A 72,089-nucleotide genomic window follows, 5' to 3' on the forward strand; every position below is an offset into this window, starting at 1 on the left:
TATAATAGTTGTTTGCTATTGCAAAGTTTTCTTCATATGCTTTATGTAGGTTAATTTGGTCTATGATTTCAGTAAAGGCTGGTAAAATTGGATTTTTCCAATGGAATGCTATAATTTGTTTAACCACTAAACAAATGTGGATTATAATAGGTCTCGCATTTGTGTCAATGCTTTCCCATTGTAAAGACAACAAGGCCATTGCTGGGGTAACTATGATGTTATCTTTTAATATTTTGTTGATTAGTTTTGTGGCCTGTCTCCATAAGGGTTTCACCTTTGCACACTTCCAAAACATATGTAGCAAACTTCCGTATTCTCCACATTCTCTCCAGCACAGGGGAGACCCTCCCGATGGCAGGTGGGAGAGGCGAGCCGGAGTGAAGTACCACCTTGTGATGATTTTAAAATATGCTTCTTGTAGTGTCATGCAAATATTTGATGCATAGGTGAAATGGATCGCGTTTTCCCACTGTTCTGGAGTAAAATCGTGTTCAAATCATTTTCCCATTTATTCATGTAAGATAACTTGTCAAATTTTGTGTCGTTGTTGAACCACCGATAAATTTGCTTATTACTCCAAAATAAGTAATGTTTGGGGTTTTTTAATAAGGTAGTAGTAGCTTCGGAGATTTTTGGTTTTTTAATGATAAAATTTTGGGCTTGTTCTTTCAGTGTCATATAAGGAAAAAAGGCTGAGGAGGGAATGTTAAATTTTTCTTTCAAGGAGCTGAAACTGATAAATTTAACCCCATCATGAATATCGCTTAATTTTAGGATCTCTTTTTCTCGCCACATGGGAGAGGGGTCAGCGTTTTGGGTAAGCGTAATAATATCTATAGGGGTATTGTAGAGTAGAATTTTCTTGTTGGATCCTCTTTTCCTTTTAGAAAGTTTGTCCCATGCATATATAATGGAAGAGAAAATAGGGTGTTTAACGTGAATATTGTTGGTTCTGTTTAGAATATGGTTGAAGACTAATTCTTTGGGAGGTTTATTATGATTGTGGGTAATTTCTAGGTCAAGCCAATTTGGATAGTCCTCTTGCATGAACCAATATTGGCTTTGTTTGATAAGGTTTGATAAGTATAAGGCGGTTATATTGGGTAGGCCTATACCCCCAAATTCTTTGCATTTATATAATATGTTTGTGGGTATTCGGGCCCTTTTTTTATTCCAGATGAACAAATTAATTGTGGATTGTATACTGGTTAGATAAGATGTGTTGACTTTTAGGGGGAGTGTTCTTAGTATATAAGAGATTTTTGGGATGATAAAAATTTTGATAACCAATATTCTACCCCACCATGATAGGTCTTTTGTACCAAAGAAATTAAGGTCATTGTTAATTGTCTCTAAGAGTTTGTCCAGATTTTTCTTCATTATTGCCTCAAGGTTTTTTGAGATGATCGTGCCTAGATATTCTAAGTCCCCCTCTGACCAGCTTAGTGAAGATATATTCTCAATTTTCTCTGTTTCTAAGTCGCTCAAATAAAATGGCAAGATTTTTTATTTATTTTCGTTAATCTTAAAAAAGGAAATATTTGAGATCGTTTTAAGGGTTTTTTTGCAGTTCTGTGATTGATTTGTAAGGATCAGTCAGGGTAAATATCAGGTCATCGGCAAAAAGGCCAATCTTATACTGACGTATTTGTGTTTTCAAACCTTTTATGTTATTGTTTTGTCTGATCGATTGCGCCAATGGTTCCATTGACAGTATAAAAAGAAGTGGAGAAAGGGGGCAACCTTGTCTTGTACCATTTGATATGTCAAATAGGGCAGAAGAATAATTGTTAGTATATATTCTGGCTTTTGGCCTACAGTAAAGTGCCATGATGCTGTTAATATATTTTTCATTAAAACCAAATTTACTTAGAACTGATGTTAGATAGAGCCAATTTAGGCGGTCAAAAGCCTTTTCGGCATCTAAAGTTATAATTACCGTTGGCAATTTAGAGGAGTGTATCAGTTTGATTGAATTAATCAGTCTTCTAGTGCCATCTGTCGTTTGACGACCTTTGATAAAACCGATCTGATCCCCATTTATCAATGATGGTAGGTAGGATTTGAGCCTATTCGCTATTAATTTGGAGTATATCTTCAAATCTGCATTTATGAGGGAAATTGGTCTGTAATTATTTACAAGAGTCAGGTCGGAATTGTGTTTGGGGATCAATATTATTGTGGATTCTAACATTTCTTCTGGGAAATTTCCTGAGGAACTAGCTATATTAAAGATTTTTTGTAAGTGTGGGGAAAGTATTTTGGTGAAGGATTTGTAGTATTCATTCCCGAAACCGTCCGGGCCTGGTGATTTAAAATCTTTGAGTTGAAGAATGGTCTTTTCAATTTCTTCTTGGGAGAATGGGGAAGTTAGGTTTTCTAAATCGTCATGGGTCAGTTTGGGGAGTTCAATTGTGGACAAGAATTTTTCAATGTCAGAGGTATTGGGTTTTCGGGTAGAAGTTTGTGACTGTAAATTGTATAATTTATTATAAAAATCAGCGAAGGAATTAGCTATGTCTTGAGGATGAGATACCGTTATTCCATTTTGGTTCTTTATTTTGTTGATCCTATTTGATTGTCTAGTCTTTTTCAATCTATTAACCATGTATCGTGTTGGCTTATTTATTGAAGAGTATTGCTTCATTTTGGAGTTTTTGACCATGGTATGGTATGATGAAAATATGATTCTTTTGAGATCCTGCCTGAGTTTTAGTAAATCAATTTTGATTTGTGTAGAGGGGGAATTTAAATTTATTTGCTCGTTTTCCTTGTCTTTTATCTTATTTTGAAGGTCCTCAATCTGAGTCCTAAATTTTCTTTTCCTTTTGGCAGAGATCTGTATCATGGTACCTCTTATAACCGCCTTATGGGCACACCAATTTATGAATGGGGTTGTATCTGTAGGGGAGTTTTCTGTAAAATAATTTATTAATGATTTTTCTATTGGTAATCTATATTCAGGATGGTGTAACACTTTAGAGTCGCATTTCCATAATGAATTTTTGTTAATTGTGTGGCCTATTTGTACTTCAGCTGATACTGGAGAGTGGTCCGAGAAGGTTTTCCTTTCTATATTAATTCTATGGAACTTGGGAAGTGTAAAAATGTCTGATAAAATTAAGTCAATACGTGACGCTGATTGGTGAGGGTCAGAAAAATGGGAGAATTCGATTGATGTGGTGTTAAGACACCTAAAGATGTCAAATAATTCGTTATGATGGATCCAGTTGTCTAAATTGTTTGGTCTGTATCTATTTGGGGTGGAGGAGTCTATATTTGCGTTTGGGACCAGATTGAAATCTCCCAGCCAAATCATGGCACCTCTCTTAACTGACATGACTTTTTTATTTATTTTGTTCAGGAAATTTATTTGACCCGTATTGGGGGCGTAGATATTGATAATTGTGCATACCTGGTTGTTTAATGAACAAATAAGAATATGGAATCTACCTTTAACATCTTTGACCTCCTCTATGAATTCAAATGAAATTGTGCCTTTGATGATTGTGATTACTCCGGCTTTCTTTTTCACATTGTCAGTAAATATATGGGAAATTATTATGTGAGAATTTTGGGTTGGCCTTGTCTTTGAATTTGGATTCCTGTATACAAATTATTTCAGCTTGACTTTTACTTATTTCTTTCCAAAGTGTATGTCTTTTGTGTGGACTATTAAGTCCTCTTACATTGTAGGATAGTAGTTTTAAACTCATTATGATCTAAATTATATGGAAGTCTATTTTGCAAACCTGTGAAGAAAATCTTAACAAACCTATAAGTGTTTAATGCAAGTGGTAACAATAAATAATAAACTGGAATGTCCACTTGAAGGGGTTCACTTCAGTGAACCTGACTTCACCTGTTGGGGGAAAAAGTCCGTGTTACTTGCTCCCGAGCAACATCCTCTTTGTTGATGAACATAAACTCAATATATTAAATACATAAACTCGTTACTAACAATAACAGATTAATAGAATAGTTAAACATCCTAGGGCAAGGTATAGCATTGTACCCGGGTGTTTTCCCATTTAGATCACTCAATATAAATATATCAAAACCCTTTCATGTCTTGCTGTCAGAATCAGGGTGAACTTTGTGTCGTGAATATAATGGGATATTGATCGATTTTAAGAAGTCCCTGCCTTCCTCTGGGGAGTTTAGGGCGATAACATTGCCTCTGTAATTTACTAATAATTTTAGTGGGAATCCCCACTTATAAGAGATCTCATTGTCTCTGAGAGGTATGGTGATATTCTGGAAAGCTTTCCTCCCTTCGATCGTATCTCTGGAGAGATCGGCATATAATTTGAGTTTTTCAAATGGCTCAGGGAAGTTTTTATTTTCTTTAAAGTAATTTTGAATTTTTTCTTTTGTTTTGAAAAAGTGGATTCTCATTAACGTGTCTCTAGGTAGATCTTTAGGAATAGTGGGCGGTTTTCGCAACCTGTGGATTCTGTCTATTTCTAGTTCTTGATCAGTCAGGGTAGGAATTATTTTTCTGAATAGCTTCTTGGTGTACTCTTCCAATTTATTTGGGCCTATATTCTCAGGAATCCCCCTAATTTTGATGTTATTTCTCCGATTCCGGTCTTCCAGATCTGCTACCTTAAGCTTTAGCTTATGCATCTCTCTGATGATGTCGTTATTGACTTTGGATATATTATCTGGCCTCTCCTCTATCTTTTTAATTCTATCTTCAAATTTGTCCATCCTATTGCTGAGGAGGGATAATGATTCTTTGAACATTTTATTTTGCTTATCAAACCTTTCGTTCATGCTGTTTTCAAACTTATCCATTTTTTCTGTCAAATTAGATAGAAGTTTCCCAACAGAATTCATATCAAATCCTTGAGTATTGTCGGGGTTTGGATTACTTTTTTTTGGTTTTGGCTTGGAGGGGCTTGTATTAGGAGAGAATATCTCTGAGACCTCGTCAGATGAATCATTAGGAGTGGTGTATTTCTCTCCTATAGCCCCTGGAGTTTTCCTCTTTAAAAATGTAGATGAGTCCATCTCTACAAAAGTGTTTGGGAGGTTCTTTTTTACTCTGTTTGAATTGGGGAGTTTATCATAGTCTAATTCCTCATCGTCTTTTAATGGAGACCTGGATCTATTGGGACTTATTGTGGTTATTAAGTCCTTTGATGGATTGCGCCCAGAACCTTTATACCTTTGGGGTTTTTGAGGTATAGATGAGGCCATGTTTAAGAATTGGGGTTTAGACGAGTTCTTGCTCATTGTTATCCCCAAGCAATAGCCTGATTTGCAGAGAGTGTCTACTTAGGACGGTCTCAGAATAAAGATTAAAGATTTTCCACAAATAATAGCCCCAATCAAAGCTGGAATTGTAGACAATGTCCTCTATGTTGATCTCAGGTTAATCCTGGTGAGGCTGGCCCTGGTGTATAAAAAATCCCCACAAAGTGGTCTCAAACAGCAAAAGGGGAGCAACTATGGAAATACCCCTGTGAGTGTGGTAATAGAAATCATCTGAATATAAACAAGCAATTAGCTGTGTCAACAGGTGGCGTATATAGTTTCACAGTAATTACAGAAGAATATGCTTAGATAATACCTAGCACCTGAGAATTAAAAAGTGCAGATTAAATCACTGGGGCATACAAATAGATTTTTCCTAACAGAGCATGCTTATATAACACTTTGTGTTTGTTAGTTAAAGGGTGCAGGTTAATTCCCCAAAACAAACAAATATCTTTCAAGAACTGATTGTTCTCCTAGAGACATGTGCTAATAAGGAAGGAATCAGGGTAGAAATAAAACTCTCCAAATAATATGACTGGATTTAGGACTTCCCAGTCAGCTTCACTAAAATAGCCAGTTACCTGGATTAGATCCTGTCAGAGACTGATATAGTAAGCTATAGCTCTTTTGCTTTGTGAGCCCTGCAGGGCTCCTAGCTGTTTCAACAACAGTTTATGCTGCACTGGAGTCTTCCTGTCGCTCCTGCAGAGATGGCTGTCTGTGTGGTTCCACCGTTGTCCTGCACAGGAGCCGTCGGTCGTCGCTGTCTTCCCCGCTGGACCGCCGGTGTATTTTCGTTCCCAGCAGGGGGCCGGAACTTACCGCTGTTTGAGTCCGGAGGTGCTTGGATCCGGAGCCTGCAATGTGTTGACCAGCGCAGATCTTCTTCTTTGCTGTCGCTGGTGTACTCTGGTCTCTCAAGCCTTCTGATCTGTCGCTGTCCACCAATAAAATGGCAGCCGTCTTTTCCCGCCTTTTTTTCCAAGGTCTGGGGGAGTGTCAGCGTCGGCTTCTGTGTGGAGCTGATATCACGTCACTGCTCCGGGTCTTCCCCGATGCTTCTGGATCGCTTTCTTCTGCCTCCGTCTTTCAATCCGGGGAGGCTTAGCACTTTATGCTAATGAGCACAGGGCGGTATATCCCCAGGCAATAGGGGAGGGAGCAGCAGCTGTGCAGAGACGGCTCCATAGTGTGTGCCTGTAGCTGTCACTTCCCTCCTCCTCACTACCAAAGCCAAAGAGGGAGTTTATAATAAAATCTGATGTTTTTTACCTCAGGTCCTTTGGCTTATTAGCTGAGCCGCTTGTTAGAAGGTATTAGCTTCCTGAGGCTGGATTACCTCAACCCTGTAGTTTGAAGGCCCAAACTTTTCTAGGGCTGATTTCTAAAATTTATGTGGTAAAATTAAAATAATTTTCGGATCATAGTGACCCAGATGAGGTACTGGATAAGATCCAACCAAGGATTTGACAATAAAAACGTTTTTTAGGCGATTTTGGTTGATTATAGAGGATTTTCCTCAGGAGCTCCAGCACCGCACAACCTACGCCATAGCAGTCCAGGCCACGCCCCGAGTGGTCTGGTTTCCAAAATGGTGTCACTTGTAAGGGATTTTCACTGTTTAGGCACATCAGTGGCTCTCCAAGTGCGACATTGCGTCCACCAATTGTACCAACAAACTTTACATTCGAAAAGTCAAATGGTCAAAAGTCCTTCTCTTCCAACCTCTGCCGTGCAGCCAAACATTGGTTTTCGCCCTCATATGGGGTATCGGCATGCTCAGGAGAAATTACTCAACAAATTTTGGGGTCCATTTTTTCCTTTTACCCTTGTCAAAATAAAAAATGTTGGATCTGAAGTAAATTTTTGTTGAAAAAAAGTTAAATGATCATTTTTTTTTCCACACTCCAAAAATAGGGTGACAGACAGAGATGAGGGATAAGATATTGGGGTGTGCAGAACTGTGAAGAGCTTTGTGGGTGAGAGAGATAAGTTTGCATTGTATTCTGTAGCAGATGGTCAATTGGTGTAATGACTGGCACAAGGTGGAGGCATCGGTGAGGCTACTGGACAGAAATATGACCCTGGCTGCAGCATTAAGGATGAGTTAGAGAGGAGATAGATTGGATAGAGGAAGAACAATCAGTAAAGAGTTGCAGTAGTCCAGATGAGAATGAATAGTTGAGAATGAAGAGTTTTTGCAGTTTCAAAGGTGAGAAAAGGTCGGATTCTAGAGATGCTTTTAAGACCAGGTAACATGAGCTAGTGAGTGATTGGATATAGGGATTAAAGGAAAGTTCTGTATCAAATATGATCCCAAGACAGTGAGCATGCTGCTTGGGAGCTATTATTGAACCACCCAAAGTAATTGCAATAATTGGTATAGATAAGTTAGTAGGGGAGGAAACACAAGAAGTTCACTTTCAGAGAGAGAGGACATAATAATAGAGACAGTGGACAGACAATTCCTGGTATTTTGTATTAAGGTGGCGGTTATATCAGAAGAAGTGTATAATTGGATGTAATCAGCATAGAGATGGCACTGTAAACCAAATCTGATTATGCAGGTCTAGAACTGAGTCTTGAGGAATGTTGATAGTAAGATGAAGAGGAGAAGAGTAAGAGCTGGCAAAACATACAGTGAAGGAGAGGTCAGCGATGTAGCAGGAGAACCATAAGAGAGCTATCCCTGAGACTGATAGAGAGGAGCATAGTGAAGAGGAGCTGGTGATCCACAGTGTCAAATGCGACAGAGAGATCCAGGAGAAACAGTTTAGTAAGGGTAGTATCACTAGAGTATAAAGAGTGGAAACCAGATTGTAAAGGGTCAAGAAGAGAGTGATCTGAGAGATAGTGGATCAGACAAGAGTAAACCAAGCGTTCCAGGAATTTAGAGATATAGGGAAGCTTAAAGACATGTCTGTAGCTAGCAACACAGTTCTGGATGGGGATTTTTTTTAAGTAAAGGGGTTATGATGGCGTGTTTGCATGAAGAGGGAAATATACTGGAAAAAAAGAGAGGTTAAATACTCTAATTAGATAGGTATTGACAGCTGGGGAGAGTGACTGGGGGAAATGGGAGGGAGTAGGGACACATATGCAATTGTAGTACGAGAATAAGCAAGAAGCCTGGTCACTTTTTTTGTGACAGACTTGAAGATTAAAAGCGAGCTTGAGTTACAAGAGGGAAGGGGATCCAGGCTCTGAGGATATTGGGCAAAAATGTCCAAATGTATGTGGTTGATTTGTGCAGGAAATAAGAGCCAGATTGTCAGTGCTGAGAATGGTGACCGGGGCATGTACTTTAGAGCTAAGGAAGGAGTGAAATGTTTCGAAGCGTCATTTTGGATTGTTGACTAGTGATATGATGAGAGTGTCAAAGTAATCTTCTTTGGCCAGATGGAGAATAGAGTTATAACTTTTGAGCATGAACTTATAGTGGATAAAGTCTTCTGCTGAAAAAATTTTCTCCACAGATGCTCGGCACACACTGAGCAATGTTGAAGAAAACGTGTTTGCTGTGTGTCAGGATTGCCACTGTCTGTGTTAGGTCTTTCTGTGTCTAGCAGGTGCTACTTCATCTAAGGCACTCTGCAATGAATTGATATAATGCAACAACATTAAGTCTAGACAGGAGAGGGAGGAGATGAGATCTAAAGATGACTATATATAGTTCATAAGCATGTAGATTTCTATATGTGTGATAACTGGGGATGTTCTGGGACAGTTCTTGATAGAGAAGTAAAGAATGTTGTGGTCAGAGAGGGGAGTTAGTAAAGTCATGCACTGAGCAAAACTGAAAGAAGACCAGGTCCATTGTATTCCCATCTGCATGCGTAGGAGAGTTAGTAATCTATGAAATGCCAAACAAGTAGTTTAGAGAAAGAAGATGAGTGGCAAACAGGGAGAGTGAATCATCAATGAGGATGTTAAAGTCCCCCATGATGAGAGTGGAAATGTCATAGGATATAAAGTGTGGAAGCCAGGTGGCAAAGTGATCTAAAAACTTATGGGAAGAACCCAGAGAGTGAAGAGTCTAACGATGTGGACTTCAAAGAGAGAAATGTCTACAATGAAGGTTTATAAGATTGTAAATGTTTGTAAATGTTGCAGGATGAGAGTTATATATCCTGGTGGAAGGAGGGCAGAGGTTGGGAGAGAAGCCGCCTGCGAGTAGGAGAAAGGAAAAAAAAAGAGAAAGATCAGGTGCTTCAATGATTTTTGTGAGCATTTTGTGTGCTGTACACTGGTAGTGGATGGTTTGGAGTGATTGAGAAAGGTCAGTAAGGCCTCCATGTTGTACATGGGAGAGGGAATAAGGGAAGGGCTGATGAAGAGAGTGTACAGTATTTGTAAAATGGCAGTAGAGATGGAAGAAAGCAGCAGCTACAACATAAATGAAGTCAAGATACAGAATAAATAGTGTAGTACAGCTGACCAAGAAACATGGTTGTATAAATGTCAGGCACAGCTTACCTGCATCCTTCCCTCTCCATGTGAGATTTTTAACTGGTGAGACACTAAGAAAATGTTGCACTTAGAAATGTATTGCACATGTGCTCTCTCTAAGCCAGATCTGTATATGTCAGAAGTGTCTGCTGGGATGTTAGGCCAATTTGACTTGTGGAATGATTAACCAATTACCCTACAATCACATTAGTGTTTGGCTGAGCTGCGGATGGATGCGTACTTCCTCTGTTAAGCTCCGCCCACTTCTGCATTTCTTCCATTTAGCTCCACATGTCCTGCATACCCACTGTTAAAGATACACAGGTACACAGGACGCATGCAGAAGTAGGTGGAGCTAAACGGAAGAAGCGTGGAAGTGGGCAGAGCTTAACAGAGGAAGTCCGCATCCGTCCGCAAAGCCCCGGTACGCAAGTGTAAGCAAAGCTTTAGCAAGACACCACACACAAACACCCATTCTGGGCAGAAAAAGACCATAAAATCCAGTGAGAGAAAAAAATCATATAAGTTTATTCCTGAAATGCATTTTTAGTAGCTGCTAGGTACTGATCTGCATTGTGCACTAGTCAAACAGGAAAGTCCCAGGCACCTTCTGCCCACCTGCTTAAAACGACTGACAAGCTTCTGCCTACATTCGCATTTAGGCAAATACTTGTCAGTCACTGACAGTGGGAAAAGCGAAACTGTCGGGACCCACCTGTACAACTAGTGCACAGTGTGGCTCAGTCCCTGGCAGCAATTAAAAGTATGGTTTTCTCTGAAACACTGCAGCATTTCAGAAACAAACATGCATGGCTGTGATCGTACAGCCAGTGGCTTAACCCCTTAGTGACAGAGCCAATTTGGTACTTAATGACCGAGCCAATTTTTGCAATTCTGACCACTGTCACTTTATGAGGTTATAACTCTGGAACGCTTCAACGGATCCCGCTGATTCTGAGATTGTTTTTTCGTGACATATTGTACTTCATGTTAGTGGTAACATTTCTTCGATATTACTTGCGATTATTTATGAAAAAAAACGGAAATATGGCGAAAATTTTTAAAATTTTGCAATTTTCAAACTTTATATTTTTATGCCCTTAAATCAGAGAGATATGTCACGAAAAATAGTTAATAAATAACATTTCCCACATGTCTACTTTACATCAGCACAATTTTGGAAACAAAAGTTTTTTTTGTTAGGGAGTTATAAGGGTTAAAAGTTGACCAGCAATTTCTCATTTTTACAACACCATTTTTTTTTAGGGACCACATCACATTTGAAGTCATTTTGAGGGGTCTATATGATAGAAAATAATGGAGTGTGACACCATTCTAAAAACTACCCCCCTCAAGGTTCTCAAAACCACATTCAAGGAGTTTATTAACTCTTTACGTGCTTCACAGGAACTGAAACAATGTGGAAGGAAAAAATGAACATTTAACTTTTTTTTGCAAACATCTTAATTCAGAACCATTTTTTTATTTTCACAAGTGTAAAAACAGAAATGTAACCATAAATTTTGTTAAGCAATTTCTCCTGAATACGCCAATACCCCATATGTGGGGGTAAACCACTTTTTGGGCGCACCGCAGAACTTAGAAGAGAAGGAGTGCCTTTTGACTTTTTCAATGCAGAATTGGCTGGAATTGAGATCGGACGCCATGTCACGTTTAGAGAGCCCCTGATGTACCTAAACAGTGGAAACTCCCCACAAGTGACACCATTTTGGAAACTAGACCCCTTAAGGAACTTATCTAGATGTGTGGTGAGCACTTTGAACCCCCAAGTGCTTCACAGAAGTTTATAACGTAGAGCCGTGAAAATAAAAAATTGCTTTTGTTTACACAAAAATGATCTTTTTGCCCACAAATTCTTATTTTCACAAGGGTAACAGGAGAAATTAGACCACTAAAGTTGTTGTGCAATTTCTCAGTATGCTGATACCCAATATGTGGGGGTAAACCACTGTTAGGGCGCACCACAGAGCTTGGAAGAGAAGGAGTGCCGTTTTACTTTTTCAATGTAGAATTGGCTGGAAGTGAGATTGGACGCCATGTCGCGTTTGGAGAGCCCCTGATGTGCCTTAACAGTGGAAACCCCCCACAAGTGACACCATTTTTGAAACTAGACCCCTTAAGGAACTTATCTAGATGTATGGTGAGCACTTTGAACCCCCATGTGCTTCACAGAAGTTTATAACGTAGAGCCGTGAAAAATAAAATCGCATTTTTTCTACAAAAATGATATTTTTGCCCACAAATTTTTATTTTCACAAAGGTAACAGGAGAAATTAGACCACTAATGTTGTTGTGCAATTTCTCCTGAGTACGTCGATACCCAATATGTGGAAGTAAACCACTGTTTGGGCGCACCGCAGAGCTTGGAAGAGAAAGAGTGCCGTTTTTCTTTTTCAATGTAGAATTGGCTGGAATTGAGATCGGACGCCATGTCGCGTTTGATGTGCCTAAACAGTAGAAATCCCCCACAAGTGACCCCATTTTGGAAACTAGACCCCCCATGGAACTTGTCTAGATGTGTGGTGCGAACTTTGAATGCCCAAGTGCTTCACAGAAGTTTATAGTCGTGAAAATAAAAAATATTTTTTTTTCCACAAAAAAGATTTTTTAGCCCCCAAGTTTTTATTTTCACAAGGGTAACAAGAGAAATTGGACGCCAAAAGTTGTTGTCCAATTTGTCCTGAGTTTGCTGGTACCCCATATGTGGGGGTAAACCACTGTTTGGGCGCACGGCAGAGCTCGGAAAGAAGGAGCACCGTTTTGGAATGCAGACTTTGATAGAATGGTCTGCGGGCGTTATGTTGCGTTTGCAGAGCCCCTGATGTACCTAACCAGTAGAAACCCTCCACAAGTGACCCCATTTTGGAAACTAGACCCCCCAAGGAACTTATCTAGATGTGTGGTGAGAACTTTGAATGCCCAAGTGCTTCACAGAAGTTTAGAATGCAGAGTTGTGAAAATAAAAAATATTTTTTTTTCCCACAAAAAAGATATTGTAGCCCCCAAGTTTTTATTTTCACAAGGGTAACAGGAGAAATTGGACTGCAATAGTTGTTGTCCAATTTATCCCGAGGATGCTGATGCACCATATGTGGGGGTAAACCACTGTTTGGGTGCACGGCAGAGCTCGGAAGGGAAGGAGCGCCTTTTTGGAATGCAGACTTTGATAGAATGGTCTTTGGGCATTATGTTGCGATTGCAGAGCCCCTGATGTACCTAAACTGTAGTAACCCCCCACAATTGACCCCATTTTGGAAACTAGACCCCCCAAGGAACTTATCTAGATGTGTGGTGAGAACTTTGAATGCCCAAGTGCTTCACAGAAGTTTAGAATGCAGAGTCGTGAAAATAAAAAATATTTTTTTTTCACAAAAAAGATATTGTAGCCCCCAAGTTTTTATTTTCACAAGGGTAACAGGAGAAATTGGACCACTAAAGTTGTTGTCCAATTCATCCTGAGTATGCTGATGCCCCATATGTGGGGGTAAACCACTGTTTGGGCGCACGGCAGAGCTCGGAAGGGAAGGAGCGCCGTTTTGGAATGCAGACTTAGATAGAATGGTCTGTGGGCGTTATGTTGCGTTTGCAGAGCCCCTGATATACCTAAACAGTAGTAACCCCCCACAAGTGACCCCGTTTTGGAAACTAGACCCCCCAAGGAACTTATATAGATGTGTGGTGAGAACTTTGAATGCCCAAGTGCTTCACAAAAGTTTATAATGCAGAGTCATATAAAAAAAAAATATATATATTTTTCCACAAAAAGGATTTTGTAGCCCCCAAGTTTTTATTTTCACAAGGGTAACAAGAGAAATTGGACCCCAGAAGTTGTTGTCCAATTTATCCCGAGTATGCTGATGCCCCATATGTGGGGGTAACCCACTGTTTGGGCGCACGGCAGAGCTCAGAAGGGAGGGAGCACCATTTGACTTTTTGAGCGCAAAATTGGCTGTTGTGTTTGGAGACCCCCTGATGTACCTAAACAGTGGAAACCCCCCAATTCTAGCTCCAACCCTAACCCCAACACACCCCTAACCCTAATCCCAACCTGATCCATAATCCTAATCACTAACCCTAACCATAATCACAACCCTTACCCCAAAACAACCCTAATGTCAACCCTAACCATAACCCTAATAAAAACCCTAAATCCAACACACCCCTAATCCTAATCTCAACCCTAACCTCAAACCTAACCCTAATCCCAATACACCCCTAATCACAACCCTAACCTTAACCCTAATCCCAAACCTAACCCTAATCCCTAGCGTAACCCTAATGCCAACCCTAACCCTAATACCAACCCTAATCCAAACCCTAACCCTAATCCCAACTCTAACCCTAACTTTAGCCCCAACCCTAACCCTAGCCCTAAGGCTACTTTCACACTTGCGTCGTTTGTAGTGTTGAGCATTCCGATACCGCAAGTATCGGGTATCGGCCGATATTTGCGGTATCGGAATTCCGATACCGAATTCCGATACTTCCCGTGTATCGGATACCGGAATCGGAAGTTCCCAGAATTCAAACTGAACGCAGCAGCCAATGAGGAATGAATGGAGGTGTGGGCACATCCTGTTTAGCATGGTGGGCATGTAAGTACTGGCAAGGCTGTGATTGGCTGCTGAAATGATGTCACTCTGCTCTATAAAAAACGCTGCCGCCATTTTGCGCTCACTCTGCTGTGATTTCAGTTAGGGACAGGACGCTGTGTTCTAACTGAGGGCCAGTTGAGATAGCTAATTGCTTTATTTTCCTTTCCCAAGGCTAATTTAGCAAAACGCTGTGTGTTCTTCACTGTTCACCTTGCTCTTGCCTTGCAGCGCTGTTTTAACAGCGTTCTGCAAGGTCTCTGTGTGTGTGTGTGTGCAGCTCACTCTGTAGTCTGTGTGCAGCCATATACCCGGTTGTATTCAGCTCAGGGGGGGTTCACACTGCCTCACACAGTTGTCCTTTTTTGCTCATAGTGCAGCCTGCTGCACATTTTTTCTCAAATTTCCTATTAGTGTTTTTCCACCCGTCTCCAGCTAAATTGTGGAAAAACACTACATAGGATAACCTAGAGGGGGGTTTTTGGGCCTTGCAGCGCCGTTTACGGCTGTCTGCACGGTCTCCATGTGAGCCCAGGTCGCCCTGTAGTCTGTGTGCAGCCATAGCCGGTTGGATTCAGCTCAGGGTTCGTTACTGCCTCATACCTTGAAAAAAATTTCCCTTTTTTTCAAATAGTGCAGCCTGTTTAAAAATTTTAAAAAAAAAAATTCCTATTAGTGTTTTTCCACCCGTCTCCAGCTAAATTGTGGAAAAACACTACATAGGATAACCTAGAGGGTTTTTTTTGGGCCTTGCAGCGCCGTTTACGGCTGTCTGCACGGTCTCCGTGTGAGCGCAGCTCGCCCTGTAGTCTGTGTGCAGCCATAGCCGGTTGGATTCAGCTCAGGGTTCGTTACTGCCTCATACCTTGAAAAAAATTTCTCTTTTTTTCAAATAGTGCAGCCTGTTTAAAATTTTTTTAAAAAATTTCCTATTAGTGTTTTTCCACCCGTCTCCAGCTAAATTGTGGAAAAACACTACATAGGATAACCTAGAGGGGGTTTTTTGGGCCTTGCAGCGCTGTTTACGGCTGTCTGCACGGTCTCTGTGTGAGCGCAGCTCGCCCTGTAGTCTGTTTGCATCCATAGCCGGTTGGATTCAGCTCAGGGTGCGTTACTGCCTCATACCTTGAAAAAAAAATTCCTTTTTTTCAAATAGTGCAGCCTGTTTAAAATTTTAAAAAAAAATTTCCTATTAGTGTCTTTCCACCCGTCTACAGCTAAATTGTGGAAAAACACTACATAGGATAACCTAGAGGAGGGTTTTTGGGCCTTGCAGCGCTGTCTGCACGGTCCCCGTGTGAGTTAAACTTGCTCTGTAGTCCGATCTGCAGAAAAAAAAAAAAGGAAAGTTCACCAAACACCACTTAACACTTGTGTAGGCCACATTTGAAAAATAATAAAGTTTAGTCCACACTTTACAACATTAGTGTTTCTTACACCTGTTAGGAGGAGCATTTCAGGAATAAGCACACTAAGGCCTTAGTACTTTTCTGCTTATCTTTATCTGTCAACCAAGATGAAGAGGGCAGGGAGTAAGGCACGTGGGCGTGGGCGCGGAGCAGGGAGAGGAGCAGGGAGAGGACGTGGTGATTCTGTGCCTGCTGCGGGCACCGGTGACTCGTCGTCACTCAGTTTCAGCAGGGAACAGTCCTTCATGCGCAGCTTTGTCGGAGAGCGCCGTGCACAGCTGCTGCGTGAAGACCAAATTGAAGCCGTTGTCGGGTGGATGGCAGCTAACGCCTCGGCATCGACTTCAGTTAGTGCCACATCCTCTCAGGCACAGAGCACTGGAGAGCAGCCATCTGTCTCTTCACCACCTGCCAAATTGGCCAGGCAGTCAGAGAGCACAGGACAGGAGCCGTCTCTACTTCTGTTCTCTGAATCTCTTGGCTTGGAAACAGGGGGCCAGCCAAGCAGCATTGGAGAAATGGAAGAAGAGGCAGTGTGCAGTGATGCCCAACAGCTTTTTCTCTCTGACTCTGAAGAGGCGGGTGGGCCAGTGCCTCCGGTGACCACAGCGCAGTACGCATCTGATGATGATGAAACTCAGGTGCCGCTTTCTGGTGCGTACTGTGCTGCCGAGACTACCCAGGAGGAGCAGTTGGTGGCAGAGGGTAGTGGAGATGATGAGGTCGTTGACCCATCGTGGCGTGAGGAACAGGAAGGTGGTGGGAGCAGCTCTGAGGAAGAGATTCCCCTTACGGGCCAAAGAGGGAGAGGGAGGGGGAAGACTGCGGAGCCTGTAGCCTCCAGTTTGGCACCCGTTAGGAGCCTGTCTCTTTCCAAAGCCAAAAAGGGCGCTCCCAAGACTTGCAGTGCCTGGTCCTTTTTTGACACAGTTGCAGATGACATTTGTTTTGTCAAATGCAAGCTGTGTCATCAGAAAGTAAAAAGAGGGAAAAATGTCAGCAACCTCAATGCCACAAATATGTGGAAACATGTGCGGACCAGGCACACGGTGGAGTTACAGAAACACACTGAAGATGTAGGCCAACCAACAGCGGCAGCTACCACCTCTTCAGCTCGTGTTGCCTCTTTCTCCAGCTCACGCACAGCTGGTTTGGCTTCCTCCCTGGATCGCCATGGAAGAACCTCTGGCACTGTTGTCCAGAGACCTTGTGTAATTCCACCCACAGCACCACCTTCCCAGTCATCCTCACACTCCCAGTCTACTCTACAGCCATCGGTAGTACAGGCATGGGAGAAAAGGCGGGCATTCTCGGCCAACCACCCCCGAGCACAGGCTCTGAATGCAGGCATTGCCAAACTGTTGTCCCTGGAAATGCTCTCATTCAGGCTGGTGGAGACTGACAGCTTCCGTGACTTGATGGCATTGGCAGTCCCACAGTACAAGGTGCCCAGCCGCTTTTACTTCAGCAGGCAAGCTGTCCCTGCCCTGCACAGGCATGTTGAGGGAAACATAAAACATGCGCTACTGAACGCCGTCAGTAGCAAGGTCCACCTCACCACCGATGCGTGGACCAGTCAGCATGGACAGGGGCGCTACGTTTCCCTCACTGCCCATTGGGTTAATGTTGTTGAGCCAGGTACAGATCGTGCGAGTGGCGCAGGACGTGTCCTGCCCACTCCAAGGATTGCAGGAATCCAGTCTGTACGCATTGACTCCTCCTCTTACACAAGTTCCTCAGAATCATCTCTGCAGGAGCCGTCACAGTCCACCTCCACATGGACCCGTGAACGTTTACCTATGACCGACATGAGCACAGCCGTGGCCAAACGTCAGCAGGCCGTCTTGAAACTAGTTTCATTGGGGAATCAAAGCCACACAGCGCAGGAGCTCTGGAATGCCATCAAGCAGGAGAGCGATGTGTGGTTACTGCCAGCAAATCTCCAGCCAGGCATGGTAGTGTGTGACAATGGCCGAAATCTGGTGGCAGCTTTGGCCCTTGGCAACCTCACTCACATCCCATGTCTGGCACATGTGCTCAATTTGGTTGTGCAGAGTTTTCTGAGGGACTATCCGGATCTTGATGCCCTGCTGCACAAGGTCCGCCTAGAGAGTGCTCACTTGCGGCGTTCCAGCTTGGCAAGATCCCGCATTGCTGCTCTGCAGCGCCTATTCCGCCTTCCGGAACACCGCATCATATGTGACCTACCTACCCGGTGGAATTCAACGTTACATATGTTGGAGCGGTTGTGTGAGCAGCAGCAAGCAGTTATGGAGTACCAGCTGCATCAGGCGCAAAGAAGTCGCAGTCAGCGCCGATCAGACTTCACAACCACAGAGTGGGCCACTATGAAGGACGTCTGCCAGGTTTTGCGTCCTTTTGATTATTCCACGCGGATGGCAAGTGCAGATGATGCACTAGTCAGCATGACTGTCCCCCTTATCTGCCTGCTTCAGCAAACTTTGCAAGGGTTAAGGGATGATGTTGTGGAAGAGGTGGAGGATGAGGAGTCACCTTTTCCATCAGCTTCTGGAGAGTCAGCGCCACGTGGTTCCTCACAAAGGGGTACGCAGGGGCCACTTTGTGAGGAGGATGAGGAGGAGTCAATGGAGGAGGAAGAGCTCCGTCCAGAGGAGGGAGTGAGACAATTGTCCAGTGGTCAGTGTGTACAGCGAGGGTGGGGTGATGACGAGCGGGCAGAGATCATGTCTCAAGCAGGGGACAGCGTTTCTAGGCCAGTTGGCAGTCTGCAGCACATGGTGGATTTCATGCTGCAGTGCCTGAGAAACGACCGCCGCATCGACCACATTCTCAACATGCCTGATTATTGGGTGTTCACCCTCCTCGATCCTCGCTACCGGGACAACGTCCAAAACCTCATCCCAGCGTTGACCCGGGAGCGTAAATTGCGGGAGTACCACGACACACTGGTGAATTCCATCATCTTCTCCAGTCCAACTGAGAGGAGTGCTGCTAGTGCTTTACAAAGCAGCTCAGTGCGTCGAGGCAGTGGGGGAGGCTCTGCCCAAAGAGGGAGCAGAAGCAGTGCCTCTGCCCAAGGCAAGCCCAGTATGGCACAACTCTGGCACACTTTTGTGTGCCCGCCCCAAATGTCTACACCATCACCGGCGGCTCCAGTCAGCAGGAGGCAACGGTTCCGTCAGATGGTGACAGACTACATGGCTTGCCCTATTACTGTACTCCCAGACGGCTCTTCCCCGTTCAAGTTTTGGGTCTCTAAGCTGGATACATGGCCAGAGCTAAGCCAGTATGCATTGGAGGTGCTGGCTTGCCCTGCGGCTAGTGTCTTATCGGAACGTGTCTTTAGTGCCGCAGGTGGTGTACTAACAGACCATCGCATGCGACTATCCTCCGATAACGTTGACCGGCTTACTTTCCTGAAAATGAACCAGGCCTGGATCTCGCAGGAATTTGTCACTCCTCTGCCTGATTAAGTAATTGGGTGTCATCCAGGTCTCCTGATGTGTTCATCTTTCTACCACCTGAACTGCTATTCCTGGGCTCCAACACCGCCAGTTGCAGCTCAGAAGTGCAGGCTGCACAGTAAAAACATACGACCCAGTGTTATTGGGTTTCAGTAACGTCTGCTGATCCCCAGCTGTGTAGCCGGCAATGTGTCCTGCGACCGCCACGCTGGCACAACAACCTAAATGTAAGGGAACCTTTCCCCCCCCCCTGTCGTTTGTTACTGAAAGAGCCATCTTGTGCAGCAATAATGCTGCACAAGGAAAAGGTAGCTCTTTTATTTTAGCTCCTTGCACACGCAGAACTTAACACTTATAAAATGTGTTCACTGATACCGTTATACCGTCCCGGAGATGGGACTTTCCTTCGTAATGTGACGCAGCACAGCCGTCATTCCTACCCCCTTGGTGCCATGCGCTGCCTCCTCAGCGTTGTTTTAAGCTGTCACGGAGCCTGCGCTGTTCTGTTATCCCTTGGCCATGCCCTATTTGCGCTGCCTGTCTTCTGACATAATTTGGTGTCAGGCTGGCTGCGCCTGTGCGGCCGCGCTGCCCGAGATCCCGCCTCGCAGTGTCTTCTGATTGAATCACACTGCGGGCCTTGGATCCATGGGCATGCCCAGTGCATATCTTCCCCTCGGGCTCTCGCTCATCTCCCTCCGCCTTCTTTAGACTGTGCGCCGTCAGCTGATCCCTAATAGCATGCCACGGCCGTGACACCGCACAGTCTGAAGAAGAGGGAAGGAGGGGAGTGAGAGTCGAGGATATGTACTGTGCATGCCCATGGATCCAAGGCCCGCAGTGGGATTACGTTAGACGACACTGCGAGGTGGGTTCTGGAGCAGCGTGGACGCACAGGCACTGACAGCCTCACACCAAATTATCTCAGAAGACAGGCAGCGCTAATTGGGCATGGCCAAGGGATAACAGAACAGCGCAGGCTCCGTGACAGCTTAAAACAACGCTGAGGAGGCAGCGCACGGCACCAAGGGGATAGGAATGACAGCTGTGCTGTGTCCCATTACGAAGGAAATTCGCACCTCCGGGACGGTTTTACGGTATAAGGGGACACATTTTTAGTGTTTACTTCTGTGTTTGCAAGGAGCATAATTAAAAGAGCAACCTTTTCCTTTTGCATCCTTAGTGCTGCACAAGATGGCTCTTTCAGCTACAAACGTCTTGGGGGGGGGTTAAAGGTTCCCTTTCAACTTGCTCCAATCAGGCCTCCGCCTACACTCTGTTCCTCTGCTCCTCCTGCTGTCCCTGGGCTCTAACACCGCCAGTTGGTGCCTGGAAGTGCTGTCTGCACAGTCAACAGTCGCTCCTCTGTTATTGGGGTTCAGTAACGTCAGCTGATCCCCAGCTGTGTGTGCGGCAATACCTCCAATCTGCTCCTCCTGCTGTCCCTGGGCTCTAACACCGCCAGTTGGTGCCTGGAAGTGCTGTCTGCACAGTCAACAGTCGCTCCTCTGTTATTGGTGTTCAGTAACGTCAGCTGATCCCCAGCTGTGTGTGCGGCAATACCTCCAATCTGCTCCTCCTGCTGTCCCTGGGCTCTAACCCCGCCAGTTGGTGCCTGGAAGTGCTGTCTGCACAGTCAACAGTCGCTCCTCTGTTATTGGGGTTCAGTAACGTCAGCTGATCCCCAGCTGTGTGTGCGGCAATACCTCCAATCTGCTCTTCCTGCTGTCCCTGGGCTCTAACACCGCCAGTTGGTGCCTGGAAGTGCTGTCTGCACAGTCAACAGTCGCTCCTCTGTTATTGGGGTTCAGTAACGTCAGCTGATCCCCAGCTGTGTATCCGGCAACGTGTCATGCGACCGCCACGCTGGCACAACTAAAATGTAAGGGGACCTGTCCCCCCCCCCCCAGGCGTTTGTTACTGAAAGAGCCACCTTGTGCAGCACTAATACTGCACAAGGAAAAGGTCGCTCTTGAAATTATGCTCCTTGCAAACGCTGAACTACACACTCATGTAATATGTCCCCTCACACCGTCCAACCGTCCCGGAGGTGGGACTTTCCTTTGTAATGTGACGCAGCACAGCCGTCATTGCTACCCCCTTGGCACCGTGCGCTGCCTCCTTAGCACTGGTTGATTCCGTCATGGACCCTGCGCTGTTATGTTATCCCTTGGCCATGCACAGTTTGCGCTGCCCGTCCTCTGACATCATTTGTTGTCGTCCTGGCTGCGCCTGTGCGTCCACGCTGCCCGAAATACCACCTCGCAGTGTCGTCTAATGTGATCCCACAGTGGGCCTTGTATCCATGGCCATGCGCAGTGCATATACTAGCCTCTCACTCCCCTTCTTCACGCTTCTTCAGACTAGGCGGCGTCAGCTGATCCCTAATAGCATGCCACGGCCGTGACGCCGCACAGTCTGAAGAAGCAGGATGGAGGGGAGTGGGAGGCGATGATATCCACTGCGCATGCCCATGGATCCCTGGCCCGCAGTAGGATTACATTAGATGACACTGCGAGGTTGGATCTCGTGCAGCTTGGACGCACAGGCACTGCCAGCCTGACACCTAAATGATGTCAGAAGACGGGCACCGCTAACTGTGCATGGCCAATGGATAACATTACAGCGCGGGCTCCGTGACAGAACCAAACAACGTTGAGGAGGTGGCGCACGGCACCAAGGGGGTTGGAATGACGGCTGTGCTGTGTCACATTACAAAGGAAAGTCCCACTTCCGGGACGGTTTGACGGTGTGAGGGGATACATTATATGAGTGTGTACTTCAGCGTTTGCAAGGAGCATAATTTTAGGAGCCACCATTTTCCATGTGCAGTATTACTGCTGTACATGATGGCTCTTTCAGCAACAAATGCCTGGGGGGGGGGGGTTAAATGTTCCCTTTCAACTTGCTCCACTGCAGGCTTCGGCCTACACTCTGCTCCTCTTTGATTCCCTGGGTTTCAACACTGTCAGTTGCCACCTGGAAGTGTTGTCTACACAGAAAAAACACTAGCTGATGTGTCAGTGGGGTTCAGCACCGCCAGCTGTTCCCCTGCTGTGTAGTCAGCAACGTGTCCAGCACAAGCCACGCTGGCACAACAGAAAAAAAGCTGCCACCAGTGCAGGCTTCGGCCTACACTCTGCTCCTCTCCTCCTGCTGCTGCCCCTGGGCTCAAACACCGCTAGTTTTGGCCCGGAAGTGCTAGCTGCACAGAGAAAAACAACAGCCAATGTTTAGTGGGGTTCAGCACCGCCAGCTGTTCCCCTGCTGTGTAGCCAGCAACGTGACCTGCAAACGCCACGCAGGCACATGAACTGAAATTAAAGGGACCCTGCCACCCACCCCAAGGTGTTTCTATGTATAACAGCTACCTTGTACAGCAGTAATGCTGCATTTGTACAAGGTGGCTGACTTTTTATCCTTGCCAACGTGGAACTCAACACGTACAAAATGTGTCTCATTGAGACCATTCCACTGTCCCTGAGGTGTGACTTTCCTTTCTAGTGACACGCACCACCCCCCTTGGTAGCGCTGCCCGTCTTCTGACATCATTGTTTGGCTGCCTGTGCCTGGGCGTCCGCCCTGCTCGACACAACCCCCCTCGTTGTCTCATATATTTTGGCTGCGAGGGTGTGATTGATGGGCATGTGCAGTGCATATGTTCGCCTGTCTTAACTCATCTCCTTCCGCCTTCTTCAGACTGTGCGGCCTCATGGCCGTGGTAGGCGATAAGGGATCAGCTGAGGCCGCACAGTCTGAAGCAGGTGTAAGGACATGTGTGAGCGGCAAACATATTTACTGCACAAGGCCACGAATCCCAGCCACGCAGTGTGATTTGTTGAAAACACACTGCGGGTCTGGGATTCATGGCCATTGCTAACTGCACCAGCCAACATGAAATGAGGTCAGAAGACAGGCAGCGCTCACAGCGCATGGCCAAGGGATCACAATAGCGCAGACTCCTGTACAGCAAATAACAATGCTCAGGAGGATGCGCCCAGCATCAAGGCGTTATTTATGTGCACCTGTGCTGCGTATCCTTAAAAAGACAAGTCACGCCTCCAATACAGAACTGAACTACTGTTCAATGGGCTAAATTGTGTACGTCTTTCATTCTACGTGTGCAATGAGCAAAACTTAAAGAGCAACCTTTAACTTGTGGAGCTTTACAGCTGCACAAGGTGTGGCTCTTCAACATTGTAACACCTGAGGGTGGGTTAAAGGTTACCTTTCAAATTGGTTCAAGTAGGCTTCCGCCTACACTCTGCTCCTCCTGCTGACCCTGGGCTCTAACTACACCAGTTGGGGCCCGGAAGTGCTGGCTGCACAGAGAAAAACACCCACCATTGTGTCAGTGGGGTTCAGCACCGCCAGCTGTTCCCCTGCTGTGTAGCCGGCATCGTGTCCAGCACAAGCCACGCTGGCACAACAGACCAAAAGCTGCCACCAGTGCAGGCTTCGGCCCACACTCTGCTCCTCTCCTCCTCCTGCTGACCCTGGGCTATAGCAACGCCAGTTGTAGCCTGGAGGTGCTAGCTGCACAGAGAAAAACACCCGCCAATGTGTTAGTTGGGTTCAGCACCGCCAGCTGTTCCCCTGCTGTGTAGCCGGCATCGTGTCCAGCACAAGCCACGCTGGCACAACAGACCAAAAGCTGCCACCAGTGCAGGCTTCGGCCTACACTCTGCTCCTCTCCTCCTCCTGCTGACCCTGGGCTATAACACCGCCATTTGTAGCCTGGAAGTGCTAGCTGCACAGAGAAAAACACCCGCCAATGTGTTAGTGGGGTTCAGCAACGCCAGCTGTTCCCCTGCTGTGTAGCCGGCAATGTGTCCTGCAAACGCCATGCAGGCACCTGAACTGAAATTAAAGGGAACCTGGCCCCACCCCCCCAGGTCTTTCTATGTATACCAGCCACCTAGTACAGCAGTACTGCTGCATTTGTACAAGGTGGCTGATTTTTTCTCATTGCCCACGTTGAATTAAACACGTAAAATATGTGTCTCATTACAGACCATTACAATGTCCCTGAGGTGTGACTTTTCTTTTTAATGACACTCACCACCCCCCTTGGTTGCGCTGACCGTCTTCTGACATCATTGGTTGGCTGCCTGTGCCTGGGCGTCCGCCCTGCCCGACACAACCCCCCTCGTTGTCTCATATATTTTGGCTGCGAGGGTGTGATTGATGGGCATGTGCAGTGCATATGTTCGCCTGTCTTAACTCATCTCCTTCCGCCTTCTTCAGACTGTGCGGCCTCATGGCCGTGGTAGGCGATAAGGGATCAGCTGAGGCCGCCCAGTCTGAAGCAGGTGTAAGGACATGTGTGAGCGGCAAACATATTTACTGCACAAGGCCACGAATCCCAGCCACGCAGTGTGATTTTTTGAAAACCCACTGCGGGCCTGGGATTCATGGCCATTGCTAACCGCAGCGGCCGACATGAAATGAGGTCAGAAGACAGGCAGCGCTCTCAGCGCATGGCCAAGGGATAACAATAGCGCAGACTCCTGTACAGCAAATAACAACGCTCAGGAAGCTGCGCCCATGCACCAAGGTGTTATTTTGGACACCTGTGCTGCCTCTCCTTAAAAAGACAAGTCACGCCTCCACTACTGTTTGACAGTATAATGGGCTAAATAGTGTACGTGTTTTATTCAGCGTGTGCAAGGAGAAAAATTAAGAGAGCAACCTTTTACTTGTGCAGCATTAATGCTGCACGAGGTGTGGCTCTTGTAACTTGCAACACCTGAGGGGGGGTTAAAGGTTACCTTTAAAATTGGTTCAACTAGGCTTCGGCCTACACTCTGCTCCTCTCCTCCTCCTGCTGACCCTGGGCTATAACACCGCCAGTTGTAGCCTGGAAGTGCTAGCTGCACAGAGAAAAACACCCGCCAATGTGTTAGTGGGGTTCAGCAACGCCAGCTGTTACCCTGCTGTGTAGCCGGCAACGTGTCCTGCAAACGCCATGCAGGCACATGAACTGAAATTGAAGGGAGGCTGCCCCCCACCCCCAGGTGTTTCTATGTATAACACCCACCTTGTACAGCAGTACTGCTGCATTTGTACAAGGTGGCTGACTTTTTCTCCTTGCCCACGTTTAATTAAACACGTACAAAATGTGTCTCATTGAGACCATTCCACTGTCCCAGAGGTGTGACTTTCCTTTCTAATGATATGCAGCACCACCCTTGGTAGCGCTTCCCGTCTTCTGACATCATTGGTTGGCTGGCTGCGCCTGTGCGTCCGCCCTGCCTTAAACAATGCTCCTCGTTGTCTTACTTATTTTGACTGCGAGGGTGTGATTGATGGGTACGAGCAGTGCATATCTTCACCTGTCTTAACTCATCTCCTTCCGCCTTCTTCAGACTGTGCGGCCTCATGGCTGCAGCATGCGAGAAGGGATCAGCTGTGGCCGCCCAGTCTGATGCAGGTGTAAGGACATGAGTGACAGGCGAAAAAATTTACTGCGCAAGGTCACGAATCCCAGCCCCGTAGTGTGACTTAAACAAAAGACACTGCGGGTCTGGGTTTCATGGCCATCGCTAACCGCACCGGCCAACATGAAATGAGGTCAGAAGACAGGCAGCGCTCACAGCGCTTGGCCAAGGGATAACAAGAGCGCAGACTCCTGTACAGCAAATAACAACGCTCAGGAAGCTGCGCCCAGCACCTAGGTGTAAATTTTGACACCTGTGCTGCGTCTCCATAAAAAGACAAGTCACGCCTCCACTACTGTTTGACAGTATAATGGGCTAAATAGTGTACGTGTTTTGTTCAGCGTGTGCAAGGAGCAAAATTAATAGAGCAACCTTTGACTTGTGCAGCATTAATGCTGTTCAAGGTGTGGCTCTTGTACCTTGCAACACCTGATGGGGGGTTAAAGGTAACTTTTGAAATTGGTTCAACTAGGCTTCGGCCTACACTCTGCTCCTCTCCTCCTCCTGCTGCCCCTGGGCTCAAACACCGCTAGTTTTTGCCCGGAAGTGCTAGCTGCACAGAGAAAAACACCAGCCAATGTGTTTGTGGGGTTCAGCAACGCCAGCTGTTCCCCTGCTGTGTAGCCGGCATCGTGTCCAGCACAAGCCACGCTGGCACAACAGACCAAAAGCTGCCACCAGTGCAGGCCTCGGCCTACACTCTGCTCCTCTCCTCCTCCTGCTGCCCCTGGCCTCAAACACCGCTAGTTTTTGCCCGGAAGTGCTAGCTGCACAGAGAAAAACACCAGCCAATGTGTTAGTGGGGTTCAGCAATGCCAGCTGTTCCCCTGCTGTGTAGCCGGCATCGTGTCCAGCACAAGCCACGCTGGCACAACAGACCAAAAGCTGCAACCAGTGCAGGCCTCGGCCTACACTCTGCTCCTCTCCTCCTCCTGCTGCCCCTGGGCTCAAACACCGCTAGTTTTTGCCCGGAAGTGCTAGCTGCACAGAGAACAACACCAGTCAATGTGTCAGTGGGGTTCAGCAACGCCAGCTGTTCCCCTGCTGTGTAGCTGGCAACGTGTCCTGCAAACGCCATGCAGGCACCTGAACTGAAATTAAAGGGAACCAGGCCCCACCCCCCCAGGTGTTTCTATGTATAACAGCCACCTTGTACAGCAGTACTGCTGCATTTGTACAAGGTGGCTGACTTTTTCTACTTGCCCACGTGGAACTCAACACGTACAAAATGTGTCTCATTGAGACCATTCCACTGTCCCTGAGGTGTGACTTTCCTTTTTAATGACACGCATCAACCCCATTGTTAGCGCTGCCCGTCTTCTGACATCATTGGTTGGCTGGCTGTGCCTGTGCGTCCGTCCTGCCCGAGACAACGCCCCTCGTTGTCTCATATATTATGACTGCGAGGGTGTGATTGATGGGCACGAGCAGTGCATATCTTCGCCTGTCTTCACTCCCCTCCTTCCGCCTTCTTCAGACTGTGCGGCCTCATGGCCGTGGCAGGCGATAAGGGATCAGCTGAGGCCGCCCAGTCTGAAGCAGGTGTAAGGACATGTGTGAGCGGCGAACATATTTACTGCACAAGGCCACGAATCCCAGCACCGCAGTGTAACTTTATGAAAAGGCACTGTGGGTCAGGGATTTATGGCCATCGTTAACCGCACCGGCCAACATGAAATGAGGTCATAAGACGGCCTGCACTAACAGGGTATTGCCAAGGGATAACACAAGAGCGCAGTCTCCTGTACTGCAAATAAGAACGCTAAGGAATCTGCGCCCAGCACCTAGGTGTAAATTTTGACACCTGTGCTGGGTCTTCTTAAAAAGACAAGTCACGCCTCCACTACTGTTTGACAGTATAATGGGCTAAATAGTGTACGTGTTTTATTCAGCGTGTGCAAGGAGCAAAATTAATAGAGCAACCTTTGACTTGCGCAGCATTAATGCTGTTCAAGGTGTGGCTCTTGTACCTTGCAACACCTGAGGGGGGGTTAAAGGTTACCTTTGAAATTGGTTCAACTAGACTTCGGCCTACACTCTGCTCCTCTCCTCCTCCTGCTGACCCTGGGCTCAAACACCGCTAGTTTTGGCCCGGAAGTGCTAGCTGCACAGAGAAAAACACCAGCCAATGTGTTAGTGGGGTTCATCACCGCCAGCTGTTCCCCTGCTGTGTAGCCGGCATCGTGTCCAGCACAAGCCACGCTGGCACAACCGACCAAAAGCTGCCACCAGTGCAGGCTTCGGCCTACACTCTGCTCCTCTCCTCCTGCTGCTGTCCCTGGGCTCAAACACCGCTAGTTTTTGCCCGGAAGTGCTAGCTGCACAGAGAAAAACACCAGCCAATGTGTTAGTGGGGTTCAGCAACGCCAGCTGTTCCCCTGCTGTGTAGCCGGCAACGTGACCTGCAAACGCCACGCAGGTACATGAACTGAAATTGAAGGAAGCCTGCCCACCACCCCCAGGTGTTTCTATGTATAACAGCCACCTTGTACAGCAGTACTGCTGCATTTGTACAAGGTGGCTGACTTTTTCTACTTGCCCACGTGGAACTCAACACGTACAAAATGTGTCTCATTGAGACCATTCCACTGTCCCTGAGGTGTGACTTTCCTTTCTAATGATACGCAGCACCAGCCTTGGTAGCGCTTCCCGTCTTTTGACATCATTGGTTAGCTGGCTGCGCCTGTGCGTCCGCCCTGCTCCAAACAACGCCCCTCGGTTTCTTATTTATTTTGTCAGCAAGGGGGGGGTTTATGGGCACGAGCAGTGCATATGTTCGCGTGTCGTCACTCATCTCCTTCCGCCTTCTTCAGACTGTGCAGCCTCATGGCCGCGGCATGCGATAAGGGATCAGCAGAGGCCGCCCAGTCTGAAGCAGGTGTAAGGACGTGTGTGAGCGGTGAAAATATTTACTGCTCAAGGCCACGAATCCCAGCACCGCAGTGTGACTTTATGATAAGGCACTGTGGGTCTGGGATTAATGGCCATCGTTAACCGCACCGGCCAACATGAAATGAGGTCATAAGACGGGCAGCACTAACAGGGCATTGCCAAGGGATAACACAAGAGCGCAGACTCCTGTACAGCAAATAATAACGCTCAGGAAGCTGCGCCAAGCACCAAGGCGTTATTTGGGACACCTGTGCTGCGTCTCCTTAAAAAGCCAAGTCACGCATCCACTACAGTTTGACTGTACAATGGGCTAAATTGTGTACGTCTTTCATTCAGCGTGTGCAAGTATACTAATTAATAGAGCAACCTTTCACTTGTGCAGCATTAATACTGCACAAGGTGTGTCTCTTGTACTTTGTAACACCTGAGGGGGGGTTAAAGGTTTCCTTTGAAATTGGTTTAACTAGGCTTCGGCCTACACTCTGCTCCTCTCCTCCTCCTCCTGCTTCACCACGGGCTCTAACATCGCTAGTTTTTGCCCGGAAATGCTAGCTGCACAGAGAAAAACACCCGCCATTGTGTTAGTGGGGTTCAGCAACGCCAGCTGTTCCCCCACTGTGTAGCCGGCAAAGTGTCCTGCAAACGCAACGCAAACACAAAGCTGCCTCAAGTGCAGGCTTCGGCCTACACTCTGCTCCCCCTGCTTACCCTTTGCTCCAACACCGCTAGTTGGGGCTCTAGGAAGACAATCTTTAATAGGCAACGCATCTGGGTTCCAGCACCGCCAGCTGGTTCTCGGCAGTGTTTTTGTCACGGGTACTCCCTCGTGCCCAGCCTGGTTCCAGCACCGTCAGCTGTTTCCGGGTACTGTCAAACTCACTGAGACACCTATGCGTTGCCCCGTCGTGTTGCGGTCGGGTTAGCCAACTCCAGGGTGCCTCCAGTTTAGGAGCTTCCTATGTGGGCTGCATGAATTGGTAGTCAAGGCTGGTTCTGTAGTGCCAGTAGGCCCAGCTCCCCCTGTAGGACTGTTGGGGTTCGGTAACTGCGGCTGCCTCGCGGCCTAGCTGTTCTCTCCTCTCCTGTGGGCCTTCGGGTCCACCACCTGGTTCCAGCACCGTCAGCTGGTTCCGGGCCGAGCCTTTGGCTTAGGTGCCTCCTCCTTGGTATCCGAGTTCCGCCAACGCCAGGAGGTCCTTGGTAGTGCTTTTAAGCGCGGGCACCTACAGCTTAGTAACCGGGTTCCAGCACCGTCAGCTGGTCCTCGGTCGTGCCATTGGCTCTTGCACACTGGGGCAACGCATCCGGGTTCCAGCACCGCCAGCTGGTTCTCGGCAGTGTTTTTGTCACAGGTACTCCCTCGTGCCAAACCTGGTTTCAGCACCGTCAACTGTTTCCGGGTTGTGTCAAGCTCGCTGAGACGCCTATGCGTTGCCCCGTCGTGTTGCGGTCGGGTTAGCCAACTCCAGGGTGCCTCCAGTTTAGGAGCTTCCTATGTGGGCTGCATGAATTGGTAGTCAAGGCTGGTTCTGTAGTGCCAGTAGGCCCAGCTCCCCCTGTAGGACTGTTGGGGTTCGGTAACTGCGGCTGCCTTGCGGCCTAGCTGTTCTCTCCTCTCCTGTGGGCCTTCGGGTCCACCACCTGGTTCCAGCACCGTCAGCTGGTTCCGGGCCGAGCCTTTGGCTTAGGTGCCTCCTCCTTGGTATCCGAGTTCCGCCAACGTCAGGCGGTCCTTGGTAGTGCTTTTAAGCGCGGGCACCTACAGCTTAGTAACCGGGTTCCAGCACCGTCAGCTGGTCCTCGGTCGTGCCATTGGCTCTTGCACACTGGGGCAACGCATCCGGGTTCCAGCACCGCCAGCTGGTTCTCGGCAGTGTTTTTGTCACGGGTACTCCCTCGTGCCCAGCCTGGTTCCAGCACCGTCAGCTGTTTCCGAGTACTGTCAAACTCACTGAGACACCTATGCGTTGCCCGTCATGTTGCGGTCGGGTTAGCCAACTCCAGGGTGCCTCCAGTTTAGGAGCTTCCTATGTGGGCTGCATGAATTGGTAGTCAAGGCTGGTTCTGTAGTGCCAGTAGGCCCAGCTCCCCCTGTAGGACTGTTGGGGTTCGGTAACTGCGGCTGCCTCGCGGCCTAGCTGTTCTCTCCTCTCCTGTGGGCCTTCGGGTCCACCACCTGGTTCCAGCACCGTCAGCTGGTTCCGGGCCGAGCCTTTGGCTTAGGTGCCTCCTCCTGGGTATCCGAGTTCCGCCAACACCAGACGGTCCTTGGTAGTGCTTTTAAGCGCGGGCACCTACAGCTTAGTAACCGGGTTCCAGCACCGTCAGCTGGTCCTCGGTCGTGCCATTGGCTCTTGCACACTGGGGCAACGCATCCGGGTTCCAGCACCGCCAGCTGGTTCTCGGCAGTGTTTTTGTCACAGGTACTCCCTCGTGCCAAACCTGGTTTCAGCACCGTCAACTGTTTCCGGGTTGTGTCAAGCTCGCTGAGACGCCTATGCTTGCCCCGTCGTGTTGCGGTCAGGTTAGCCAACTCCAGGGTGCCTCCAGTTTAGGAGCTTCCTATGTGGGCTGCATGAATTGGTAGTCAAGGCTGGTTCTGTAGTACCAGTAGGCCCAGCTCCCCCTGTAGGACTGTTGGGGTTCGGTAACTGCGGCTGCCTCGCGGCCTAGCTGTTCTCTCCTCTCCTGTGGGCCTTCGGGTCCACCACCTGGTTCCAGCACCGTCAGCTGGTCCCGGGCCGAGCCTTTGGCTTAGGTGCCTCCTCCTGGGTATCCGAGTTCCGCCAACGCCAGGCGGTCCTTGGTAGTGCTTTTAAGCGCGGGCACCTACAGCTTAGTAACCGGGTTCCAGCACCGTCAGCAGGTCTTCGGTCGTGCCATTGGCTCTTGCACACTGGGGCAACGCATCCGGGTTCCAGCACCGCCAGCTGGTTCTCGGCAGTGTTTTTGTCACAGGTACTCCCTCGTGCCAAACCTGGTTTCAGCACCGTCAACTGTTTCCAGGTTGTGTCAAGCTCGCTGAGACGCCTATGCTTGCCCCGTCGTGTTGCGGTCAGGTTAGCCAACTCCAGGGTGCCTCCAGTTTAGGAGCTTCCTATGTGAGCTGCATGAATTGGTAGTCAAGGCTGGTTCTGTAGTGCCAGTAGGCCCAGCTCCCCCTGTAGGACTGTTGGGGTTCGGTAACTGTGGCTGCCTCGCGGCCTAGCTGTTCTCTCCTCTTCTGTGGGCCTTCGGGTCCACCACCTGGTTCCAGCACCGTCAGCTGGTTCCGGGCCGAGCCTTTGGCTTAGGTGCCTCCTCCTGGGTATCCGAGTTCCGCCAACGCCAGGCGGTCCTTGGTAGTGCTTTTAAGCGCGGGCACTTACAGCTTAGTAACCGGGTTCCAGCACCGTCAGCTGGTCCTCGGTCGTGCCATTGGCTCTTGCACACTGGGGCAACGCATCCGGGTTCCAGCACCGCCAGCTGGTTCTCGGCAGTGTTTTTGTCACGGGTACTCCCTCGTGCCCAGCCTGGTTCCAGCACCGTCAGCTGTTTCCGGGTACTGTCAAACTCACTGAGACACCTATGCGTTGCCCCGTCGTGTTGCGGTCGGGTTAGCCAACTTCAGGGTGCCTCCAGTTTAGGAGCTTCCTATGTGGGCTGCATGAATTGGTAGTCAAGGCTGGTTCTGTAGTGCCAGTAGGCCCAGCTCCCCCTGTAGGACTGTTGGGGTTCGGTAACTGCGGCTGCCTCGCGGCCTAGCTGTTCTCTCCTCTCCTGTGGGCCTTCGGGTCCACCACCTGGTTCCAGCACCGTCAGCTGGTTCTCGGCAGTGTCTTTTGCTCTTGTACCTTCTGCTCCCCATCCTGGTTCCAGTACCGTCAGCTGGTTCCGGGCAGAGCCTTTGGCTTAGGTGCCTCCTTCTGGGCATCCAAGTTCCACCAACGTCAGGTGGTCCTTGGTAGTGCTTTCAGGCACGGGTACCTCCTGCTTAGTAACCGGGTTCCAGTAACGTCAGCTGGTCCTCGGTAGTTCCATTGGCTCTTGGACCTTCGGCTACCCATCCGGGTTCCAGTACCGTCAGCTGGTTCTCGGCAGTGTCTTTTGCTCTTGTACCTTCTGCTCCACATCCTGGTTCCAGTAACGTCAGCTGGTTCCGGGCAGAGCCTTTGGCTTAGGTGCCTCCTTCTGGGTATCCGAGTTCCGCCAACGTCAGGCGGTCCTTGGTAGTGCTTTTTAGCACGGGTACCTCCTGCTTAGTAACCGGGTTCCAGTAACGTCAGCTGGTCCTCGGTAGTTCCATAGGCTCTTGAACCTTCGGGTAGCCATCCAAGTTCCAGTTCCATCAGCTGGTTCTTGGCATTTTCTCAGCCTTCTTGTACCTTCTGCTACATTTCCAAGTTGAAGACCCTAACGTCGACGACCAGAAAGACCACCCCGATGACGACGACGGCGGAGACGACGACGGCGGAGATGACGACGGCGGAGATGACGACACTGGAGACGACGACCCTGGAGACGACGACATGGAAGACCGAGAAGCAGTAGAACAAGAGGCTGCAGAACAAAGAGCAGAAGAACATTAAGCATAACACTTAATATCAGAGCAAAAGATATTATCTAAATTATATGCAGAAGAAGACTAAGCAGTGTATGGGGGTGAGTCCGTTCCTCCTCGTGGTGCCCCTGGATAAAGCCTGATGCTGCAGGCCAAACTGAACGCGGACAAATGTAACTTTTGTGACTGGCAGAACGGAAGGTGTAATCTTCCAACTTTTATAGATAACAACTACGGGAATGCCTGTCACAAATGAGAATATGATGAAGAAGTAGAATAGGAAGAATAATAACAGTTGAATAAAATGAATATATAGAATAGGAAGAATAATAATAGTTGAATAAAATGAATATGAAGAATGTAATAAAAAAAAAAAGGTAAAGGATGAAGAAGAAGATGAATAAGGTGAAGAAGAAGTTGATGTCAAAGATGCTGATGATGATGAAGATGAAAGTGTGGGAAAAGTAAAAAAAAAAGAAGGGGAAGGGCGTGGAATAGTGAAACATCAATATCTGACAAAATAAAAAAAAAATTTACATAGTCAATATCTTTGTCACTCCGAACGTCTTTAAAAAAAACAAAACATGCTATTCTATTTGATTGGGCTAAACCTCTATGCCTTTAATGTCTCCGCCACCTCCCCAAATACATCCTGCATTATTCTTAGTTGTTTTCCTTCATGTAGAATGAACCTACAAGGAAAGAAAGGGTTTATTTTAATTCCGATATTTTGGTCCCATTGACTTGCATTGGGATCGGGTATCGGTATCGGCGATATCCGATATTTTTTGAATATCGGCCGATCCTATCCGATACCGATACTTTCCGATATCGGAAGGTATCGCTCAACACTAGTCATTTGGCATCCGTCGCAATCCGTCGTTTTGGACAAGAAACGGATCCTGCAAATGTGCCCGCAGGATGCGTTTTTTGCCCATAGACTTGTATTGCCGACGGATCGTGACGGATGGCCACACGTCGCGTCCGTCGTGCACTGGATCAGTGTTTTGACGGACAGTCAGCACAAAAAAACGTGCAATGTAACGTTTCTTTGTACGTCGCATCCGCCATTTCTGACCGCGCATGCGTGGCCGTAACTCCGCCCCCTCCTCCCCAGGACATAGATTGAGCAGCGGATGCGTTGAAAAACTACATCCGCTGCCCACGTTGTGCACAATTTTCACAACGTGCGTCGGTATGTCGGGCCGATGCATTGCGATGGCCCCGTACCGACGTAAGTGTGAAAGAAGCCTAACCCTAAATTTAGCCCCAACCCTAACCCTAAATTTAGCCCTAACCCTACCCCTAGCCCTTACCCTAGCCTTAACCCTACCCCTAACCCTACCCCTAGCCCTAACCCTAACCCTACCCCTAACCCTACCCCTAACCCTAGCCCTAACCCTACCCCTAGCCCTAACCCTACCCCTAACCTTACCCCTAACCCTACCCCTAACCCTACCCCTAACCCTAGCCCTAACCCTACCCCTAGCCCTACCCCTACCCCTAACCCTACCTCTAACCCTAATTTTAGCCCCAACTGCTCTTCCCCTGCCGGCCGGCAGATGGAGACAGATGGCGGGCGCACTGCGCATGCGCCCGCCATTTTCTTTTCCCCAGAAGACGCCGGCGGCCAGGAGGAGCAGCAGGAAGACCCAGGGACACCGGTAAGTATGATAGGGTCCCCGAATCCCCCTATTTCTCTGTCCTCTGATGTGCGATCACATCAGAGGACAGAGAATTACACTTAGCTTTTTTTTTTTTTTTTGCGGTCGCCGGTAAACAGTTAATTACCGGCGATCGCAAAACAGGGGTCGGTAAAACCGACCCCGATCATGCTCTTTGGGGTCTCGGCTACCCCCGGTAGCCGAGACCCCAAAGATTCTCCCGGGGCTGGCCGGCGGGCGCACTGCGCATGCACCCGCCATTTTGAAGATGGCGGCGCCCACCGGGAGACACGAGGAGCATCGGGGGAGACATGTGAGTATCGGGGGGCTATCTGGGACCCCTTTTCTCCCCTTTTCTCTGTCCTCTGATGTGCGATCACATCGGAGGACAGAGAAATTAAAAAGAAATCGCGTTTTTGTTTTTTTTGCGATCGCCGGTAAACGGTTAATTACCGGCGATCGCAAAAGCGGGGTGGGTAAAAAAAACCCTGAATCATGTTCTCTGGGGTCACGGCTACCCCCGGCAGCCGAGACCCCGGAGAAAATCCGACTCTGGGGGGCGCTATTTACTTTTTCCACAACGCCGTTAATTAACGGCGCTGTGGTTTAAGTACCCTTAGCGGCCGCCGTTAAAAGGCGTATCGGCGGTCGCTAAGGGGTTAAACATGCTGTCCATGTTTTGTAAATAGTGTTGAGCATTCCGATACCACAAGTATCGGGTATCGGCCGATACTTGCGGTATCGGAATTCCGATACCGAATTCCGACACTTCCCGCGTATCGGATACCGGAATCGGAAGTTCCCAGAATTCAAACTGCACGCAGCAGCCAATGAGGAATGAATGGAAGTGTGGGCACATCCTGTTTAGCATGGTGGGCATGTAAGTACTGGCAAAGATGTGATTGGCTGCTGAAATGATGTCACTCTGCTCTATAAAAAACGCTGCCGCCATTTTGCGCTCACTCTGCTGTGATTTCAGTTAGGGACAGGACGCTGTGTTCTAACTGAGGGCCAGTTGAGATAGCTAATTGCTTTATTTTGCTTTTCCAAGGCTAATTTAGCAAACGCTGTGTGTTCACCTTGTTCTTGCCTTGCAGCGCTGTTTTAACAGCGTTCTGCAAGGTCTCTGTGTGTGTGTGTGTGTGTGTGCAGCTCACTCTGTAGTCTGTGTGCAGCCATATACCCAGTTGTATTCAGCTCAGTGGGGGTTCACACTGCCTCATACAGTTCTATCCATTGTCCTTTTTTGCTCATAGTGCAGCCTGCTGAAAATTTTTCCCAAAATTTCCTATTAGTGTCTTTCCACCCGTCTCCAGCTAAATAGTGGAAAAACACTACACAGGATAACCTAGAGGAGGGTTTTTGGGCCTTGCAGCGCCGTTTACGGCTGTCTGCATGGTCTCCGTGTGAGCGCAGCTCGCCCTGTAGTCTGTGTGCAGCCACAGCCGGTTGGATTCAGCTCAGGGTGCGTTACTGCCTCATACCGTTAAATAACTTGTCCTTTTTTTGAAATAGTGCAGCCTGTTGAAAAATTTTTAAAAAATTGCCTATTGGTGTCTTTCCACCCGTCTCCAGCTAAATAGTGGAAAAACACTACATAGGATAACCTAGAGGAGGGTTTTTGGGCCTTGCAGCGCCGTTTACGGCTGTCTGCACGGTCCCCGTGTGAGTTAAACTCGCTCTGTAGCCTGATCTGCAGAAAAAAAAAAAAAGTAAAGTTCACCAAACACCACTTAACACTTGTGTAGGCCACATTTTATAAATAATAAAGTGTAGTCCACACTTTACAACATTAGTGTTTCTTACACCTGTTAGGAGGAGCATTTCAGGAATAAGCACACTAAGGCCTTAGTACTTTTCTGCTTATCTTTATCTGTCAACCAAGATGAAGAGGGCAGGGAGTAAGGCACATGGGCGTGGGCGCGGAGCAGGGAGAGGAGCAGGGAGAGGATGTGGTGATTCTGTGCCTGCTGCGGGCACCGGTGACTCATCATCTCTCAGTTTCAGCAGGGAACAGTCCTTCATGCGCAGCTTTGTCGGAGAGCGCCGTGCACCGCTGCTGCGTGAAGATCAAATTGAAGCCGTTGTCGGATGGATGGCAGCTAACGCATCGGCATCGACTTCAATTAGTGCCACATCCTCTCAGGCACAGACCACTGGAGAGCAGCCATCTGTCTCTTCACCACCTGCCAAATTGGCCAGGCAGTCAGAGAGCCCAGGACAGGAGCCGTCTCTACTTCTGTTCTCTGAATCTGTTGGCTTGGAAACAGGGGGCCAGCCAAGCAGCATTGGAGAAATGGAAGAAGAGGCAGTGTGCAGTGATGCCCAACAGCTTTGTCTCTCTGACTCTGAAGAGGCGGGTGGGCCAGTGCCTGCGGTGACCACAGCGCAGTACGCATCTGATGATGAAACTCAGGTGCCGCTTTCTGGTGCGTACTGCACTGCCGAGACTACCCAGGAGGAGCAGTTAATGGCAGAGGGTAGTGGAGATGATGAGCTCGTTGACCCATCGTGGCATGAGGAACAGGAAGGTGGTGGGAGCAGCTCTGAGGAAGAGATTCCCCTTACGGACCAAAGAGGGAGAGGGAGGGGGAAGACTGCGGAGCCTGTAGCCTCCAGTTTGGCACCCATTAGGAGCCTGTCTCTTTCCAAAGCCAAAAAGGGCGCTCCCAAGACTTGCAGTGCCTGGTCCTTTTTTGACACAGTTGCAGATGACATTTGTTTTGTCAAATGCAAGCTGTGTCATCAGAAAGTCAAAAGAGGTAAAAGTGTCAGCAACCTCAATACCACAAATATGTGGAAACATGTGCGGACCAGGCACGCGGTGGAGTTACAAAAACACACTGAAGACGTAGGCCAACCAACAGCGGCAGCTACCACCTCTTCAGCTCGTGTTGCCTCTTCCTCCAGCTCACGCACAGCTGGTTTGGCTTCCTCCCAGGATCGTCATTGAAGAACCTCTGGCACTGTTGTCCAGAGACCTAGTGTAATTCCACCCACAGCACCACTTTCCCAGTCATCCTCACACTCCCAGTCTACTCTACAGCCATCGGTAGTACAGGCATGGGAGAAAAGGCGGGCATTCTCAGCCAACCACCCCCGAGCACAGGCTCTGAATGCAGGCATTGCCAAACTTCTGTCCCTGGAAATGCTCTCATTCAGGCTGGTGGAGACTGACAGCTTCCGTGACTTGATGGCATTGGCAGTCCCACAGTACAAGGTGCCCAGCCGCTTTTACTTCAGCAGGCAAGCTGTCCCTGCCCTGCACAAGCATGGAGGGACACATAAAACACGCGCTACTGAACGCCGTCAGTAGCAAGGTCCAGCTCACCACCGATGCGTGTACCAGTCAACATGGACAGGGGCGATACATTTCCCTCACTGCCCATTGGGTTAATGTTGTTGAGCCAGGTACAGATCGTGCGAGTGGCGCAGGACGTGTCCTGCCCAGTCCAAGGAATGCAGGAATCCAGTCTGTACGCATTGACTCCTCCTCATACACAAGTTCCTCAGAATCATCGCTGCAGGAGCCGTCAGAGTCCACCTCCACATGGACCCGTGAACGTTTACCTGTTATGACCGACATGAGCACAGCCGTGGCCAAACGTCAACAGGCCGTCTTGAAACTAGTTTCTTTGGGGAATCGAAGCCACACAGCGCAGGATCTCTGGAATGCCATCAAGCAGGAGAGCGATGTGTGGTTAGTGCCAGCGAATCTCCAGCCAGGCATGGTAGTGTGTGACAATGGCCGAAATCTGGTGGCAGCTTTGGATATTGGCAACCTCACTCACATCCCATGTCTTGCACATGTGCTCAATTTGGTTGTGCAGAGTTTTCTGAGGGACTATCCGGATCTTGATGCACTGCTGCACAAGGTCCGCCTAGAGTGTGCTCACTTGCGGCGTTCCAGCTTGGCAAGATCCCGCATTGCTGCTCTGCAGCGCCGATTCCGCCTTCCGGAACACCGCATCATATGTGACCTACCTACCAGGTGGAATTCCACGTTACATATGTTGGAGCGGTTGTGTGAGCAGCAGCAAGCAGTAATGGAGTACCAGCTGCATCAGGCGCAAAAAAGTCGCAGTCAGCGCCGATCAGACTTCACAACCACAGAGTGGGCCACTATGAAGGACGTCTGCCAGGTTTTGCATCCTTTCGATTATTCCACGCGGATGGCAAGTGCAGATGATGCACTAGTCAGCATGACTGTCCCCCTTATCTGCCTGCTTCAACAAACTTTGCAAGCGTTAAGGGATGATGTTGTGGAAGAGGTGGAGGATGAAAAGTCACCTTTTCCATCAGCTTCTGGAGAGTCAGCGCCACGTGGTTCCTCACAAAGGGGTACGCAGGGGCCACTTTGTGAGGAGGATGAGGAGGAGTCAATAGAGGAGGAAGAGCTCCGTCCAGAGGAGGGAGTGAGACAATTGTCCAGTGGTCAGTGTGTCCAGCGAGGGTGGGGTGATGACGAGCGGGCAGAGATCATGTCTCAAGCAGGGGACAGCGTTTCTGGGCCAGTTGGCAGTCTGCAGCACATGGTGGATTTCATGCTGCAGTGCCTGAGAAATGACCGCCGCATCGACCACATTCTGAGCATGCCTGATTATTGGGTGTTCACCCTCCTCGATCCTCGCTACTGGGACAACGTCCAAAACCTCATCCCAGCGTTGACCCGGGAGCGTAAAATGCGGGAGTACCACGACACACTGATGAATTCCATCATCTTCTCCAGTCCAACTGAGAGGAGTGCTGCTAGTGCTTTACAAAGCAGCTCAGTGCGTCGAGGCAGTGGGGGAGGCTCTGCACAAAGAGGGAGCAGAAGCAGTGCCTCTGCCCAAGGCAAGCCCAGTATGGCACAACTGTGGCAAACTTTTGTGTGCCCACCCCAAATGTCTACACCATCACCGGCGGCTCCAGTCAGCAGGAGGTAACGGTTCCGTCAGATGGTGACAGACTACATGGCTTGCCCTCTTACTGTACTCCCAGACGGCTCTTCCCCATTCAAGTTTTGGGTCTCTAAGCTGGATACATGGCCAGAGCTAAGCCAGTATGCATTGGAGGTGCTGGCTTGCCCTGCGGCTAGTGTCTTATCGGAACGTATCTTTAGTGCCGCAGGTGGTGTACTAACAGACCATCGCATGCGACTATCCTCCGATAACGTTGACCGGCTTACTTTCCTGAAAATGAACCAGGCCTGGATCTCGCAGGAATTTGCCACTCCTCTGCCTGATTAAGTAATTGGGTGTCATCCAGGTCTCCTGATGTGTTCATCTTTCTACCACCTGAACTGCTATTCCTGGGCTCCAACACCGCCAGTTGCGGCTCAGAAGTGCAGGCTGCACAGTCAAAACATACGACCCAGTGTTATTGGGTTTCAGTAACATCAGCTGATCCCCAGCTAAGTAGCGGCAATGTGTCCTGCGACCGCCACGCTGGCACAACAACCTAAATGTAAGGGAACCTGTTCCCCCCCCCCCCCCGGCGTTTGTTACTGAAAGAGCCATCTTGTGCAGCAGTAATGTTGCACAAGGAAAAGGTAGCTCTTTTAGTTTAGCTCCTTGCACACGCAGAACTTAACACTTATAAAATGTGTTCACTGATACCGTTATACCGTCCTGGAGCTGGGACTTTCCTTCGTAATGTGACGCAGCACAGCCGTCATTCCTACCCCCTTGGTGCCATGCGCTGCCTCCTCCGCGTTGTTTTAAGCTGTCACGGAGCCTACGCTGTTCTGTTATCCCTTGGCCATGCCCAATTTGCGCTGCCTGTCTTCTGACATAATTTTGTGTCAGGCTGGCTGCGCCTGTGCGCCCGCGCTGCCAGAGAACCCGCTTCGCAGTGTCTTCTGATTGAATCACACTGCGAGCCTGGGATCCATGGGTATGCGCAGTGCATATCTTCACCTCGGGCTCTCGCTCATCTCCCTCCGCCTTCTTTAGACTGTGCGCCGTCAGCTGATCCCTAATAGCATGCCACGGTCGTGACGCCGCACAGTCTGAAGAAGAGGGAAGGAGGGGAGTGAGAGGAGAGGATATGCACTGTGCATGCCCATGGGTCCAAGGCCCGCAGTGGGATTACATTAGATGACACTGCGAGGTGAGATCTGGAGCAGCGTGGACGCACAGGCACTGACAGCCTGACACCAAATTATGTCAGAAGACAGGCAGCGCAAATTGGGCATGGCCAAGGGATAACAGACCAGCGCAGGCTCCGTGACAGCTTAAAACAACGCTGAGGAGGCAGCGCACGGCACCAAGGGGATAGGAATGACAGCTGTGCTGCGTCCCATTATGAAGGAAATTCGCACCTCCGGGACGGTTTTACGGTATAAAGGGACACATTTTTAGTGTTTACTTCTGTGTTTGCAAGGAGCATAATTAAAAGAGCAACCTTTTCCTTTTGCATCCTTAGTGCTGCACAAGATGGCTCTTTCAGCTACAAACGTCTTGGGGGGGGTTAAAGGTTCCCTTTCAACTTGCTCCAATCAGGCTTCAGCCTACACTCTGTTCCTCTGCTCCTCCTGCTGTCCCTGGGCTCTAACACCGCCAGTTGGTGCCTGGAAATGCTGTCTGCACAGTCAACAGTCGCTCCTCTGTTATTGGGGTTCAGTAACGTCAGCTGATCCCCAGTTGTGTGTGCGGCAATACCTCCAATCTGCTCCTCCTGCTGTCCCTGGGCTCTAACACCGCCAGTTGGTGCCTGGAAGTGCTGTGTGCACAGTCAACAGTCGCTCCTCTGTTATTGGGGTTCAGTAACGTCAGCTGATCCCCAGCTGTGTATCCGGCAACGTGTCATGCGACCGCCACGCTGGCACAACAAAAATGTAAGGGAACCTGTCCCCCCCCCAGGCGTTTGTTACTGAAAGAGCCACCTTGTGCAGCACTAATACTGCACAAGTATAAGGTCGCTCTTGAAATTATGCTTCTTGGAAACGCTGAACTACACACTCATGTAATGTGTCCCCTCACACCGTCAAACCGTCCCGGAGGTGGGACTTTCCTTTGTAATGTGACGCATCACAGCCGTCATTCCTACCCCCTTGGCTCCGTGCGCTGCCTCCTTAGCGTTGTTTGATTCTGTCATGGACCCTGCGCTGTTATGTTATCCCTTGGCCATGCACAGTTTGCGCTGCCCGTCCTCTGACATCATTTGTTGTCGTCCTGGCTGCGCCTGTGCGTCCACGCTGCCCAAAATGCCACCTCGCAGTGTCGTCTAATGTGATCCCACAGTGGGCCTGGTATCCATGGCCATGCGCAGTGCATATACTAGCCTCTCACTCCCCTTCTTCACGCTTCTTCAGACTAGGCGGCGTCAGCTGATCCCTAATAGCATGCCACGGCCGTGACGCCGCACAGTCTGAAGAAGCAGGAAGGAGGTGAGTGAGAGGCGATGATATGCACTGCGCATGCCCATGGATCCCAGTCCCGCAGTGGGATTACATTAGATGACACTGCGAGGTTGGATCTCAGGCAGCTTTGACGCACAGGCACTGCCAGCCTGACACCTAAATGATGTCAGAAGACGGGCACCGCTAACTGTGCATGGCCAAGGGATAACATTACAGCGCGGGCTCCGTGACAGAACCAAACAATGTTGAGGAGGTGGCGCACGGCACCAAGGGGGTTGGAATGACGGCTGTGCTGTGTCACATTACAAAGGAAAGTCCCACTTCCGGGACGGTTTAACGGTGTGAGGGGACACATTATATGAGTGTGTACTTCAGCGTTTGCAAGGAGCATAGTTTTAGGAGCCACCATTTTCCATGTGCAGTATTACTGCTGTACAAGATGGCTCTTTCAGCAACAAATGCCTGGGGGGGGTTAAAGGTTCCCTTTCAACTTGCTCCACTGAAGGCTTCGGCCTACACTCTGCTCCTCTTTGATTCCCTGGGTTTCAACACTGTCAGTTGCCACCTGGAAGTGTTGTCTACACAGAAAAAACACTAGCTGATGTGTCAGTGGGGTTCAGCACCGCCAGCTGTTCCCCTGCTTTGTAGTCGGCAACGTGTCCAGCACAAGCCACGCTGGCACAACAGAACAAAAGCTGCCACCAGTGCAGGCTTCGGCCTACACTCTGTTCCTCTCCTCCTCCTGCTGACCCTGGGCTCTAACACCGCCAGTTTTTGCCCGGACGTGCTAGCTGCACAGAGAAAAACACCAGCCAATGTGTTAGTGGGGTTCAGCACCGCCAGCTGTTCCCCTGCTGTGTAGCTGGCATCGTGTCCAGCACAAGCCACGCTGGCACAACAGACCAAAAGCTGCCACCAGTGCAGGCTTCGGCCTACACTCTGCTCCTCTCCTCCTCCTGCTGACCCTGGGATCTAATACCACCAGTTTTTGCCCGGACATGCTAGCTGCACAGAGAAAAACACCAGCCAATGTGTCAGTGGGGTTCAGCACCGCCAGCTGTTCCCCTGCTGTGTAGCCGGCAACGTGTCCTGCAAACGCCATGCAGGCACCTGAACTGAAATTAAAGGGAACCTGCCCCCCCAGGTGTTTCTATGTATAACAGCCACCTTGTACAGCAGTACTGCTGCATTTGTACAAGGTGGCTGAATTTTTCTCCTTGCCCAACACGTACAAAATGTGTCTCATTACAGACCATTACAGTGTCCCTGAGGTGTGACTTTCCTTTTTAATGACACGCAGCACCCCTCTTAGTAGCGCTGCCCGTCTTCTGACATCATTGGTTGGCTGGCTGTGCCTGTGCGTCCGGCTTGCCCGACACAACGCCCCTCGTTGTCTCATATATTTTGACTGCGAGGGTGTGATTGATGGGCACGAGCAGTGCATATCTTGGCCTGTCTTCACTCCCCTCCTTCCGCCTTCTTCAGACTGTGCGGCCTCATGGCCGTGGCAGGCGATAAGGGATTAGCTGAGGCCGCCCAGTCTGAAGCAGGTGTAAGGACATGTGTGAGCGGCGAACATATTTACTGCACAAGGCCACGAATCCCAGCCCCGCACTGTGACTTTATGAAAAGTCACTGTGGGTCTGGGATTCATGGCCATCGTTAACCGCACCAGTCAACATGAAATGAGGTCATAAGACGGGCAGCGCTAACTGGCCATGGCCAAGGGCTAACAAGAGCGCAGACTCCTGTACAGCAAATAACAACGCTCAGGAGGCTGCGCCCAGCACCAAGGCGTTATTTTTGGATACCTGTGCTGCGTCTCCTTAAAAAGACAAGTCACGCCTCCAATACAGTTTTACTGTACAATAGGTAAATTGTGTACGTCTTTCATTCTGCGTGTGCAATGAGCAAAATTTAAAGAGCAACCTTTCACTTGTGGAGCATTACTGCTTCACAAGGTGTGGCTCTTCTACATTGTAACACCTCAGGGTGGGTTAAAGGTTACCTTTGAAATTGGTTCAATTAGGCTTCAACCTACACTCTGCTCCTCTCCTCCTCCTGCTGACCCTGGGCTCTAACACCGCCAGTTGGGGCCCGGATGTGCTAGCTGCACAGAGAAAAACACCAGCCAATGTGTTAGTGGGGTTCAGCACCGCCAGCTGTTCCCCTGCTGTGTAGCCGGCATCGTGTCCAACACAAGCCACGCTGGCACAACAGACCAAAAGCTGCCACCAGTGCAGGCTTCGGCCTACACTCTGCTCCTCTCCTCCTCCTGCTGACCCTGGGCTCTAACACCGCCAGTTGGGGCCCGGAAGTGCTAGCTGCACAGAGAAAAACACCAGACAATGTGTTAGTGGGGTTCAGCACCGCCAGCTGTTCCCCTGCTGTGTAGCTGGCAACGTGACCTGCAAACGCCACGCAGGCACCTGAACTGAAATTAAAGGGACCCTGACCCCCACCCCCAGGTGTTTCTATGTATAACAGCCACCTTGTACAGCAGTACTGCTGCATTTGTACAAGGTGGCTGACTTTTTCTCTTTGCCCACGTGGAACTCAACACGTACAAAATGTGTCTCATTACAGACCATTTCACTGCCCCTGAGGTGTGATTCTCCTTTTTAAATGACACGCAGCACCCCCCTTGGTAGCGCTGCCCGTCTTCTGACATCATTGGTTGGCTGCTTGTGCCTGTGCGTCCGCCCTGCCCGACACAACGCCCCTCGTTGTCTCATATATTTTGACTGCGAGGGTGTGATTGATGGGCATGTGCTTTGCATATGTTCCCCTGTCTAAACTCATCTCCTTCCGCCTTCTTCAGACTGTGCAGCCTCATGGCCGCGGCATGCGATAAGGGATCAGCTGAGGCCGCCCAGTGTGAAGCAGGTGTAAGGACATGTGTGAGCGGCGAACATATTTACTGCACAAGGCCATGAATCCCAGCCCCGCAGTGTGAATTATTGAAAACACACTGGGGGTCTGGGATTCATGGCCATCAATAACCGCACCGGCCAACATGAAATGAGGTCATAAGACAGGCAGCGCTCACAGCGCATGGCCAAGGGATAACAAGACCGCAGACTCCTGTACAGCAAATAACGCTCAGGAGGCTGCGCCCAGCACCAAGGCGTTATTTTTGGACACCTGTGCCGCGTCTTCTTAAAAAGACAAGTCACGCCTCCAATACAGTTCTACTGTACAATGGGCAAAATTGTGTACGTCTTTCATTCTGCGTGTGCAATGAGCAAAATTTAAAGAGCAACCTTTCACTTGTGGAGCATTACTGCTGCACAAGGTGTGGCTCTTCTACATTGTAACACCTGAGGGTGGGTTAAAGGTTACCTCTGAAATTGGTTCAATTAGGCTTCGGCCTACACTCTGCTCCTCTCCTCTTCCTGCTGACCCTGGGCTCAAACACCGCCAGTTTCTGCCCAGACGTGCTAGCTGCACAGAGAACAACACCAGCCAATGTGTTAGTGGGGTTCAGCACCGCCAGCTGTTCCCCTGCTGTGTAGCTGGCAACGTGTCCTGCAAACGCCACGCAGGCACCTGAACTGAAATTAAAAGGAACCTGCCCCCCCAGGTGTTTCTATGTATAACAGCCACCTTGTACAGCAGTACTGCTGCATTTGTACAAGGTGGCTGACTTTTTCTCCTTGCCCACGTTGAATTTAACACGTACAAAATGTGTCTCATTACAGACCATTTCACTGCCCCTGAGGTGTGATTCTCCTTTTTAAATGACACGCAGCACCCCCCTTGGTAGCGCTGCCCGTCTTCTGACATCATTGGTTGGCTGCTTGTGCCTGTGCGTCCGCCCTGCCCGACACAGTGCCCCTCGTTGTCTCATTTTTTTTTACTGCGAGGGTGTGATTGATGGGCACGAGCAGTGCATATCTTCGCCTGTCTTCACTCATCTCCTTCCGCCTTCTTCAGACTGTGCGGCCTCATGGCTGTGGCATGCGATAAGGGATCAGCTGAGGCCACCCAGTCTGAAGCAGGTGTAAGGACATGAGTGAGCGGCAAACATATTTACTGCGCAAGGCCATGAATCCTAGCCCTGCAGTGTGACTTTATGAAAAGACACTGAGGGTCAGGGATTCATGGCCATCGCTAACCGCACCGGCCAACATGAAATGAGGTCATAAGACGGGCAGCGCTAACTGGCCATGGCCAAGGACTAACAAGAGCGCAGACTCCTGTACAGCAAATAACAACGCTCAGGAGGCTACGCCCAGCACCAAGGCGTTATTTTTGGACACCTGTGCTGCGTCACCTTAAAAAGACAAGTCACGCCTCCAATGCAGTTCTACTGTACAATGGGCAAAATTGTGTACGTCTTTCATTCTGCGTGTGCAATGAGCAAAATTCAAAGAGCAACCTTTCACTTGTGGAGCATTACTGCTGCACAAGGTGTGGCTCTTCTACATTGTAACACCTGAGGGTGGGTTAAAGGTTACCTTTGAAATTGGTTCAATTAGGCTTCAGCCTACACTCTGCTCCTCTCCTCCTCCTGCTGACCCAGGGCTCTAACACCGCCAGTTTTTGCCCGGAAGTGCTAGCTGCACAGAGAAAAACACCAGCCAATGTGTTAGTGGGGTCCAGCACCGCCAGCTGTTCCCCCGCTGTGTAGCCGGCATCGTGTCCTGCAAACGCAACGCAGACACAAAGCGGCCTCCAGTGCAGGCTTCGGCCTACACTATGCTCCCCCTGCTTACCCTTTGCTCCAACACCGCTAGTTGGGGCTCTAGGAAGACAATCTTGAATAGGCAACGCATCCGGGTTCCAGCACCGCCAGCTGGTTCTCGGCAGTGTTTTTGTCACGGGTACTCCCTCGCGCCCAGCTTGGTTCCAGCACCGTCAGCTGTTTCCGGGTAGTGTCAAGCTCACTTAGACGCCTATGCGTTGCCCCGTCGTGTTGCGGTCGGGTTAGCCAACTCCAGGGTGCCTCCAGTTGAGGAGCTTCCTATGTGGGCTGCGTGAATTGACAGTCAAGGCTGGTTCTGTAGTGCCAGTAGGCCAAGCTCCCCCTGTAGGACTGTTGGGGTTCGGTAACTGCGGCTGCCTCGCGGCCTAGCTGTTCTCTCCTCTCCTGTGGACCTTCTGGTCCACCACCTGGTTCCAGCACCGTCAGCTGGTTCCGGGCAGAGCCTTTGGCTTAGGTGCCTCCTCCTGGGTATCCGAGTTCCGCCAACGCCAGGCGGTCCTTGGTAGTGCTTATAAGCGCGGGCACTTACAGCTTAGTAACCGGGTTCCAGCACCGTCAGCTGGTTCTCGGTGCCATTGTCTCTTGCACACTGGGGCAACGCATCCGGGTTCCAGCACCGCCAGCTAGTTCTCAGCAGTGCTTTTGTCACGGGTACTCCCTCGTGCCCAGCCTGGTTCCAGCACCGTCAGCTGTTTCCAGGTAGTGTCAAGCTCACTGAGACGCCTATGCGTTGCCCCGTCGTGTTGCGGTCGGGTTAGCCAACTCCAGGGTGCCTTCAGTTTAGGAGCTTCCTATGTGGGCTGCGTGAATTGGCAGTCAAGGCTGGTTCAGTAGTGCCAGTAGGCCCAGCTCCCCCTGTAGGACTGTTGGAGTTCGGTAACTGCGGCTGCCTCGCGGCCTAGCTGTTCTCTCCTCTCCTGTGGACCTTCTGGTCCACATCCTGGTTCCAGCACCGTCAGCTGGTTCTCGGCAGTGTCTTTTGCTCTTGTACCTTCTGCTCCCCATCCTGGTTCCATTACCGTCAGCTGGTTCCGGGCAGAGCCTTTGGCTTAGGTGCCTCCTTCTGGGTATCTGAGGTCCACCAACGTCAGGTGGTCCTTGGTAGTGCTTTCAGGCACGGGTACCTCCTGCTTAGTAACCGGGTTCCAGTAACGTCAGCTGGTCCTCGGTAGTTCCATTGGCTCTTGGACCTTCAGCTACCCATACGGGTTCCAGTACCGTCAGCTGGTTCTCGGCAGTGTCTTTTGCTCTTTTACCTTCTGCTCCCCATCCTGGTTCCAGTAACGTCAGCTGTTTCCGGGCAGAGCCTTTGGTTTAGGTGCCTCCTTCTAGGTATCCGAGTTCTGCCAACGTCAGGCGGTCCTTGGTAGTGCTTTTTAGCACGGGTACCTCCTGCTTAGTAACCGGGTTCCAGTAACGTCAGCTGGTCCTCGGTAGTTCCATAGGCTCTTGAACCTTCGGGTAGCCATCCGAGTTCCAGTTCCATCAGCTGGTTCTTGGCATTTTCTCAGCCTTCTTGTACCTTCTGCTACATTTCCAAGTTGAAGACCCTAAAGACGACGACCCGGAAGACCTCCCCTAAGATGACGACGACACCAGAGACGACAACCAGTGAGATGACGACGTCCCTGGAGATGACGACCCTGAAGACCACCCCGATGACGACAATGACGGCGGAGACGACGACGGCGGAGACGACGACGGCGGAGACGACGACCCTGGAGACGACGACCCTGGAGACGACGACATGGAAGACCGAGAAACAGAAGAACAAGAGGCTGCAGAACAAAGAGCAGAAGAACATTAAGCATAACACTTAATATCAGAGCAAAAGATATTATCTAAATTATATGCAGAAGAAGACTAAGCAGTGTATGGGGGTGAGTCCGTTCCTCCTCGTGGTGCCCCTGGATAAAGCCTGATGCTGCAGGCCAAACTGAACGCGGACAAATGTAACTTTTGTGACAGGCAGAACGGAAGGTGTAATCTTCAAACTTTTATAGATAACAACTACGGGAATGCCTGTCACAAATGAGAATATGATGAAGAAGTAGAATAGGAAGAATAATAATAGTTGAATAAAATGAATATGTAGAATAGGAAGAATAATAATAGTTGAATAAAATGAATATGAAGAATGTAATAAAAAAAAAATAGGTAGAAGATGAAGAAGAAGATGAATAAGGTGAAGAAGAAGTTGATGTCAAAGATGCTGATGATGATGAAGATGAAAGTGTGGGAAAAGGAAAAAAAAAGAAGGGGAAGGGCGTGGAATAGTGAAACATCAATATTGACAAAATTAAAAAAAATTTACATAGTCAATATCTTTGTCACTCCGAACGTCTTTAAAAAAAAAAAAATCATGCTATTCTATTTGATTGGGCTAAACCTCTATGCCTTTAATGTCTCCACCACCTCCCCAAATACATCCTGCATTATTCTTAGTTGTTTTCCTTCATGTAGAATGAACCTACAAGGAAAGAAAGGGTTTATTTTAATTCCGATATTTTGGTCCCATTGACTTGCATTGGGATCGGGTATCGGTATCGGCGATATCCGATATTTTTTGAATATCGGCCGATCCAATCCGATACCGATACTTTCCGATATCGGAAGGTATCGCTCAACACTATTTGTAAAGCATATATCACCTGTTATGTTCCCTTTAAATTACTGAAACTAAAAGATTTTCATTGACTTTGTTTCATATGGCCAATAAGAACTTGTAGTTCACAAATTTTTCAAGGCTTCAGAAAAGTGGATCTTCACTTTAAATAGACCTTTACAAATGCCTAATATGAATTGACTGCAGTGTAAATATCTAGTTTTAGTGGTTTCAAGTCAATCTATATTTTGTTTCTTTTCAGTAAAAGTGTACAGTTGCTATGACAACATTATGTCAGTGACACTAATCAATTAAAGGTTTTAGGCGGTCATAAAGGAAATAGCATGATTTTTCCAGTCATTCTTTTGAAAATGTCCCATGATACACTGAAAAATGATTGCTCTTTTTATAAGATTAATACAAGAATACATTTTCCTTTATTTTGCTTGAACTCTGCTTTAACAACTTCCCATTAAAGTCCCCAGGAACCATTTGTTGATGCATTAAGCTTTGTAAGGCATTCATTTATTGTTAAACATGATTTAGTAATCCTTAATATTACAAGACAATGGAATTGTATTGGCAGATGTGCTCAAAATGCACACATTTAAGTTCACTTTAGAAATAAAGATCGCAAAATGAAGGATTATAGATAACACTCGCTATTTATATTTGTAGAAATAGTGGTTCGTTGATATGGATGGAATAAAAGACATTGTGACTAGAGACAGGCGATCCCGATCAGGAAAGTTCGGGGTTCATACTGGACACCTAGTATCCATGAATGGACCCAAAACATGGACTTTGCTACATCTGGATGCGTTGCTGAGCAGTGGCATGATGTGACTGCTCAGCCTTGCATCCAGGACACACTGACCTGAGCGTGAGAATGTGACTGCATGTGACCTGTGGTGATGTCATTAAGGTTACCACCTGTTCCCATGCTAATAACAGGTAGAGCAGGCGGCGTCTGATGGGAGTTTTGATCAGCCAGCGCCTGCACTCTAAATACTTTTTTTTAAAAAGCTGTGGGTTCCCATCTAATAGATTTTCCTTTTCTGGACAGCTGCGGGTTGCTATTTTTAACCCCTTCCCGACCTTTGACGCATACGCTGCGTCATGAAAGTCGGTGCCAATCCGACCCATGACGCAGCATTGCGTCATGGAAAGATCGCGTCCCTGCAGATCGGGTGAAAGGGTTAACTCCCATTTCACCCGATCTGCAGGGACAGGGGGAGTGGTAGTTTAGCCCAGGGGGGGTGGCTTCACCCCCCCCGTGGCTACGATCGCTCTGATTGGCTGTTGAAAGTGAAACTGCCAATCAGAGCGATTTGTAATATTTCACCTCAAAAACTGGTGAAATATTACAATCCAGCCATGGCCGATGCTGCAAAATCATCGGCCATGGCTGGAAACACTTATGTGCACCCACCCCACCCCACCGATCGCCCCCCCAGCTCCCCGATCTGTGGTCCGCTCCCCTCCGTCCTGTGCTCCGCTCCCCCGTCCTCCTGTCCGCTTCCCCTGTGCTCCAATCACACCCCCCGTGCTCCAATCAAACCCCCCGCACTCCGATCCCCCCCCGCACAGCGATCACCCCCCCACACAGCGATCCCCCCCTGTGCTCTGATCCACCCGCCCGCACAGCGATCCCCCACTCCATACTCCAATCCACCCCCCGTGTTCCGATCCACCCCCCAATGTTCCGATCCACCCCCCGGTGCTCCGACGCCCCCCCCCCCGTGCCCTGATCTCCCCCCCTTATACTTACCTAGCCTCCCGGGGTCCGTCCGTGTTCTTTCCTGGGCGCCGCCATCTTCCAAAATGGCGGGCGCATGTGCAGTGCGCCCGCCGAATCTGCCGCCCGGCAGATTCGTTCCAGAGTGAATTTTGATCACTAAGATATAACCTATTTCAGTGATCAAAATAAAAAAAATTGTAAATGACCCCCCCCCCTTTGTCACCCCCATAGGTAGGGACAATAAAAAAAATAAAGATTTTTTTTTTTCTCACTAAGGTTGGGGTAAGAACTAGGGTTAGGGTTAGGGGTAGGGTTAGGTTTAGGGGTAGGGGTAGGGTTAGGGGTAGGGTTAGGGTTAGGGGTAGGGTTAGGGGTAGGGTTAGGGTTAGGGTTAGGGTTCGGGATGTGCACACGTATTCTGTTCCTCTGCGGATTTTTCCGCAGAGGATTTGATAAATCCGCAGTGCTAAACCGCTGTGGATTTACCGCGGTTTTTCTGCGCATTTCACTGCGGTTTTACAACTGCGATTTTCTATTGGAGCAGTTGTAAAACCGCTGCGGAATCCGCAGAAAGAAGTGACATGCTGCAGAATGTAAGCCGCTCCGTTTCCGTGCAGTTTTTCTGCAGCATGTGTACAGCGATTTTTGTTTCCCATAGGTTTACATTGAACTGTAAACTCATGGGAAACTGCTGCGGATCCGCAGCGTTTTACGCAGCATGTGCACATACCTTTAGAATTAGGCTATGTGCACACGGTGCGGATTTGGCTGCGGATCCGCAGCAGTGTTACATCAGGTTTACAGTACCATGTAAACATATGGAAAACCAAATCCGCTGTGCCCACGGTGCGGAAAATACCACGCGGGAACGCTGCGTTGTATTTTCTGCAGCATGTCAATTCTTTGTGCGGATTCCGCAGCGTTTTACACCTGTTCCTCAATAGGAATCCGCAGGTGAAATCCACACAAAAAACACTGGAAATCCGCGGTAAATCAGCAGGTAAAACGCAGTGCCTTTTACCCGCGGATTTTTCAAAAATGGTGCTGAAAAATCTCATACGAATCCACAACGTTGGCACATAGCCTTAGGGTTAGGGTTGGGTTGGAATTAGGGTTGTGGTTAGGGTTAGGGGTGTGTTGGGGTTAGGGTTGTGATTAGGGTTACGGCTACAGTTGGGATTAGGGTTAGGGGTGTGGGGGGGTTAGGGTTGTGTTGGGGTTATGGCTACAGTTGGGATTAGCATTAGGGGTGTGGGGGGGTTAGTGTTGGAGGTAGAATTGAGGGGTTTCCACTGTTTAGGCACATCAGGGGGTCTCCAAACGCAACACGGCGCCACCATTGATTCCAGCCAATCTTGTATTCAAAAAGTCAAATGGTGCTCCCTCACTTCCGAGCCCCGACGTGTGCCCAAACAGTGGTTTACCCCCACATATGGGGTACCAGCATACTCAGGAAAAACTGCGCAACAATTACTGAGGTCCAATTTCTCCTGTTACCCTTGAGAAAATAAAAAATTGCTTGCTAAAACATCATTTTTGAGGAAAGAAAAATGATTTTTTATTTTCACGGCTCTGCGTTGTAAACGTCTGTGAAGCACTTGGGAGTTCAAAGTGCTCACCACATATCTAGATAAGTTCCTTGGGGGGTCTAGTTTCCAAAATGGGGTCACTTGTGGGGGGTTTCTACTGTTTAGCCACATCAGGGGCTCTGCAAACGCAACGTGACGCCCACAGAGCATTCCATCAAAGTCTGCATTTCAAAAGTCACTACTTCCCTTCTGAGCCCCGACGTGTGCCCAAACAGTGGTTTACCCCCACACATGGGGTATCAGCGTACTCAGGAGAAACTGGACAACAACTTTGGGGTCCAATTTCTCCTGTAGCCCTTGGGAAAATAAAAAATTCTGGGCTAAAAAATTATTTTTGAGGAAAGAAAACGTATTTATTATTTTCACGGCTCTGCGTTATAAACTTCTGTAAAGCACTTGGGGGTTGAAAGTGCTCACCACATATCTAGATAAGTTCCTTTGGGGGTCTAGTTTCCAAAATGGGGTCACTCGTGGGGGGTTTCTACTGTTTAGCCACATCAGGGGCTCTGCAAACGCAACGTGACGCCCGCAGACCATTCCATCAAAGTCTGCATTTCAAAAGTCACTACTTCCCTTCTGAGCCCCCACGTGTGCCCAAACAGTGGTTTACCCCCACACATGGGGTATTAGCTTACTCAGGAGAAACTGGACAACAACTTTTGGGGTCCAATTTCTCCTGCAACCCTTGGGAAAATAAAAAATTCTGGGCTAAATAATTATTTTTAAGGAAAGAAAACGTATTTATTATTTTCACGGCTCTGCGTTATAAACTTCTGTGAAGCACTTGGGGGTTGAAAGTGCTCACCACATATCTAGATAATTTCATTTCGGGGTCTAGTTTCCGAAATGGGGTCACTTGTGGGGGGTTTTTACTGTTTAGTCACATCAGGGGCTCTGCAAACGCAACGTGACGCCCGTAGAGCATTCCATCAAAGTCTGTATTTCAAAACGTCACTACTTCAATTCCGAGCCCCGGCAAGTGCCCAAATAGTAGTTTACCCCCACATATGGGATATCACCGTACTCAGGAGAAACTGGACAACAAATATTGGGGTCAAATTTCTCCTGTTACCCTTGGGAAAATTAAAAAATTCTGGGCTAAAAATTATTTTTGAGGAAAGAAAACGTATTTATTATTTTCACTGCTCTGTGTTATGAACTTCTGTGAAGCACTTGGGGGTTCAAAGTGCTCACCTCACATCTAGATAAGTTCCTTTCGGGGTCTAGTTTCCAAAATGGGGTCACTTGTGGGGGGTTTCTACTGTTTAGCCACATCAGGGGCTCTGCAAACGCAACGTGACGCCCGCAGAGCATTCCATCAAAGTCTGCATTTCAAAACGTCACTACTTCACTTCCGAGCCCCAGCATGTGCCTAAACAGTGGTTTACCCCCACATATGGGGTATCAGCGTACTCAGGAGAAACTGGACAACAACTTTTGGGGTCAAATTTCTCCTGTTACCCTTGGGAAAATAAAAAAATTGCAGGCTAAAAAATCATTTTTGAGAAAAGAAATTTTTTTTTATTTTCATGGCTCTGCGTTATAAACTTCTGTGAAGCACTTGAGGGTTCAAAGTGCTCACCACACATCTAGATAAGTTCCTTTCAGGGTCTGGTTTCCAAAATGGGGTCATTTGTGGGGGATCTCCAATGTTTAGGCACACAGGGGCTCTCCAAACGCGACATGGTGTCCGCTAATGATTGGAGCTAATTTTCCATTTAAAAAGCCAAATGCCGTGCCTTCCCTTCTGAGCCCTGCCGTGCGCCCAAACAGTGGTTTACCCCCACATGTGGGGTATCAGCGTACTCAGGACAAACTGGACAACAACATTTGTGGTCCAATTTCTCCTATTACCATTGGCAAAATAGGAAATTCCAGGCTAAAAAATCATTTTTGAGAAAAGAAAAATTATTTTTTATTTTCATGGCTCTGCGTTATAAACTTCTGTGAAGCACCTGGGGGTTTAAAGTGCTCAGTATGCATCTAGATAAGTTCCTTGGGGGGTCTAGTTTCCAAAATGGGGTCACTTGTGGGGGAGCTCCATTGCATAGGCACACAGGGGCTCTCCAAATGCGACATGGTGTCCGCTAACAATTGGAGCTAATTTTCCATTCAAAAAGTCAAAAGGCGCGCCTTCCCTTCCGAGCCCTGCCGTGTGACCAAACAGTGGTTTACCCCCACATATGAGGTATCGCCGTACTCGGGAGAAATTGCTCAACAAATTTTAGGATCCATTTTATCCTATTGCCCATGTGAAAATGAAAAAATTGAGGCGAAAAGAAATTTTTTGTGAAAACAAAAGTACTTTTTCATTTTTACGGATCAATTTGTGAAGCACCTGAGGGTTTAAAGTGCTCACTAGGCATCTAGATAAGTTCCTTGGGGGGTCCAGTTTCCAAAATGGGGTCACTTGTTGGGGAGCTCCAATGTTTAAGCACACAGGGTCTCTCCAAACGCGACATGGTGTCCGCTAACGATGGAGATAATTTTTCATTCAAAAAGTCAAATGGCGCTCCTTCCCTTCCGAGCCTTACCATGTGCCCAAAAAGTGGTTTACCCCCACATGTGAGGTATCGGTGTACTCAGGAGAAATTGCCAAACAAATTTTAGGATCCATTTTATCCTGTTGTCCATGTGAAAATGAAAAAATTGAGGCTAAAAGAATTTTTTTGTGAAAAAAATGTACTTTTTCATTTTTACGGATCAATTTGTGAAGCACCTGGGGGTTTAAAGGGCTCACTATACATCTAGATAAGTTCCTTGGGGCGTCTAGTTTCCAAAATGGGGTCACTTGTGGGGGAGCTCCAATTTTTAGGCACACGGGGGCTCTCCAAACGTGACATGGTGTCCGCTAAAGAGTGCAGCCAATTTTTCATTCAAAAAGTCAAATGGCGCTCCTTCCCTTCAAAGCCCTGCCGTGCGCCCAAACAGTGGTTTACCCCCACATATGAGGTATCAGCGTACTCAGGACAAATTGGACAACAACTTTCGTTGTTCAGTTTCTCCTTTTACCATTGGGAAAATAAAAAAATTGTTGCTGAAATATCATTTTTGTGACTAAAAAGTTAAATGTTCATTTTTTCCTTCCATGTTGCTTCTGCTGCTGTGAAGCAGGTTTTGAGTACCTTGAGGGGTGCAGTTTTTAGAAAGTTGTCACTTTTGGGTATTTTCAGCCATATAGACCCCTCAAACTGACTTCAAATGTGAGGTGGTCCCTAAAAAAATGGTTTTGTAAATTTCGTTGTAAAAATGAGAAATCGCTGGTCAAATTGTAACCCTTATAACTTCCTAGCAAAAAAAAATTTTGTTTCCAAAATTGTGCTGATGTAAAGTAGACGTGTGGGAAATGTTACTTATTAACTATTTTGTGTCACATAACTTTCTGGTTTAACAGAATAAAAATTCAAAATGTGAAAATTGCGAAATTTTCAAAATTTTCGCCAAATTTCCGTTTTTATCACAAATAAACACAGAATTTATTGACCTAAATTTACCACTAACATGAAGCTCAATATGTCATGAAAAAACAATCTCAGAACCGCTAGGATCCGTTGAAGCGTTCCTGAGTTATTACCTCATGAAGGGACACTGGTCAGAATTGCAAAAAACGGCAAGGTCTTTAAGGTCAAAATAGGCTGGGTCATGAAGGGGTTAACCTGCCGGTGGGACAATATCAATGGCCACTTACCAGCTTGAGAATACCAGCCCCCAGGTGTCTGCTTTACCAAGGCAGGTTGTCAAAAATGGAGGGGACCCATGCCGTTTTTTTTCATCATTTATTTTAATAATTTAAAAAACAGCATGAGGATCCCTCCATTCTTCATAACCAGCCTTGTTAACACTGACTGCTGAGGGTTGCAGCCTGCAACTGTCAGTTTTGCCTGACTGGTTATCAAAAATACAGTGGAACGTGCCTGCTCTTGCTGTTATTAGCGGCAGCAGGTGTAGGTTGATGAGAGCAGCAGTCCCATCAGCTGACGCCAGTGACTGGAAGTTAATGTTTTACCTCCGATCTCAACTGTGAACTGTCATTTGACAGCATGGGAACTGTGGCTGTCTGACCGGCGGTAATGATTTTTCCACCAATCAGAATCAGTGTTTGCTGCACTGTCATGTGCATGAAAACACCCGGTGTTAGGGGCACCAAACCCAAACAGTAAGGCCGGCTTCACACTTGCGAGTTTTACGGACGTAAGAGCGCAGAAACTACATCCGTAAAACTCGCAAAAAATACGGCACAATTATTCTCTATGCCCCTGCTCCTATCTGCCGTATTTTACTGATCAGTATTATACGGCTTTCTACGGCCGTACAAAATCGCAGCATGCTGCGTTTGTCACCGTACTGCGCAAGAAATACGCCAATGAAAGTCTATGGAAGCGTGAAAAATACGGATTTCACACGGACAAGCAGTGTGACTTGCGAGAAATACGCAGCGCTGTTAGAGAGAAAAGCCGGTAATTCAGTGCGGTGTACAGTAAAATCACACTGACAGCTTACAGTCCAATAGGTAGAATAAATGTGTACACATAGAATAGGTATATATATATATATATATATATATATATGTCAGTGAGACACATATATGTATATATATTACTATTTATTCCAGCGCTATACAGCTTGAAAGCCGGTAATTCAATTACCGACTTTTTCTTTCTCCTTCCTAAAACCCGACATGATTTGAGACATGGTTTACATACAGTAAACCATGTCTTCTCTCCATTTTTTTTGCAGATTCCACACTACTAATGTCAGTAGTGTGTATCTGCTAAATTTGGCCGCTCTAGCTCTTAAAATAAAGGGTTAAATGGCGGAAAAAATTGGCGTGGGCTCCCGCGCAATTTTCTCCGCCAGAGTAGTAAAGCCAGTGACTGAGGGCAGATATTAATAGCCTGGAGAGGGTCCACGGTTATTGGCCCCCCCCGGCTAAAAATATCTGCCCCCAGCCACCCCAGAAAAGGCACATCTGGAAGATGCGCCTATTCTGGCACTTGGCCACTCTCTTCCCATTCCCGTGTAGCGGTGGGATATGGGGTAATGAAGGGTTAATGCCACCTTGCTATTGTAAGGTGACATTAAGCCTAATTAATAATGGAGAGGCGTCAATTATGACACCTATCCATTATTAATCCAATTGAATGAAAGGGTTAAATAAAACACAAACACATTATTTAAAATTATTTTAATGAAATAAAAACAATGGTTGTTGGAGTATTTTATTCTACGCCCAATCCAATCACTGAAGACCCTCGTTCTGTGAAAGAAAAAACATAATAAACCAACAATATACTTACCCTCCGCAGATCTGTAACGTCCAACGATGTAAATCCTTCTGAAGGGGTTAAAACATTTTGCAGCAAGGAGCTTTGCTAATGCAGGCTGCTCCTCGCTGCAAAACCCCGGGGAATGAGTCTAAATATAGATCAATCAGCTATATTTAGCTTCATTTGCGGTGAGGCGCCCTCTGCTGGATGTTCATAGATCGTGGGAAATTTCCTAGAAAGCTCCCAGGCTTTCTAGGCAAGTTCCCACGATCTATAAACAGCCAGCAGAGGGCGCCTCACCGCAAATGAAGCTAAATATAGCTCATTGATCTATATTTAGACTCATTCCCCGGGGTTTTGCAGCGAGGAGCAGCCTGCATTAGCAAAGCTCCTTGCTGCAAAATGTTTTAACCCCTTCAGAAGGATTTACATCGTTGGACGTTACAGATCTGCGGAGGGTAAGTATATTGTTGGTTTATTATGTTTTTTCTTTCACAGAACGAGGGTCTTCAGTGATTGGATTGGGCGTAGAATAAAATACTCCAACAACCATTGTTTTTATTTCATTAAAATAATTTTAAATAATGTGTTTGTGTTTTATTTAACCCTTTCATTCAATTGGATTAATAATGGATAGGTGTCATAATTGACGCCTCTCCATTATTAATTAGGCTTAATGTCACCTTACAATAGCAAGGTGGCATTAACCCTTCATTACCCCATATCCCACCGCTACACGGGAATGGGAAGAGAGTGGCCAAGTGCCAGAATAGGCGCATCTTCCAGATGTGCCTTTTCTGGGGTGGCTGGGGCAGATATTTTTAGCCAGGGGGGGGCCAATAACCGTGGACCCTCTCCAGGCTATTAATATCTGCCCTCAGTCACTGGCTTTACTACTCTGGCGGAGAAAATTGCGCGGGAGCCCACGCCAATTTTTTCCGCCATTTAACCCTTTATTTTAAGAGCTAGAACGGCCAAATTTTGCAGATACACACTACTGACATTAGTAGTGTGGAATCTGCAAAAAAAATGGAGAGAAGACATGGTTTACTGTATGTAAACCATGTCTCAAATCATGTCGGGTTTTAAGAAGGAGAAAGAAAAAGCTGGTAATTGAATTACCGGCTTTCAAGCTGTATAGCGCTGGAATAAATATTAATATATATACATATATGTGTCTAATGACATATATATATATATATATATATATATATATATATATAGACAGTATATATATATATTTTTTTCTTTTTGGGACACATGGATCATTTCTATAGCGGTATGTTGGTTTTGCAAGCCTGCGAGAAAACCACGCAGTACGGATGCCATACGGATTACATACGGAGGATGCCATGCGCAAAAAACGCTGACACACCCTGCCTACGGAGGAGCTACGGACCACTATTTTCGGGACATTTCAGCGTATTACGGCCGTAATATACGGACCGTATTTTCATACGCTGAGTGTGAAGCCGGCCTAACACGGACTTCCTGGTGAAATCCGTGTTCCGTGTCCATGCCCGAACAGCAGGTGCTCGGTCCAGATGCCGAACTTTACTGTTCGGGTTCACCCATCTCTAGTTAAAACTTGACCAGCAATTTCTAATTTTTCCTGCAAAAATTACAAAACCATTTTTCTTTAGGGACCACATCACATTTGAAGTGACTTTTGAGGGGTCTATATAAAAGAAAGTACTCAAAAGTGACATCGATCTGCAAACTGCACTCCTCAAGATGCTCAAAACCAAATCCAAAATATTTATTAGCGCTTCAGGTGCTTCACAGGAATTTTTGGAATGTGGAAGGAAAAAATGAACATATAATGTTTTGTCACAAAAATTTTACTTTAGACCTTAAAATTTCTTGAGCAATTTCTCCTGAGCTTAACGATACCCCATACGTGGGAGAAAACCAGTGTTTGGGCACACAGCAGGGCTCGTTAGGGAAAGAGTGCCATTTGACTTTTTGAATGTAAAATTTGCTGGATTAGCAGACTCCATGTTGTGTTTGGAGAGCCCCTGATTGCCGAAACAGTGGAAACTGCCAAAGAGTGACAAAATATTGGAAACTAAAACCCTCAGGGAACTTATTTAGATGTGTGATATGCACCTTGAACCACCAGGTGCTTCAAAGAAGTTATAACATTGAGCCGTGAAAATTAAAAAAAAAATCCCCACAAAAAAATATTTTTATCCCCAAATTTTGTATTTTCACAAAGGTAACAAGTGAAATTGAAACATAAAATTTATTGTGCAATTTCTTCTGAGTATGCCTATACCCAATATGTGGGGGAAATTACTATTTGGGCGCACAGCAGGGCTTGGAAGGGAAGGAGCGCCATTTAACTTTTTAATGCAAAATTTGCTGGAATAATTACCGGATGCCATGCTGATTTTGGAGAGCCCGTGATATGCTTAAACACTGGAAACCCCGGACAAGTGATGCCATTTTGGAAACTAGACCCCTCTGGAAACTTCTCTAGATGTGTGGAGAGCACCTTAAACTTCCAGCTACTTCACAGATGTTTATAACATATTGCAGTGAAACGTTTTACAAAAATCACAAGAATATTTTAGCCCCATTTTTTATTTTTGTAAGGATAGCAGGATAAAATGAACCCCAAAATTTGTTACTCGATTTCTCCTGAGTACACTGATATCCCATATGTGGTCGAGAACTACATTTGAGGCACAATGGAAAGTTCAGAAGGGAATAAGCACCATATTGAGTTCACATTTTGCTGGACTGGTTTGAGGGTGTCATATTGGCAGAGCCCATGAGGTGCCAGAACAGCAGAATCCCCCTTAAGACATCCCATTTTACAAACTACACCTCTAAATGAATTCATTTAGGGATGCAGTGATCATATTGACACCACAGGTGAGTTACAGAATTCTATACCATTGGGCAATGAAGAAAAAAATAATTACATTTTTACAACCAAAATTTTGTTTTAGCCTCAGATTTTACTAGGGGTGATGGGTAAAAATGGCACCAAAATTTGTCCCTCAATTTCTGCTGAATATAGAAATGTGGCTGTACAGTACTGCTTAGCCATATGGTGAGACTCCATCTCTCCCTAATCTCGCTGTATGACTAAGCAGTAATGTTATACAGGAGGCCTCCTGGAGCACAGAAATTCCTAGGATAGTTTGTGGACTCCATACACTGAGCCCCTAAGTGCTAGAAGAGAACCCCCCTCAAGTGACCCCACTTTGGAAATTGTACCCCTTTGAGAATTTATCAACAGATGTCATGACGATTTTGACTCAATGGGAGTTTTCCAGTAACAAGCAGCAGTGGATGTTGCTGAGTGAAAATTGCAAACTGCTGTTGAAGTGACCAGTACGTTGTAGTGCCCATACATTCTGCCCAGCTCATGCACCTGTAAATTAGGCAGGCTGTCAACACTACAGAACAAACACGTGGATGCTAAATGTGGATTAGGCACACCGGGGGTCAGAAGGAATGGGTCATTTGGATTTGGGAGCACAGAATTTGATGAATTTCTTTTGAGGAGCCGAGGGCCATTTTGCTTTTCCAGAGCTTTCTGCTATCAGTAATGTGGAAACCCCCTATATTTCCATTAACAAATGACGGACATTAGTGGGGACTTGATTTTTTTGTGGACTGAGTTGAAGATTTTATTGGGAACATTTCACATAACAATTTGGATCACATTTATCTGGCGCTCTACGCTGAGCACACAAAACAGGGTTTCCCTTTAAATCTTCGAGTGACGTAATTCAGATGAAACCCCTGAGGAAGGCACTCACTATAATGAGGCAGCATCGTTAGGCTGGGTGCCCAAGATCCAGAACGAGCAGAGCTTTGGACGCAGTGTATGTTCACTGCGTCCAAAGCACAACCTTCTATTGAGCGCAGGAAAATCCGCATGTGTTCACTGAACTAAATGGATTCTCCGCGTACATTGTATGGGTGAAACTGACATGCTGCAGTCTGGAGAGACAGATCGCATATCAGCCTCCGTGGGTGATCCGCAGGTGTCTCTGGATGTATAGTGGGCATGGTATTTCTAGAAATCCCATCCACCATGCTGTCACAGTTGGCCACTGCAGGTTTATTACTGATCGTGGGCACATAACAACATCCGGTCACCATGGCAACAATCAGGAGCCCGCAATGACGTCGTAGGGTCTCCGGTCCAAGGGCAAAGAGGATTTATTCCCTCTGTGTCCCTCTGCAAGCTTGCCAAATGCTGCGATCGAGTTTGAACACATAATTTAGTGGGTTAAAGTCGGAACGGAACAGCACCTAGCACTGAGAGCCGAGTGTCAGCTATCACGCAGGTGATCGTCATTATGTACATGTACCTCATCAATCGGGAAATCCTTCCCAATCATGCCGTACATGTACTGCAAATGTCAAGAAGGGGTTCAATAATTTTAAAACCAGTGTGGGACCCCTCCAATTTTTATAACCAGCCAAGATAAAGCTGACAACTGGGTGTTTCGGCCAGCAGCTTTCAGCTTTACTTGTGCTGATCATCAAGAATTGAGGGGACCCAACACCATTTTTTACTTTTATTTATTTATTCAATAAATACATGTAAACTACACAAATACTGATCTAATTATCTCACGGACAATTTTACTATTATGGACAGGCAATGGCTGGTGAATACTCTCATCAGCTTCACATGCTCTCGCTGCTATTAGAGCTATCTCGATCTCATCAGCTGAAACATGTGACCAGTGGTAACCTGGTGGGAATCCTACGTCTGTGCAATCACATGATTATTTATACTTACCTTTTACACCCTGCCATGGGCTTCGGCATCATTGTTCTTCTGTGCAGGCGCCGAAGAGTCAGCAGTGAAGTAGCAGCAAACATGTCACAGAGCAGTGTGACACTGATGGGAGGGGTTGGTATTCAAATGAAGACTGGAGGACCAGTTTTCTTCCAGGCACCTCATGTCCCGAAGCCTGGAAGAACTCATTACCATTACAGAATAAAAGATGATTTCTGCACATCAAGATCTCATACAGGTATGATTATATTAACCAATCAATTACTTTTATGCACATATTAATTTGTTAAAAAGCACCAGGGGGTGAAATTTTCCCGTTAATTATGTCACTCTTTTGACACATCATAAGGAAACATAAGTATTAGGTAAACTTGTTCAATGTCCTATAAAAATCAAACAGCTCTTTTGCAAATGTAAAATGATACAAAACTTACAAATATACACTACTGCGCAAAGGGTTTAGGCAAATGGAAAATGTGACAAAGTAACAATGCTTTCAAAAATAGAAGTGTTTTGCAGCAAAAATGTGGCAATTTTGTTTAAATTCCAGAAAAATTATCGCAGTTGTGAATGCACAAGTAGAATTTAGCTATTCCTCCTAGGTCTCCTGATCCATTGACGGAAAATAAGGGGTAATAAAGATAATGTTCCTGCTGCTGAAGAAAATAATGATGAGGCTAAGAACAATAGGAGTGCAGATTGTGAGGGAGCAGGGGGATATGTGGAGCAGTCTGTGAGGAAGCTCTGAGGAAGGGAGCACAGGGAGCAGTCCGGTGAGAAAGAAAGTAGCATTGGGAGAACTATATGTAAAAAAGTGCTGTCATCGCAAAGCAGATTGTGAAAGATAGAGGACGGCATGAGGAGATCAGCCTGAACTTTACGTATATTCAGTTTTTTTGAGCTTCTTTTAATGGATTCAGGATTCAGATGTCTTGAAGCATCTAAAAGAAGTCACCTAACCATTCTTCAGGCTAACGGTGGACCTATCATTGGTGCAACCTGTGCTGCTGCTAAAAGATAATTGGACTCATTTCCACCTCCAAAGCAGCAAGATACTTCTATTATAGAAATAACTATTAGACTGCCCATGTACTGTTCTTGCACAGGGGCCCTTTTCTGTCTATTTCCGCTGCTGCTTCAGGCAGCGTCTTCTCAGAATCTGCTCTATGTATACTGTATATACTGATATAAAGTGAGCAATGTCTTTTTATATACAGTGCCTACAAGTAGTATTCAACCCCCTGCAGATTTAGCAGGTTTAATAAGATGCAAATAAGTTAGAGCCTTCAAACTTCAAACAAGAGCAGGATTTATTAACAGATGCATAAATCTTACAAACCAAAAAGTTTTGTTGCTCAGTTAAATTTTTATAAATTTTAAACATAAAAGTGTGGGTCAATTATTATTCAACCCCTAGGTTTAATATTTTGTGGAATAACCTTTGTTTGCAATTACAGCTAATAATCGTCTTTTATAAGACCTGATCAGGCCGGCACAGGTCTCTGGAGTTATTTTGGCCCACTTCTCCATGCAGATCTTCTCCAAGTTATCTAGGTTCTTTGGGTGTCTCATGTGGACTTTAATCTTGAGCTCCTTCCACAAGTTTTCAATTGGGTTAAGGTCAGGAGACTGACTAAGCCACTGCAACACCTTGATTTTTTGCCTCTTGAACCAGGCCTTGGTTTTCTTGGCTGTGTGCTTTGGGTCGTTGTCTTGTTGGAAGATGAAATGGCGACCCATCTTAAGATCCCTGATGGAGGAGCGGAGGTTCTTGGCCAAAATCTCCAGGTAGGCCGTGCTATCCATCTTCCCATGGATGCGGACCAGATGGCCAGGCCCCTTGGCTGAGAAACAGCCCCACGGCATGATGCTGCCACCACCATGCTTGACTGTAGGGATGGTATTCTTGGGGTCGTATGCAGTGCCATCCAGTCTCCAAACGTCACGTGTGTGGTTGGCACCAAAGATCTCGATCTTGGTCTCATCAGACCAGAGAACCTTGAACCAGTCAGTCTCAGAGTCCTCCAAGTGATCATGAGCAAACTGTAGACGAGCCTTGACATGATGCTTTGAAAGTAAAGGTACCTTACGGGCTCGTCTGGAACGGAGACCATTGCGGTGGAGTACATTACTTATGGTATTGACTGAAACCAATGTCCCCACTGCCATGAGATCTTCCCGGAGCTCTTTCCTTGTTGTCTTTGGGTTAGCCTTGACTCTTCGGACAAGCCTGGCCTCGGCACGGGAGGAAACTTTCAAAGGCTGTCCAGGCCGTGGAAGGCTAACAGTAGTTCCATAAGCCTTCCACTTCTGGATGATGCTCCCAACAGTGGAGACAGGTAGGCCCAACTCCTTGGAAAGGGTTTTGTACCCCTTGCCAGCCTTGTGACCCCCCAACGATCTTGTCTCTGATGGCCTTGGAATGCTCCTTTGTCTTTCCCATGTTGACCATGTATGAGTGCTGTTCACAAGTTTGGGGAGGGTCTTAAATAGTCAGAAAAGGCTGGAAAAAGAAATAATTAATCCAAACATGTGAAGCTCATTGTTCTTTGTGCCTGAACTACTTCTTAATACTTTAGGGGAACCAAACAGAATTCTGGTGGGTTGAGGGGTTGAATAATAAATGACCCTCTGAAAAGACTTTTCACAATTTAAAAAAAAAATAAACAAAGAAATAACATTCTTTTTTGCTGCAGTGCATTTCACACTTCCAGGCTGATCTACAGTCCAAATGTCACAATGCCAAGTTAATTCCAAATGTGTAAACCTGCTAAATCTGCAGGGGGTTGAATACTACTTGTAGGCACTGTATATACTGATAAAATAAAAAGACACTAGTGGCTAAGCCACCACAAAAACAACCAAAAAAGATGCCAAAGAAGTTGGCTCAGGAAAAACATAGCTGGCATTTCCTTGAAACATAATATGTTTAAAAAAACGCAACGGGTACACATTTGTATGCCATGTGTGGAGCGCCCGCCAGGGCCTAGGGGTAATCAGTACTGGTTCCGGTGGTCATTAAAGGGGAAGTCACATTGGCAGTGACCCAGTTAACTTTCAGCAATTATCATAACATTCAGAAGCTGTGTATTTCCTCTGCCAGGGTAGCCCTTGTTGGCTGCTGCTTCCTGACCGGGAAAAGCTTTCTGTAAATGTCACAACAGGTGACTCAAGTGGTTTTAGTCCAGTATCTGGGGTCTGGGCTTTGGCCTGCATATTCCTTTTCTCATACTCTGCCTGCCGTGCCAGGGACTGGTGTCTCTCCGGCTCCTCCCGTTGTCTGCAGTGCTCCTGCCAGGTCATAATGGGGATTTCTCCTTGGAGCGTTATCATGTCGCCCTCTACGGGTCCCTCTTCAAGAACCACCGGCTTGGTATTGTTAACCCAGGGCCCACTTGATGGAACTAGTGGAGTTGTCATCTGGTCTAGGCTGCCATCCCCCTGGTCCCAGTGTAGTCGACGGCCTATACCTCCAGGCTTGGAAATCGGCGGGGTCGGTAAGAGGCCCACCAGGGTTGTAGTGGGACTGGAGGCCAGGATACCCTCAGTGTATGGTGACATTTCACCGAGGGACCCAAAACCCTGGTCGGGGGTGTACAGTGGTGGGGGTGACTCGGGCCTAGGCGTTGCATCTTCCGCTGCCAGGGTCAGGGTCGCATCCCTTACCTTTTCTTCTGGAGCACTGGATCCGCTTTCTTGCTCCTGACCAGACAAGGTTGCTGACGGTCGTCCGATGAGGTTTCCGAGGAATGCCTCTTTTCAACCGGCCACAGCCTCCAGCTGCATCTGCACGATTTGCCGGGTGAGTTCCCCACTTCTTTCTGCAGGAGGTCCGGATCCAACATTGGTGGCTGGTACAGTTCTGGCGAGTCCCAGCTGGGGGAGTCCTCCTGCTCCACCCCATGTTCTGATGCTCGCTCACCTCCCTCTATCATGCTGCTTTCCGGCACTTCCTCCTCGGTCTGGTTTCCCGCAGTTTCACTCCACCACACCTGTCTTCGTGGGCAGTTCCTCTTCTTCTTCCCGCCATCCCAGACCAGGAGGCGGACTTCTATCATTGATGGGCATACTTCTCTCACATAGTAGTATTGGTGAGGGGCGGCCATAGCTTTTTCCTCCAAGCTCCACCCATGACAACATGCCCTTCTCCTCCTGCACACTGCATGGTGCTGTAATGGCAGAGGTTTTGGTGGCAATAATAAGTTCAATAGTCTCCCAATAAAGCACAGTCTCTTAGATGCACAAGACCTAGTTTGTTGGGTCGGTCCATCCTGTTCATGATGCCAATATTGGAGCGCCCGCCAGGGCCTAGGGTACTCGGTACCGAGTCTGGTGGTCATTAAAACGGAAGTCACAGTTACAGCGACCCGGTCCGTGGCCCTGGGCATCCAAGTAAAAGGGAAGGTCTTTAAAGTAGTTATTAGAATAAGAAATGTTTGTGACACCACCTGTAGTATTCAGATGACCGACGCTGCTTAAAGGGGTCCACTGGGGTGATGTTATGGCAACTGGAATGGTGTGGCTTCCCACAGGCGGAGCTGGGTCCCCAGGGCTCCCGGTGTAGTAGATAAAGATGGTGTAATAAGAAACAGAGGACTCAAGGTTGCAGTCTCTTTACCTCTTTACTGGTGTAAGGCAGCCACAATCCAGGGTACCGTATCACAGGTGCTGGTATGGACTGGCCGACTTGGAAGCAGTTCAGGAATCCCCCTAGCCAGGAGGGAGTGGAAGCCTTCCTTCTAGCGCTGTAGTCGCTTGCTGCCTTAGGCCTCTCACAAGGTCCTAACTTTCTCTCCCTGTCCCCCTTTTGGTAGGACAATACCTGTATGACAGGTAACTCAAGCCTTTTTACAGGGTCTTTCAGGATGACACTGGGCTCTATGTGTTACTGTGCCTTCAGGCGTTAAAGGTGGACAGGACACTTGCAATCTTCTGTCCGCCAGTTTCTGCTGTGGGGCATGAAGTTACCCCAACAACCTCGGCCTTCCAGCTACCGGTATCTGCGCTCAGCGTGGAGGAAGCCCAGTTGCAGCTTCTCTCTCCAGCTCTTAACTCTCCTTTGCTCCTTTCCCTCCTTCACTGTCTCTACAAACTGTTCTGTTCTCATTCCTTCTAGGAGCTGCAGCACCTCTCATGGCTGCACGGCCCACTCTTTCTCTCTCAGACTCGCACCATCTGCTTCTTCTCCATTCTGTCCATCTGCCAGACTGGCTAACTCCTCCCCCAGACCAGAATATATATATAGGGAAGCTCCCCTGAAACTGGATTCAGAGCTCCCCCTTCTGGCCTCAATTCAGAACTGTGTTGCATGTATGTTTATACCTGATAAAAGGAATCCTTCCTCGCTTCCAAGCATTACATCCCTCTCCCCGAGAGAAAAGCAATGCCACAGTAACAACCAGGAACCTGGGGTGTTACATGTGCACTTAACCTTACTGGATTTCTTTACGTTAGTATCCTCACAGAATATTAAAGGCCATTACACTATACATCTCTCTGTGTTCTGGGGGTCTCAGTTTATTTAAACTGATATAGCGGCTGAGCATGGTTATTGAAGTGAGGGACCAAAGACAGTAATAAGTCTTCATTGTGGATTGGGCTAGATAGAGGAGAAAAAGGAAGAGATTTTCTATACATGAAAGACATCATCTGTGTGTCTTCGGATTTAAATGTACTGTAGTGGCCTATACAGATTGGCAGGTGCCTGTGCAGAACAAGTACCACCATATAGTCAATGTGATAATATCATGCAATACCTTACCACATTAATGATCACACAAATAAAATGCTAAGCATAACAAAGTGATTTACACAATAGGTCATTTGACACATTCCTTTAAACGCAATGTATACAGTTTTTTAGCATAGTGATGTATATGTCTGTATAACACAAATCCATATACATCAAGGTTTTGCCTTCAGCATATGCAGTGGGAGATTTTCCCGGTAGCTGTACCAAGTGCAATATAAATACAGTAAATATAAATATCAATGTGAACAGAGTTTAGGTTGGGTATTTTGTTTTTCAATTACGGTATACATCAGTACAAAAAATGCTAGCTCCTTTTTCTTTTCTAAGTGACATGCGAATCGTGTACCTATATTTAATGGAGTGCAGAACTCTGCTGTAGTGTGATTTATGCATGCCTCTAATAACTATATGCCTAATGTGCTGCTTCACTGAAATGTCAGTTGGGTAAAAAATATATAGCCTTTTGTTTAATAAATCGTCTTTGTTCCTTCCTTATACTGTCATAAGTGCCTAGTTCATAGGTTAATAAGTAGTTTGTCACACAGTTATTAAAATGTGTCATGCTGCACATTGCAAAGTGACAAAATTGCACAATGTGACACATCTGTAATCGCTGACAAGGATCACCAAATTAACTCATCTAAAATGACAATTTGTTGCATTGGCTGAGAGCTTAGCTTTCTCCGGCAATCTGTATGAAGGTAGTTGAACATATGATGTATAGTTATTCTCACTTAATGAGCAGAAAACAGAACCATTGCCTTTCGGCATGTGAATATTGTATGGTTATGAAAATACTCCTACATTAGTTGTTTATGCATTTTTATATTTTAGTGAAACTCCAGCCAAAAATAATCATTTGTTATTGGTTCCCAATACCTGGTGATTATCTTGTACAGTCTTTCTCTTGTAAGGCTAATGATTTGTACACAAGTCTTTCATTTTCTAGCAAAGGAAGAAGCTACTATTTGTCAGCTACTTTAGCTACTATGGCAGCTAACAGTTTTATAAGTTCAGCACACAAAGTATATCTGTGTGTTAGTTTTTTTGATGATTTGCATGCCAAAGTCCATTTAGCATGGCAGAATGTTCCTTAGACAAACATTAATACTTTCATAGGTAGTATTCAGCCATCATCTCCCTGTAACAGCAGAGGGAGGAGCTGTAGCCTATTAAATACCACTGTCAATCTCTGAAAGTGGCATTCACAGTGTGTGGCCCGGGGGCATGAATTTCTAACATATGGCATCCCGTGACGCGATTGTACCTTGTACCTCTCATGACAATAATCTTATGATAGTCCATGGCTGGCATTCATAGGGGACTGCTGGCTGGTTCAAGGTTCTTGTCCCCTAAAGGGTCAGCAACATATGCTAAAAATTAAAAAAATATATATAAAAATTCAAATGATTAATATTTTCTTCCATTTCTTCCATTAAAAATAAATAATAATAATAAACCCATATGTGGCATTTCTATGTCTGTAAAAATCAAATATGCATGTTTGGCATCACTATAACTGTACTGATCCTGCGAATCATATTTACAGGTCATTTTTACCTTATAATGAATGCTATAGAGACAAAAAGACGAATAAATAATTGCAGAATTTGGATTTTATTCAGCAAACTTGCTGCAGTTGGAATATTTGTGTCCACTTTTCAGTACATCACGTGATAAAATGTATTGAGTCATTCAAAAGTACATTCAAAACTTTTCCTGCAAATATAAGCCCATGTCGATAGAAAAATAAAAAAGTTATGGCCCTTAGTAGAAGGGTGGGAGAAATCAAAAGTGCAAAAATGGGAAATCATCCAGTAGGGAATGGGTTAAAGAAAATAAGAATGCAATTATTTGGAAATCTCCTACAGCAATATTTTATTCAAAACAAAACATAGGACACAGATCAGAAGGTGAAAGTTACACATTTTTCCATTTCATTTGAAAAAATAACTCATTTAGAAACTGACAGCAGCAACATATCCCAAAAAGTATGGACGGAGCCATTGTGTAACATCCACTCTTCTTTTTACAACAGTCTGTAAACGTCTGGGAAGTAAGGAGACCAATTCCTGGAGTTTTTGAGAGAGAATGTTGTCCCATGTTTTTCTGATGTAGGATTCCAGCTGCTGTTCTTTGCCAAATTTTTCGAATTTTTAGTTGCATAATGTGCCAAATGTTTCTTTTGATCAAAGGTCTTGACTTGTGATGGTCGCCAAACACTAAAAACCAAGTTTTTGCATCTCCATATTTTGATAGCTTTAATGTTTCCATATTTCGGTCAACAGAGCCATGTGTGGGCTTGTTTTTTGCATGATGAGTTGACGTTTTTATTGGTAACATTTTCGGGCACATTATTTGATAGCTTTCTAATGCAATTTTTGGCAGGTAGAATGAACAAAAAACAGCAATTCGGTTTTTTTTTATGCCACTCCACGTGTGGTAAACTTGATAAGGCAGCTTTATTCTTTAGGTCAGTATGATTTACTGGGAGACTATTGAACTACTAATTGCTGCCAAAACTGCAGCTATTACAGCACCATGTGGCGTGCAGGAGGAGAAGGGCATGTTGTCATGGGTGGAGCTTGGAGGAAAGGCGCAAAAGCTATGGCCGCCCCTCACCAATGCTACTATGTTAGAGAAATATGCCCATCAATGAGAGAAGTCCACCTCCTGGTCTGGGATGGTGGGAAGAAGAAGAGGAACCGCGATCCACCCGCCACTATTAACTAGTTAAATGCCACTGTCAAACGCTGACATCGGCATTTAACTAGCACTTCCGGCCATCGGGCAGGAAATGAGTGCATCGCTGACCCACGTCACATCACTGATGCATCGGCTGTTATGACCTGGTGGTCAGGACAATAATGGACCTGGTGGTTAAGAGCACACGGAATGACCTCATAGTTACTGATAATAAAGGACGAGCTCTGGGACGTGGGAACTCTGCTGACCGCAATCCCTAATCCTATCAAACACACTAGAAATAGCCGTGGATTGCGCCTAACGCTCCCTATGCAACTCGGCACAGCCTAAGAAACTAGCTAGCCCTGAAGATAGAAAAATAAAGCCTACCTTGCCTCAGAGAAATTCCCCAAAGGAAAAGGCAGCCCCCCACATATAATGACTGTGAGTAAGATGAAAATACAAACACAGAGATGAAATAGATTTAGCAAAGTGAGGCCCGACTTATTGAACAGACCGAGGATAGGAAAGGTTACTTTGTGATCAGCACAAAAACCTACAAAAAGACCACGCAGAGGGCGCAAAAAGACCCTCCGCACCGACTCACGGTGCGGAGGCGCTCCCTCTGCGTCCCAGAGCTTCCAGCAAGCAAGACAACAATAAAAATTGCAAGCTGGACAGAAAAATAGCAAACCAAAGAAATACAAGCTGGAACTTAGCTTTTGTTGGGAAGACAGGTCACAAGAACGATCCAGGAGTGAACTAAACCAATACTGGAACATTGACAGGTGGCATGGAGCAAAGATCTAAGTGGAGTTAAATAGAGCAGCAGCTAACGAATTAACCTCGTCACCTGTGGAAGGAAACTCAGAAACACCCACCAGAGGAAGTCCATGGACAGAACCAGC

The sequence above is a fragment of the Ranitomeya imitator genome, chromosome 1 (assembly GCF_032444005.1).
Source record: "Ranitomeya imitator isolate aRanImi1 chromosome 1, aRanImi1.pri, whole genome shotgun sequence".
Lineage (NCBI taxonomy): Eukaryota > Metazoa > Chordata > Amphibia > Anura > Dendrobatidae > Ranitomeya > Ranitomeya imitator.